The sequence below is a fragment of the Hyaena hyaena genome, unplaced genomic scaffold (assembly GCF_003009895.1).
Source record: "Hyaena hyaena isolate Hyena2069 unplaced genomic scaffold, ASM300989v1 scaffold_206, whole genome shotgun sequence".
Classification (NCBI taxonomy): domain Eukaryota; kingdom Metazoa; phylum Chordata; class Mammalia; order Carnivora; family Hyaenidae; genus Hyaena; species Hyaena hyaena.
In genome coordinates this window covers 923,212-995,300 of record NW_024080840.1, presented here as the reverse complement: position 1 = coordinate 995,300, position 72,089 = coordinate 923,212, and the positions used below count along the sequence as shown (strand labels likewise).

At 38.8% G+C, this 72,089-nt stretch overlaps 1 pseudogene; it reads right to left on the bottom strand.

Annotated features, from left to right (window-relative positions):
* Positions 1-50,943: 50,943 nt before the first annotated feature.
* Positions 50,944-65,347, bottom strand: LOC120238448 (annotated as a pseudogene).
* Positions 65,348-72,089: the final 6,742 nt, after the last annotated feature.

Below are 72,089 nucleotides of genomic sequence, written 5' to 3'. Positions count from 1 at the left end.
AGCCACCCAGGCTCCCCTCTGGATACATATTCTTAATTTCCCCACAAATAGAGAGGACCAGTTTGCGCTCTCATCAACAGTAAGTGGAAAGTCCCCTGAACTCCTTAGTGTTGCCATAATTAAACATCATCAAGTCTTTTCACTTTTGCTAATTGAGCCATTGAAAATGGTATCTTCATATAATTTAATTTGACTTTCTTTCATTGAGAGTAGGGGTTGAACATCTTTTCATGTTCAATGCTGTTTGCATTTCTTAGAAACTGCCTGTTTAAATCTTTTATTCACTTTTTCTCATTGGGTTGCTGGCCTTTTCCTTATTGATTTATTCATCAGAGCTCTACATAAAAGAAAAATAGGTTTTGTCATATATGGTCTTATAGGAAACAAGGTTACAACATGGCCCTAGAACTCATGGGTTTTCTTGAGCACCTTCCTAGGCAAATGGTTTCTAGAACTAACGGATCTTAGTCATGGTAATGTGGACCCAGATAGGAAGCAAATTTCTATCCCCATACCTCATTATCTCCTGTTATGACTGGATAATACAAAAAAGCTGAGAAAATTCAGGTAATGAACATATTTTATTGATTTCATGTTAGGCACTTTCCAGAACTTTAATTTTTCTACTAACCACATGACTTAGTGAACCTAGTGCACAAGTATAAATTAAATAATTTAACTCAAAACACACTTCTTTCTTAAAAATTAAGATCTCAATTTCAATCAGTATGGTTTTCTGGGAAGTGGAATGTTATTCATGTTGATGGAATCAAAATTTCTGGAATATATCTCTAAACCTACTGACCTGTTCGCTCACCTGAAAGGACCACACTCCTTCCCAATGCGAATTGGCCATTTGGCTGTGGGACATTTTTCCTTCCTGAAATCATCTTTCTTTCACATCTGAGTTTAAGATCCCTTTCCTTAGAGAAAGCTAGCTTGACACTTACTAACCCCCTAACCTGATGTAGACCATTTCCACTAGACCTCAGATTACTATATTCCTTCCTTAAAAAAATGTTTTTTCAATGTTTATTGATTTTTGAGAGAGAGATAGAGAGAGAATGCAAAGCAGGCTCCAGGCTCCAAGCTGTCAACACAGAGCCCGAGGTGGGGCTGTAACCAACAAACCTTGAGATCAGGACCTGAGCTGAAGTTCCACGCTCAACCAACTGAGCCACCCGTGCGCCTCTACTATATTCCTTCCTTAATAACACTGAACACAACTGAAAGTTATATACATATCTGTTTAGCATATTGTCTGGTGTATATTAGATACTCAATAAAAAGTTAAATGTCAAAAATAGAAATTCCTTTGGGTTCTAACACTGTACAATTTTAGGAAATGTCAAGAAATTCCAAAGAAGCCATAGATATTGCTTTACCTTCTAAATCTTGAGGTTACTGTAAATACTTTGCAGCAAAAACATGCGTTTCTGGATAAAACATGGCTTCCCCAGTCATTTCCAGCCATATTCTTGGGGAGACAAGTTATCTGATACATCCAGCCTCCTTTCCTGTTGATTCCGTAACAACTCTTCTCCATTTCGAACTCTCTACAAGCTTTATCTTATAACTTAGATGTGGAGAAAGTGTGAAAGAAGGCAATTAACACATCCAGAGCTCTGCTCCAGTGTGTAGGTACAGCTTAAATGTCTTTTCTTTAAATTTTTATCATCGCAACAGACTTTACGATTGTAATAAAGATATGAGTGGTTTCTTCAAAGATAAACATCTGAAACAGAGAGGCGGGTTACATTCTAATAGCCCGAGGCTGCTGTCAGAAATAATTTAATGCTCAGAGCTTTGTTGGCTGACCCAAGTCCTTTGAAGAAGTGAAGCATGCTACTGACGGCGTCATGGCTGCCCAGAATCCACTCATTTATGTGAGGTGCTCTGTAGTGCTGCTCAATGAAGGCAAGAAGCCTGAACTTGGTAATTGAGAATGAATGTCAAGTAGTGTCAAGACGCCTCAATTCATAAGGCTGATAACTCCTTCTGTGATTGCATTTCCATTTTTACAGCTGCTTCAGTGGCCTTGTGTGGGAAAGTATATATATTATAGGACTCTTGGCACTGGCTGCGAAGAAGCTAGTGTTTTTTATTCATTTCTAAGGGTTGTGGAATTTCCCGACTATTATAGAGGTCGAGTTGATAAAATTTAGAGAGATGGAAAGAGAGGATTTTTTTCAAAGACAAGAAATAAAGAAAAGAAAAGTGCAAATCTTTGTGCTAATATTCTAGCAATCATAAATTTCAGAAACTTCTGACAGTGGCAATTTATTTCTTTCAGAGGAAGAAACTTCTTCAAATGAAATGAAAACACACAAATGGTTAAAAACTGGAATTCAATTTCTAGAATGTTTTGGAACAACAGCTGTTTAAATAGAATAAAAAACATATTACCTTTAGCATAGAGTCTAGCCCCTCTTTCTGTAAAGAGCTAGTGAGTAAATATTTTATTTTTTAAAAATATTTATTTTGGGGGAGAGCACAGGTGGGGGAGGGGCAGAGAGAGGGGGATAGAGGATCTGAAGTGAGCTCCTTCTGACAGGCTGATAGCAGCGAGCCTGTTGTGGGCCTTGAACTCATGACCATGCACGAGATCATGACCTGAGCTGAAGTCGGATGCTCAATCGACTGAGCCACCCAGGCGCCCCAGTAAATATTTTGAGCTTTGCAGGTCAGATGGTGTCTGTAGCAACTACTCTATTCTGGCATTGACTCCAAAAGCAGCCATGGACAATGTGTAAATGAGTGAGCATGGCTGTGTCGCAATAAAACTTTATTAGAATTTTATACCATTTTGTGTCTTGTGAATATTATTTTTCTTTCAATTCTTTTTAACTATTTAAAAATGTAAAAAATCATTCTTAGCGCATGTATAGTACAGCAGGTGGCATGCTGGATTTGGCTCACAGAGTGTAGTAATGTGCAATAGAGGCTTTGTGTCTGTGCCGGAGTCCCTTCTAAAACACAGTTATATCTCATGCATAAGCCATCTTTATGGACAGGAATTGAATTATACCTTGCGGGGTCTTGAGCCAGAGCTTCATGCTAGAGTCTCTGGGATTTTTTGGACACGTAGTGATGTCTGCTTTCATCAACAATTTACTCCAAATGCACAAAACCCTTTCCTGCCCTATACACCCCTCCAAAAAACTCCCTTTGATTCCCTTGGACTGATCTGGAAGTTGGAGTGAATCAGAAAGCTATGGTATAAGGAATAAACTCAATAAAGATGTGTCCAGTTATCCTGAAACCAGGGCACCTTCTGCAAGAGTGTGAATGGTAAAGGGCAATTTGTAAACCTGCAAAAGTGAAAAGTCAGTTTAACACCATACGGTTTATTTATACTTACATGGTGAATCGACTGCCTTCTTTTCTCCCTAATTATATCAGAGCTTTTCTTGCTTTGGACGGTTTTTAAAAGAGATCCCGGGGCATAAACACCATATTGGGGACACTCTGGTTTTCTTATTGTTATAGAAATTGCATGAATGGCAAACAGTATGCAAACCAGGCAGGAAAATACATTGGTGAATTACTTGTATTTTCCCTGACAGTTGAAACCCGAGACTTAACTCTAGGAATGGTGAAATTCAGAACAAAAACAAAACATTAGCATCATTTTCACAGTCATTCTAGGTGCCCACTTGGTGAAGCTGGAGAAGCTTTAATGGTGCCCCATTAAAAAAAATAAACTTCCATTATGCACTGACTGCATACACAGGATGGTAACGATGAGAAGCATTCACTGGATCGCAAGGTTGACTAAGAAAAGGAATTCATATGTACAGCAAATGCAAAATTGGACCTGATATTCCAGAGCAAATGCTACATTCACATCCTGAATTCTAACAGTTTAAGAAAGCAGCTTCAGATTTGGGGTGTTTCATATTTCAGAAAATAATGTTGAGCGGCAGTGGATCGCTGTCATAGTTTTGTTTTGCTGCTATTCTTATGTCTTATCAAGCAAATGATAAAGTCATATTTGCTTTCCTAGTCATTAATGTGCTTTGGGAGGCCCAGAGAAATGTGCGCCAGGGGTTTGCATAAAAGTTTCCGGTATTTATTTACATATTTCCCAATCACAGAGTCAGCTTATTATCTAGATTCTCCCCAGTAACAAATATCTTGATAATTGAGGAGGCCCCTGGTTTTTACTGGGATGTCAGGCATTGTCCAGGTGTCTGAGACTATTTAGCATTTCTATGCCACTTTAGAGATGCTTTCAGACTTTGGGTGGCTAACGAGCTGTGTTTTGTACAACACTAAGGATCTTAATCTGATCAAATGGTGGTGCTGAAAAGCTCCCTTGGCTTTTAATATGATGATCTAATGCTAGGAAATTGCAGTCCCTTATTATACATAGATCAAGACATTCCATTCTGGACGTGGACTGTTACCTCTGCAGACCTTATTCTCTTGCTGCAGATCAGAGACCCTCGGGGACATAGGAGCAAGTTTAACTGTCTTTATTTTCCTACACTTATTCCTTCCTCCCCCTGCCACCCTGAACACATTTTAGTCCAAAGCTTAGCCTTTCTCAGAAAAAAAGAAGATCGTGTAGTTTCAACTAGAAATCACATTACTATTGGTTAACTAAATAATTCCTTATGAATGACATGAACTAGATTTATTTTTAAATGCTGTTTTGTTTAGCAGCTTTCCATGCACCTTAGCCTTCTAATATTCTTTATTTTTTTAAACTTTTTTTTAATATTTTTAATTTATTTCTAGGGGAGAGAGAGAGACAGCATGAGCAAGGGAGGGTCAGAGAGAGACGGAGATACAGACTCTGAAACAGGCTCCAGGCTCTGAGCTGGCAGTCAGCACAGAGCCCGACGCGGGGCTCGAACCCATGAACCGCGAGATCATGACCTAAGTGAAAGTCGGACGCTTAACCGACTAAGCCACCCAGGCGCCCCTATTCTTTACTTTAGATATTGGGACCAGTACACATTGATCAGAGTGGGTCTTCATAGTCTTGATTAGAAAATACTCATGAAAGGGCACTTGGGTGGCTCAATCGGTTAAGCATCCAACTTCAACTCAGGTCATGATCTCACAGTTAGTAGGTCTGAGCCCCAAGTCGGGCTCTGTGCTGACGGCGGGGAGCCTAGAGCCTGCTTCAAGTTCTGTGTCTCCCTCTCTCTGCTTCTCCCCTCCTCTCTCTCTCAAAAATAAAATAAAATATTTTTTTTTAATTTTAAGAAGAAAATACTCATGGGGTGCCTGGGTGGCTCAGTAGGTTAAGCGTCGACTTTGGCTCAGGTCATGAACTCACCGTTCATGAGTTCGAGCCCCACACTGGGCTCTGTGCTGACAGCTCAGAGCCTGGAGCCTGCTTCAGATTCTGTGTCTCCCTCTCTGTCTGCCCCTGCCCTGATCACATTTTTAAAAATTTTTTAAATATACTCATGAATCCTCTGAATCTCGCATAACCTCAGTGAAATAGTCAACATTTACTAAGTACCTAAAGCTGGTCCATAACTTCTTTGCAAGCTTAATGCTTGGTCTGCCCATTCCTTCTAGGCATTTTTAGCAGTTTTTGTCATCAGGTATTTTTATTTTCAAGTTGGTGTCCTGCTTCTGGTCACTGCAAACACTGTTTCACTTTATCTATCACTCGGTTGATAAATACAATATCATACCTTATGTTAGCACAACAGCTGTAGGCTGATTAGATTCAAGAAAGTCCTGTTAAATCAGATCATGATCATAAATAATGTCAATCTTACTGAGAACCAGCTTACCCAAGAGTAGCTAAGTGTGTCCTAATCGAAACAAATCAGATGCAGAGGTTTTTACCTGGGCTAGTTAATAAACAGGCTCCTCCCTTCCTTAGAAGTTTATTCTCTTTTGATCCCGTAGTAGATTTTGGGGGGGGGGGGGGTTAAAAAAAACCTTTCTTGGTGTGTCATGTACAAAGGAGCATTTTTCTTAAAATAGAGCTAAACTTAGCATCTCTGAGAAATTAAACTTTTTTTTGCCATTTTGTCATATAATTTAGATGGCTTGGGATTTTTTTTAAAAAACCTCATATTGTTAGTATTTAAATGTAAGCTTTCTCTTTTAGCATTCCAAATATTATGTTATAACATGGATACAGTTAAATGTGAAATAAATAAACAATCTCGGTTTCAAATATGTAAGTAGATCATGGGTTCAATGATGTAGGTAGATCCTGGGCATCAAAGACAGGTTTTTTTTTCTTTTACTATTCTTCGAGTGTTTTTTTTTTTTCCTATTACAAAGAGAAAGAGAACTTAAGTAAAAATTGGAGGTTCCTGCAGCTGTTAAAAGCTCTCTGAAGCCCATTGAGCAAGAACAGAGCTGTTGAATAATGCAGACAAGATAATGAACAGCAGACAAATGATCCCAGGAGGCTCCCCGCTGGGTAAAGGGAGTGTATACTTAGAGGCTAGATTTATTATCCTAACATCTTTTCTGGTGACCTCCTATTTACTGAAAATATCTGTGACATTTATAAACTCTAGGCTCTTCGCCTTCAACCAAAGGCAAACCCACATTTCTACTTCAGTTTCTTGAAGTCACATTGCAAAGTTCTAAAAACCCAAAACTTCCTCTTTGAAAGAAGAAACTGAGATTTAACTAATTGTGAGAGAGAAAGAACCAGAAAAGCAGCATGGCTCCCTAAAGGAAAGCATTCTAGACGGAAGGCTTTCTTACTTACTGGAAATTACCAGTAAAGTTTACACCTTAAGCAACTAGATTTGATAATACAGCACTTCAGAGGTACAATTTATGCCCAGACACATTTGAGCTGTTTTCTAACAGACAAAATGGGGGGGGGATATATGGTATTGTGAGATTATAAATCACCTTTGTTTTAAAATGAGCATTCTTGAGGCACCTGGCTTTAAGCGTTGGACTCTCGATTTCATCTCAGGCCATAATCTCAGGAATCGTGGGACTGAGCCCTGCCCCGGGCTCTGCACTGACCATGTGGAACCTGCTTGGGATTCTCTTTCCCTCTGCCTCTCTGCTTCTCCCCTGATCCCTCTCTCTCTCTCTCAAAATAGATAAACATTTTTAAAGAATGAGTATTCTTAAAGACAGCTCTTAATGCATAACTTACGCTTTGAATAGAACTCATCAAATTTTATTTTATACAATCTTACAAATTCAGTGAGAACTTTAGTTAGAGACTGAAGGAATCATTCCATAAAGAAGAATAGTTTCCAAAGCCATGAAAAACAAAGCCATGTGAAACATCCTAATGAATTCCTAAGATACCTGATCCATTTTTTTTTTAATTCTACATTGATGGTTTCTCAACTGCTTCTTAGGAAAAACAAACCAACACAACTCTATAACTTGAAACTTCAGTTGTCATGACCTCCCAATCCAGTTCACCTTACTGAAGCTTTACAGCTTAACGTATACTAATCAGGTCTGCGCATTAATTTAAGATCGCAAAATTCTAAAGATCTTTGCTGTTTGAAAGGTACTACTCTAAGTGTTTATTTAGACTTGTATTCATGATTCCAGTCATATTAAGAAAAAAAGTGGGAATTTTTCAGTTAGTGTTAAGTGACATTGTTTAAATCACCAAAAATCTGGGGCACCTGGGTGGCTCAGTTGGTTAAGCATCCGACTTAGGCTCAGGTCATGATCTCATAGTTCATGAGTTTGAGCCCTGCATCAGGCTCTCTGCTGTCAGCACAGAGCCGGCTTCAGATCCTTTGTTCTTCTCTCTCTGCCCCTCCACCACTTGCATGTGCTCTGTCTCTCAAAATAAATAAGCATTAAAAAAAATCTATTTTGGTGGTGGGGGGATTTGTATATGCAAATAAATGAAGTGGGAAGGTTTTGGTTTACAAAAGAGATTGAACTGAATGAGATGAAATGTAAACTTGAAATAGTTGCATATTTCCCCCACCCTCCTGAGAAGAAAATCATGGTGGGGTCTTGCAGAAAGCTGTTGGAAGGGATGAGTTTTGTTTTTTTGTTTTTTGTTTTTTTCAAAAACCTCATTTTGTTTTATTTACATTCCAGTTAGTTAACATACAGTATCATATTAGTCTCAGGTGTAGAATTCAGTGACTCTACACTTACATACGACACCGGGTGTTTATCACAAGTGCCCTCCTTCATACCCATCACCTATTTCACCCATTCCCCCCCCCCCCCCCCACCTCCCCTCTGGTAACTATCAGTTTGTTCTCTCTAGTTAAGAGTCTGTTTCTTGGCTTGCCTCTCTTTTCCCCCCATGTTTATTTGTTTTGTTTCCTAAATTCCACATATGAGTGAAGTATGGTATTTGTCTTTTTCTGATGTATTTTGTTTAGCATAATACCCTCTACTTCCATCCACATCATTTCAAATGGCCAGATGCCATTGTTTTCCATGGCTGAGTAATATTCCATTGTGTGTGTGTGTGTGTGTGTGTGTATACACATATATATGACATAGTTGGCTATTGTAAATAATGTAAATAATGCTGCTATAAACATTGGGGTGCATGTATCCCTTTGAATTAGTATTTTGGTACTCTTTGTATAAACACTTAGCAGTGTGATTACTGAGTTGTAGGGTAGTTCTACTTTTTAAATATTTTTAATGTTTATTTATTTATTTTTGAGAGAGAGAGAGCACAAGTAGGGGAAGGGCAGAGATGGAGACACATAATGTGAATCAGGCTCCAGGCTCTGAGCTGTCAGCGCAGAGCCTGACATGGGCTTGAATTCCCAACCCATGAGATCATGACTTGAGCTGAAGCAGATGCTTAACTGATTGATCCATGCAGGCACCCAGGTGGTTCTTTTTTTTTTTTTTTTTAACTTTTTGAGGAACTTCCGTACTGTTTTCCAGAATGGCTGCACCAGTTTGCATTCAGGGGTGAAATTCTTAAAAACAAGTAGATGAATAAACTTAGTAGAGCTGAGAGAAGATGTGTTCCATTATACTGTGGTCAGTGCTAAAATAGCACCTAAGTGGCTTAAATAAGTACACGGCTTTCAATGCCTAACAAATGGTACCACAAAAATAACTAAGGCCATGTCTATATGAATCCTTTTGTCCTTTTTTTTTTGTTCTTTTGATTTCTGTAATGATTGAATTATGAATCCTTGACCAGTTGATGTCTAATCATTTGAATCGTGTTAATGACTTGATTGGATTGACTACTTGTGTCACTGAGGGTACCACAATAATTTCTGAAGAGTCAATCTAACAATGCACATAACTCCAATCATAGACATTGAACAGCAAATTGCATGAATAGATATAATTAAGCCTCTAAAGTATATTATTTATACTGTGCCTATTCCTGCTAATTAAATAAAAGGGTAAAATAAGAAAAGAATTAAATATGTGCTCAAGCTTATAAAGTTGAATAAAGGCACTCATTCGTTTATTCATCTTTCAACAAATTTTTAGCATCTACTGTGAACAGGCACTGGTTTAGACCACAGGGATTCTATGGTGAACAAGATTGACAAGATCCTTGCTCTCATGGCACCTATATTTTAGAGGAAGAAAGGACAATAAATATGTTCATATAAAATGGACATTGATTCATTCAATCAATAAACATTTGTCACCTAGCCACTCAGTGCTGAGTATTGAAGATAGAGAGAAAAATAAAATAATATCACTGCTCTTGAGAAGTTCATAATCTGTTGGGGAAACAGGCAGTGAGACAAAAAATAAATAAATAAATTTACACTATCTTGTTAAGGTTACATCTAAGATAAGACTTGTAGTTAAATATGATAAACTAAATATGTGTATTCATCTTACCCCTTCTTGGTATCTCTAGAAAATGATAGTAAAGGAGTAAAGAATGTATAAACTCATAAGAGCAAAGAGAAGAAGATGGAAAAGATAGAAGAGATAACAAGTTTTTTTGAAATTGAAGAGAGGATAGATATCAGTGCTAAAAAGAGGATAGATACCAGAGAAAAACTGAAATCTAAACTCATGGAAATGGAAGCCGCCCTCCGCCCACTTCCCCCACCAAAGCAGGCAAAGCCTAGAGGGAACTCTGGAAAGGTCAGGCGATAGGAAACTCTAATTGGTTTGTGTGTCTTCTTATTGAGTTGTGAGAGTTCTTTGTATATTCTGGAAACAAGCCCTTTGTCAAGGAGTTTCATTTCCTTTAATTGTGTCTTTGGGGAGCAGAGGTGTTTCATTTTGATGAGGTCCATTTACATTTTTTTCCTCGTTTTTGTTTTTTGCTTTGTGTTGCCTACCGAAGAAATCTTTTTTTTTAATAGTTTATTGTCAAGTTGGTTTCCATATAACACCCAGTGCTCATCCCCACAAGTGCCCCCCTCCATGCCCATCACCCCCCTTCCCTTCTACTCCATACCCATCAGTCCTCAGTTTGTTCTCAACATTCAAGAGATCTTTATGTATCTCAATGTTGCACACATTTTATCCTGTTTTCTCCTAAATATTTTATAGTTTTACTTCACATCCCTTAAAACTGGACTGTTTGAGGGGAGCCTGGGTGGCTCAGTCGGTTAAATGTCCCACTTCAGCTCCAGTCGTGATCTCACCGTTTGTGGGTTTGAGCCCTGGGTGGGGCTCTGTGCTGACAGCTAGGAGCCTGCAGCCTGCTTCAGATCCTGTGTCTCCCCCTCTCTCTGACCCTCCCCTGCTTGTTCTCTGTCACTCTCTGTCTCTCAAAAATAAATAAATGTTAAAACTGGACTGTTTGTTACCATCACCACTAGCCTCATGTGAAATCTGGCTAGTCCAAACTGAGATGTAAATCTTGAAAATGTAAAATACATGACAAAGAGACTGAATATCTCATTGATATTTTTATACTGATTATATATTGAGATGACAATATTTTTTATACACAGGGTCAAATGTATAATATTGATAAAATCAATTCACTTTATTTAAAAACTTTTTTAAAATGTGGGCGAGACACATATGTGTCTCATATGAGGCTCACATTTGTGGTGCAAGTTATTTTCTGTTGGGCAGAGCTGATTTAGACACCCCTCCTTTCACTTATCACGTCTTTTACTCTGGTCCAGACAACTATTCCTCCCCCATCCTGGCCAAACACAGCATGTTTTACAACAAAGAGCTTGAATCAGAAAAGCTCTGGGCTAGGAATATCAAGGCCAACTGTGAGCAGGAATAACAGGGATCAAGGGGAGTCTAGGTGGCTCAGTCGGTTAAGCGTCGGACTTCAGCTCAGGTCATCATGATCTCATGGTTGATGGGTTGTAGCCCCATGTGGGGCTCTGTGCTGACAGCTGGAGCCTGGAACCTTCTTCAGATTCTGTGTCTCCCCTCTCTCTGCCCCTCCCCCACTCATGCTCTGTCTCTCTCTCTCTCTCTCCTTCAGCAATTAATAAACATTTTTTAAAAATTTAGGGGCACCTGGGTGGCTCAGTCAGTTAAGCATCGACTCTTGGTTTTGGCTCAGGTCATGATCTCATGGTTTTGTGGGTTCAGGCCCCACATAGGGCTCTGCACAGGCAGCATGGAGCCTGCTTGGGATTCTCTCTCTCTGCCCTACTGGTGCTATCTCTGTCTTCGTCAAAATAAATAAATAAACTTAAAACAATTAAAAACAAAACAAAACAGAGGCATCAAGAGAAATTTGGCATAGAGAATAAAACTCCTTAATCCCTTTCTCATGCTAGATTTGTGAATACTGGCATGCAGATATATTCCCCAATACAAAATGCTGGTGAGTTTTTGTCTGAAGAAACAGACTAGACCAAGGGAAAAAGCTTACATATGCTGATACTTGGGAGTCAAGTTTACCCAAATCCTGATCACTGGTCAGTGAAACCCCAGGCTCCACACAACCACATAGAAATGATAATTATCATTTTATTTGTTTCTTTTAAAAACTGTTTGTTATTTTTGAGAGAGAGAGAGCATGAGCTAGTGGGGGAGAGGTAGTGGGGGTAGAAAGAGGATACAAAGTGGGTTCCATGCTGACAGCACAGAGCCTGTATGGGGATCAAACTCACAAATTATGAGATCATGACCTGAGCTGAAACCAAGAGTCAGATGCTTAACCAACTGAGCCACCCAGGCATGCCTATAATTATCATTTTAAAGCCTCCATCTAGACAGTAAGAGATCATCAGACATTTGAGGAAAGCCGCAAAGTGAAAGCCAGAGACTAAAATAAAAGGAAATAGATAAAAAGAAATCGGATGGCATAAAAAAAATTCTCTGGCAGAAAGAGTATTTGAAGAACTCCATAATTATTTTCCTCAGAGAAATAAAAGTTATTTATTTTATGAAACAACAACAGGAGGCTGTAAAAGCAAAGCATTCTGTCAATAAGAATATTAAAATTAAGAGCCTAGGAGAGATTAAAAATTCAAAGAGTTTTAAGGTAAATGGAAGGAAATATCTAGATGAATAAAACAAAGAGTAAAGAAAAAAAGCATAAGTCTATGTGGTCCAATATTTACATATGTTTTAAACATTTAAAATTTTGTTTTTTTTAATCTTTATTTTTGAGAAAGAGGGATCAGGGAGGGAGTAGAGATAGGGAGACAGAGGATCCAAAGTGGGCTCTGCACTGACAGCAGAGAGCCAGACGTGGGGTTCGAACTCACAAACCTCAAGACCATGGCCTGAGCCTAAGTCAGATGCTTAACCCGCTGAGCCACCCAGGTGCCCCTACATAATTTTTAGGAACTTCTTGAAAGAACATAGAAAATAGGCAGGATAAAAGTATCAAAGAAATACATTTTTTAAATTCCTAGAACTGAAGAACAGAAGTCCAGATTGAAAAGTCTATTGAAGGTTTAGCACAGCAAATGAAAAAAGACCCATATATTCCACCTCAAAGCACATAATTTCAGTAGATAGGAGAAAGGAAATTCTGAAAGCTGTTGAATGTAACCAAGCAAAACACCTCAAAAAGGATCAATTATTAGAATGTCATTGAATTTGACATTGCAACATTGGAAACTAGAAGAAAATGGAGGAATGTCTTCAAAATCCTGAGGAAGAGTGGCTTCCAGTTAAGATTTCAATACCCAAAGAAACTATCCATCAGGTGAGAGGATTACTGATATTATGGGTTCCCCAAATTTATTCTCATGCATCCTTTCTCAGAAAACTCTTAGAGGATATATGCCACTAAAAGAAAGCAAACCAACAAAGAATGAGTATAGGATCCAAAAAATGGAGAATATAAGAAACAGAAAGGTAAAAGGGATCTTCAGAATGATGGTGGAAGAAGATCCTTAAGATTGCAACTGTGCAGGAGTCCAGAGTAGAACAGGAAGAAAGTAAGCTCCAGAAGGGATATATCCCAGGAAAAAAAAAAAAAAAAAGATAAACTACATATACTGATAATATATTGATATATTTGGGCAGATCAAAAGATTTTTTCTTCGTTTAGAAGTTTGTGGATGGGGGATGCCTGCGTGGCTCAATTGGTTAAGCACCCGACTTTGGCTCAGGTCATGATCTCATAGTTTGTGAGTTTGAGCCCTGCATTGCGCTCTCTGCTGTCAGTGCAGAGCTGCCTCTACTGCCCCTCTCTTGCCCCTCCCCAACTTGTGCGATCTCTCTCAAAAATAAATAAAACATTTAAAAAAAGAAAGATTGGGGATGAACTGGTAATGGATTCATAGGAATGAACAAAATATGGGCAGAATATGGTGCAATCACTAAGTCTAGGGGGGAAAGTGTACAAGACAGGAAAGGTAATCACAGTGTTTAAAGTACTCCATTGTGAACAATTTTCATGTAGTTATGATCATGTAAACATAGAATATTTATTTAATAAAAACAGGGTTATATATAATTTGTTTAGATAGAGGAATATAAGTATATGTGTAGGGGGCAGTGGTGTGTAAGTGAATCAAAAGGTATAGGCTCTCAATAGATACCTATTAGATAGTACCTAAAGATAAATATTAGAAGAAAAGGTAAAGAAATTGAAATGGTTATTACTGGAAAAGGCCACCCATTGCTGTGGTCCATATAAATCAAATCCAGGGGTCCAGACTAGTAGAATGGAGAAGAGTGAATCTGGAAAAGCAAGAGAATATATACAGTACAGGAAGTTCCAGAGAAAAAAGGGAAAGATGATTAAAAAAATAAATCATAATGAAAAGGAAAAGGAAATACTAAAGTAATCAGAATTCTTAATTGATAATAACTCTAAAATCTAAAGTTTCTAGGCTAGAAAACAGCGATTTTGTATGATTAAAGAAAGACTTAGGATATAATGAAATGGGTTTTAACTCTGTAGATGAGATATCACGAAAATCTTTATCAGCATGACTTATTAAATAGTTGAAAGATTCCTTGGGAATGATAAAGCAGTGAACGACTGATGACCAAATGAATTCCCTAAAATATTTCAAAAATCCAAAAATCACTTAGATATCCACAAATTCTTCTCCAGCCAGACCTGCCACATCTTAACGATTGTTACTGTCACTCTGGTACGGAAAAACAATAAAAACGAAAACTTATTGAGGGCTTACTCTGTCCCACACACTGGCCAACGTGCTGTGCTGTACATGCTTTTAACCTGTTCATCTCACGACAATGCTAAGAAGGTAATTACATGTTTTAAGAACCACAAGTCCCTCCAACAATCCTACGGTGGTCAGTTTTATTGTCAGTAGAGCTGAGATTTAAACCTATCGTTTATCCTCTTACAACTTCCTTCGCATAAACAACTCGCTCTTTTTTCTTCTTTCCTTTTGTAAGGGGGCGGCCGCCGAGGCAAGCTCTGTGGTTAACATTAAAACACCTTTTTTCCTTTGACCTCAGGTGTTCAACAGGTCTTGGCCCGTTGCACAAAAAGTAGCCATTCACGTTTAAAACGGGCATGATTATTTTCTGCAGATCCTAAAATGTATTTATAAATAATCATGCATTCAAACATATTAAGTCATTTAGAACTGTAATTAGTCATTGTCAAGTCCTGGCAAACAGCAGGATTCTAATTGGAAAGCAGTGTTTGCCCTCCTTGTACCTCAATGAAACTTTCAGAGAAGGACAGCATGTGCTTCTTAATCTGTTTTTCTAACAGCTAGTAGCAAATCAATGAAGATGAGGCTGGTGGGTATGATAAATTAATATGCACACTGACAACTTATAACCACGCAATTGCTTGGGGAATTACTATGCGACTATCTCCAAGTAATTATATGTTTTAAATGATTTATCTCAATTTGTTAACAATACACCCCGAAAATGGAAATAAAAAGAGAGAAAAATGCAAATAGCATGTTATACCAACTTTATGTTGAACATATTAAGAGGTTGCCCTTTTAATGAAGAATTTAATGAATTAAGAGGTTTGTTATGAATAAGCATTCTTACTACTTGTTAAGTAGTTGTCACCACTGACCTGTCATAGTTATTCTAATTATGATTAATACCTTATCTTGAATTCCATCTTCATTCACATTTCAGTAGCAAATGTAACTTCTATTATATGATCAAGGTTCATGAAAACAGGGTGATTTGCCTATGACCTTATATTTTATTCATTTTTACATTCATATTGAACAGATTTCTCTGAAAGTTAACCTTATGAATTTTTAAATTTTTAAAGTGCATTTTATCCTTGACATGCTTTTCAACCCCTTACCCTGTTTCAAATCATGGTTGTGTACTCAAGATAAATGAAAAATCCTAACATTTTGATTATCCTCATGTATATCTAGAAGCTGCTACTTTGAGGCATCGTTTAAAAATATTTTTCGCCCGCTATGGAAAGAGTGGAAAGAATACTTTAATTTTCAAGCATTGCTCATCTTCTCAATATGGAAGACATAGGTTGATGAAGTTCAGAAAATCATGCAAAAGAATGCATGGTCTGCTTTTTATTGTAGTCTCTATACTTAAAATGGGGTACATAATGGAGGATGGTGGTGGTTGTTTTTGTTTTAGTGGTTTACTATAATGCACAATCCATGTCGTGTTATATGGCACATATCTCTTCCTTTTTAGTTCTTTTCTTCTTATAATCCACTCCCTCTTCCATTAACTTGCCATTCTTTTCCTCTGTTTTAAACCTTTTCTGTCCCCATTTCTTCCCTGTCTTTTAATTAATTTATTCTCCATCTCCATTTTATTCCCTTCTCAGCAGCTCTCCTCTGTCCCCATCCTCTACAGATGCGTGCTCGCCATTTCCCCCTTCCTGTTTGTACTGCTTCTCTCTACCCTTTGCTTTCTAGCCCTGTTCACCTCTCTCTAGGGAGTTCGTGCTCTCCACCTGCGTAAAAGGCAGGCTACAAGCCATCTTTGCATTTGATTGTTGTGGTTTTAAGGGTCCTCCATTCTTTACACTACCAGGTTTTTAAAGCTCTGGAAGGAAATAAAAATAATAACATCGTTTCTTTTTCTACCCCTTTATTAGACTAAGAAAGAGTTTCTACAAGAGTATAAAAGTGTTACATTAACCAAAAAGCTCTCCGGAATCGCCATGAAAATTAAGCCAATTAGTTTTCGGCAAATAAAAAAATAATAATAATAGTAACAAGGGCCTATAGGAAAACCAGATCATTTATCAAATGTGAAGTCTGCTCTCCTAAGGGTTGGGTATCACTGAAGGATGGCTTTTTAGCAGGAAGAAGCGCTCTGGTCCCCAGAGCCACCGGATCTTTCTCAATCTCTGGTGTTGATGAGGAATACTACACACACACACACACACACACACACACACACACACACATCATCATCATCATCATCAAGGCATTTGTAGTAAGCCAGGTAAAAGGAGCGAAGTGTATGCAAATCAGAGAAATGAACCCTCTCCTGAGGTCTTCCAAATCACTCAATTCTTGAAGCAATTAGCAGATAGTCTATTTCCCCTTAAACTAGATGCATTTACATTTTCTTCATCATTTGAAGCATGTCTTCACACATTTCATGTTCTCCATTATAAGCAGAGATAAGTACTATGCACTTACTGTGGAATCCAGTAGAATAAAGTCAAACACTCGTGGTATGCAATATTCTAATGCTGTAAAGATCTGATGAGTTTTCCCTTCAAAAAAAATGTCACACAACAGACTACATTTTAATTACATTTTCTCAGAGGTATCTGGGGAAGGAGGGTCATGTGTTTAAGAGTGTTTAATGTACTTAAAAATTATATCTTCTAGCAGTCTCCAGTTCTGATTTAATAGGTCTGATCTTTTGAAATGAATCCTATATCATATTTATGATGATGTCTTATTCGAGAAATGAGGCTAAATCTAATGAGAAGTGATTCCTTTGTGGACAATGACAATTACATCACTCACGCCAACACGTTGCTAGCTATCTCTTCTTGCTGACGATAAACCAGTTGCTTTGGAAATGAATTTCATGTTTTTTTTTTTTTAATTTGATTGTTTAATCTCAAGCTTTTGGTTGTCGTTTGTGAACCGGCTAGATCTAACGTAAGTATGTATCTTACGTTTGGTCATGAAAACCAAAGAGGAAACATAATCGAAAGCCAGAGATAAACCGACATTTCTCATTCACCATCATTTAAAAAATGTTTTTTCTTTCACAGTTTATTGTCAAGTTGGTTTCCATATAACACCCAGTGCTCATCCCAACAAGTGCCCTCCTCCATGCCCATCACCCCCTTCCCTTCTTCCCCACCCCCACCATCATTTTCAATTTCTCTAAACATCAAATCTTTCCTCTAAATTCAAATAAGTAAGTAGAACTAGTAAATATGGAGCCTCTACTACATGGCAGACTTGCTACAACTGATTTTTTCCAAATCCTTTTATCTCTTCCATAAACCCATCGTAGTAAGAGCTGGTAAGTCCTGAAGTGACCAAAGGCAAGGAAACAAGGCAAGGTCCTAAGTGCTTCATGATCTTCCGGTAAGTATTTTAAAACTCTGCTTTAATGGTATGCAGTCCAGATTTTTGAGTGTTTAAATCCTGAAAGACTTAAAGAGCTAACTCTTTTGTTGAGGAAAAGGGTGATGGGAAGCATAATTCTCAGTCCCAGCTGAGCTAAACCAACCCAGCACAGTGCCATCAGAGTTAGGAAAATATGGACTAGTCAGTCAATGAATGATGCTGAGACACCTGGCCGGGCAAATGTAAATTTACAAGCTCAAAATCCTCATCTGATTTCTAATACTATTAAACATTCTAGATGGACATTTTGAATCACAAAAACAAAAGTTGTTCCTCCTTGCTCCTAGGCACTTTGATTTTAAAAATGTTTTCCAATCACGGGTTTTAAAAAATTTCTATGAAGAGTTTAATAAAACTGTAGAAAACGGGAAGTAAACGCTTGCTTATATCTTGTGTAAATAGCAAACTAAACGGAAAGAGCCAGCCGTCCCCAGTCACATGCCTGCAGGATGGCTGTCATTGATGCTGGCCACAGAAAGGTGTTAAACTGTCGGCCTGCTGTAAACTCAGATTTTCAAAGCGGGGCACCAACAGAATGTTCCCTGTAGCTTGGAAATACACTGAGGATGAATGCTGAGTAAAGGATTATAGTAAAACAGATCGGGGCAAACCCTCCCCAAAAGTATTTATCTGTTTATTTTAATGTGAGAATCTTTTTTTATTAATTAAAAAAAATTAATTCCATCATAGTTAACTTACAGTGTTATGTTAGTTTCAGTTGTGCGATATAGTGATTCAGCAGTTTCATATATTACTCAGCGTTCATCGAGGTAAGTGCTCTCTTTAATCCCTTTCACCTATTTCACCCCAACCCCTGTAATCATCTGTTTGTTCTCTATAGTTGAGTCCATCTCCCCAAAAGTATTTTAATGATCTCTGAAGAGGTCATAAGGCCCCTCATAAAGGACGAACCGATTGATCTGATTGTTTGATATTATATACAGGTGGCCACAAAAACTATTATACCGAATTAAAAAAAAAAAGAAAACAATTCTTGTTTTGGAATCAGACTGCCTCAGAACTTAAGAAAAATACAAATAAAAAAATTCATTGGTTAATTAAAAAGTGTCACCCGATAAAGGCAGTCACATTAAACAGGACCTTTTCAACGTCTTTGCTAAAACTGTGACTTGTTCGTGATTTACCTTTGATTTTCCATGTTCAAATTAGCTCTGCGCTTTCAAACCGTTTGCCTTGAGAAAGAGGGGCTTAATTAGTGATGACACTGAATGAGCTTCAGAGTGTTTAAAACTCATGGACAATTTAGATCGAGAGAGTTTGTGATGAAGAAGTGCAAAACATCTGACTGAAAACAAGGTGGTCCACACAACAAGCCTGTACTTACAGAGAGGAGGGGCATCATTCCGTCACTAGTATCTAAATCCTACCGTTGCTAAGTATTCTGCCCTTAAATGCCTTTGCAGGGAGGATGTGAGCTGGACTGACACCCCTTTGCAAGGATACCAGGCATGAATGCAAGGTGAGCTCTTGGTAAGAATAGAACTCTAACTCCAAGTGTATCTTACCTTTTGTCTTCTCCTTTTTAATTAAAGAGCCAAGACAGTGGCTGCTTTTGGTAAATGAGAACACTGAAGATAAATTTTCTCTTATTAAAATGCAAATGTAGGGGCGCCTGGGTGGCTTAGTCAGTTAAGTGTCCGACTTTCGCTTAGGTCATGATCTTGCGGTTTGTGGGTTCGAGCCTCGCATCGGGCTCTGTGCTGACAGCCAGCTCAGAGACTGGAGCCTGTTTCAGTCTGTGACTCCCTCTCTCTCTGACCCTCCCCTGCTCACACTGTCTCTCTCTCTCTCTCCTAGAAATAAATTTAAAAAAAAACATTAAAAAAATAAAATGCAAATGTAGTTTAATTTTGTAGATCTCCATTCAAAAGGTGAAATTACGATATCTGAAATCTCCGTTTTTTTTAATATCACAAGCCTCTCTCCCAGAAGAATTGAGACTTTTATCCATAAATTCTTCATTGCCCATTAAAATCTTTTTAAATTTTTAATTGAAGTATAGTTGACGTATAATGTTAGCTTCAGGTGTACAACATAGTAATTCAACAATTCTGCATACTATGAAATGATTGCCGTGGTAAGGTAAGTACATTACAATGTTATTAACAATATTCTCTGTATTTTCTCAGAGTCATATTCTCTGTACTTTTCATCACCACGACTTAAAGTGTGTCTTATTTTTGACTGCAATCAGGTTTACCACTGTATGAAACAAAGGATGTCCTGTAGACCGTAGGCAGTTCCAGAAGTGTTACTGGAAAAGGAAACAGGAAAAAAATCTACTCTATCCTGGGACAGAAAGACACATTTCACTTTTTAATGAATTTTATCTATTTTATTATTTCTATTGAGTTTGTGTTTTCCTTTTAAAAAGTCTTGCATTTGGGACCCTTGGGTGGCTCAGTCGGTTAAGCGTCTGACTCTTGATTTCAGCTCAGGTCATGATCTCACAGTTTGTGAGTCAAGCCTTCTGTCAGGTTCTGCGCTGACAGTCTGAAGCCGGCTTGGGATTCTTTCTCTCCCTCTCTCTCTGCCCCTCCCCTGCCCGTGTTCTCTGTCTCTCTCTCTCTCTCTCTTTCTCAAAATAAATAAACTTTTTTTAAAAAAGTCTTGCATTTGTATATCTGAAGCATGTACAATAATATAACTTGAAAACTTTTAAATGCAATATTTTATTTAAAAAATTTTTTGAGTCCAATAGTTTTAAAAAGGAATTCAAATAAACTGCTGTATCAAAAGATAGAAACATCATAACATACTCTTACATTCTCTCGCACATACTATTTATTTAGTTAGTCCTACTATTAATCACTTCTAATTTCACTAATCAGGCTTATTGCTGTTTTGTTTTTAAATGACAGCATTTCCTTAGCATAAAAGTAAATAGTACTGAACATATCATTTCTAATACATACCTATTTTTCATATTCTTATGTTGAAGTAGTGAGTCATGGGGATGAAAAGTACAACCTAGGGAATTTAAGTGTACTTATTTATTTATTTTTAAATGTTTATTTAGGTTTTTTTTTAATGTTTTATTTATTTCTAGGAGAAAGAGATAGAGAGTGACAGCGCGAGCAGGGGAGGGTCAGAGAGAGAGGGAGTCACAGACTGAAACAGGCTCCAGTCTCTGAGCTGGCTGTCAGCACAGAGCCCGACGCAGGGCTCGAACCCACAAACCGCGAGATCATGACCTAAGCGAAAGTCGGACACTTAACCGACTAAGCCACCCAGGCGCCCCTAAGTGTACTTATTTATTATATAATATGCTACCATGTAAAGATTTTTTTAAAAATCTGTGTATCTGTGCCCTGGGTTAGCTCTCTAAAAAGCTACTCACCCTCCTAGCCAGAGTTCTTATATGTCAGTTCAGGTCTCCCAAAGTGCGTGTCCCAAGATAGAGATCTGGGTAGAAGCTGCTTTTGCTTTTAGGACCTAGTCTTAGACATCACATATTGTCACTTCTGTCATCTGTTCTTCAGAAGCAGGTCACTTCATCTGGAACAATTAGACTATCTTATAATAGGAGGAGTGTCAAATTGTAAATATGTTTTCAAACTACCACCAGGGGTTCCTGGATGGCTCAGCTGGTTAAGCATCTGACTCTTGGTTTCAGCTCAGGTCATGATCTCATGGTTTGTGAGTTTGAGCCCCACGTCAGGCTCTGACAGCGCAGAGCCTGCTTGGGATTCTCTCTGCACCTCCTCTGGTTGCCCTCTCTCTCAAATAAATAAATAACATATTTAAAATATTTAAAATAAATAAATAAATACATAAATACATAAAACTACCACTGAATATGGAGAATTCAGTCATCCACAGATGTTTGATATGCAAATAAGTGATATATTCTTTTTGGAGAGCAACTTGGAAATATCCATCAACAAGGAAAGTAATTCTAATTCTAGGAGCTTAGGGTATGAACATACTTGCAAAAACTGCCATATAGACTCATTTTGGGTTTCCCTACCCTACCCTGAGTTTTGATTTTGGAAGTATTCCAAGCTATGGTAACTATGGTAGAAGACTAGGCATGGGCACAAATTATTTGACACTCTTTTCATTGAGACCAAAGGTTTCTATCCCCTTCCTTTGAATCTGGGCTATTGTGACTTCTCTAAGCAAAAGAAAATGGCATGTGTTACCCGGTAGCAGTTCTGGGCTTAGCTTTTAAGAGGGACTGGTTATTTCTGATATGGTTTCTTGAAGCCCTGAGCCATCACCTAAGTTCAACTACCATGATGTAAATACAATGCAGAGAGACCTTGGGACTACATGGAGAGGTAGATGGTTCCAGCCAAATCCAGCCATTCATCCATCCCCATCAAGGTACCAGGCAGAGTATGGAATCTCCAGAATAGTCCATCCATCAGTTGAAAGCCACAGAGGGACTCCAGGTAATGCCACATAGAGTAGAATGATAATCTATCCAAGCCCTTTCCAAATTGTAAAATATAATAGAATGGCTATTTTGTTTAGCCACTAAGGTTTGGATTTGTGCAGTATGCAGCAATAAATAATCACGACAGCTCTATACCCTTTACCTGTATTCATCAACTATCAACATTTTGCCACCTTTGTGGGCTTTCTCTCTCTCTTTCTCTCTGTATCTCTCTCTCTCACACACACATACTGTCTCTTTCTCTTTCTTTTTTCCTGAATCATTTGAAAGTAACTTGCAAATATCATGACACTTCACCTCTAAATACTTCAGCATGAATTTTCCTTCATAATCACAATACCATTATCGTTCTCAGGATATTTAAGACAAATACAATAATATTATCTAATACATAGTTCACATTCAGATTTCATCAATTACTCCAAAACTGTCTTTGTATAGCTTTAAAAAAAAATCTAGAATCCAGGGTGCCTGGGTGGTTCAGTTGGTTAAGCGTCTGACACTTGTTTTCAGCTCAGGTCATGATCTCATGGTTAGTGAGTCTGAGCCCCATGTGGGGCTGTGCATCGACGGTGCGGAGCCTGCTTGGGATTCTCTCTCTTTCTTTCTCTGCCATTACTCCACTCGCACACACATTCTCTCTCCCTCTCTCTCTCTCTCTTTATTTCTCTCAAAATAAATGTATGAACTTAAAATAAATAAATAAATATGTTTCTTAAAAAACTAGATTTTTTTAGGATTACACAGAGTGTTTAGTTGTTCTGTTTCTTTAGTCTTGTTTTAATCTAGTAAGTAAACTCCTGCCTTTTTTGTCTTTCACGTTACTGACACTTTTGAGGAGTCTGGAGCAGTTGTCTTCCAGAACATTCCACCATCTGGGTTTGTAAAATTATTTTTTCATGATTATCTTAGGGTTAAACTTTTTTGGTAAGACTACACTATAAGGTGATATGCGCTTTCCATGATATCACATGAGGAGACCCGCAGTCACAACTTGTCCCATCACTGATAACGCCTATATATTTCCCCTTATAATTAATATTCTGTAGGATCATGCTTTGAGACTGTGTGACTATCTTATTCCCTCATAACCTTTCATCAAATTGTTTTTAATATTCATTCATGATCCTAGACTAATTATTATGTCGGTGGCTGCATAATGGTGGTTTGCCACTTCTGTATTTCCTTCTACATTTGCTAGATGTCATTCTTCTCTAAAGATGTTCTTTACCTCCTACAACTCCTTTTTGCTCATCACAATAGACTGAAATATTCTTCTTTGCTTTTTGTTTTATTGAGATATAATGGGCAAAATTGTAAGATATTTAAAGTGTATAGTTGATTTGAAACATGTATACATTGTGAAAAGGCCCTCCCCTATTTTTAAAAGTTTATTTATTTATTTTGAGAGAGAGAGCATGTGAGCAAGTGGGGGAGGGGCAGAAAGAGAGGGAGAGAGAGAGTCCCAGGCAGGCTCCACACTGTGGTTACAGAGCCTGATGCAGGGCTCGAACTCACAAACCATGAGATCATGACCTGAGCTGAAATCAGATACTTAGCCGACTGAGCCACCCAGGTGCCCAAAACTCTTCCCTGTTAAGTTGATTAACATTAATCATCACCTCACATATTTACTTTTTATTTATTTTTTGGTGAGAAGATTTAAATTCTCTTATAGCAAATTTCAATTATACAAATACACTGTTATCCACTATAGTCACTATGTTATACATCAGATCCTCAAAACTTATTAATCTTATAGCTGAATGTTTCTACCTTTTTACCAAACAGTCCCTATTTCCCCCATCCCCCAGCCCATGGTAGCCACTTTTCTACTCTCTATTTCTATAAGTTTTTCTTTCCTTGTATTCAGTTTTTAGGTTCCACAATTAAGTGATACAATGCATTAGTTGTTTTTCTCTTCAGGCTCATTTCACCTGAAAAATACTATATCACTTTCTTCTGGCCTCCATGCTCTCTAATGAGAAATATGCTGTAATCCTAATTGTGTTTCCCTTGTAGATATGATGCCATTTTTCTCTGGCTGCTTTGAAAATTGCTTTTTGATCTTCAGTTTTCAGAAATTTAATTACGATATATCTTGGTATGGACTTCTCTGGGTTCATCTCTTTGACATTCACTTAAATTCCTGAATCTGTAGGTTCATGTCTCTTGCAAAATTTGCCATGTTTTCAGCTATTATTTCTGCAAGTACTTTTGCAGCGCTTCCCACTTTCCCTTCTTCTTTGAGTATCTGATGACGTGATGCTAGATCTCTTGTTTTAGTACTATAGGTCTTTGAGGCTTTCTTCTTCTGCTGCTTCTGTTTTCTGCTTCTTCTTCCTCCTCCTCCTCCTCCTCTTCTTTTTCTTTTTCTAGTTTGTCTCTTTCTGTTTTTCACAGCAGTTCCTATTGTTCTATATTTCTGTCCACTGATTTGTTTTTCTTCTCTCCCCCATCCACTGAGCTTTTTATTCCACTTACTGTATTTTCATTTCTAAAGTACTCGTTTGGTTCTTCCTATTTTCTAGTTCTTTGCAAAAGCTTTCTATCTTTCATTAGTTTCAAGCATGTATATAATTACTTGTTAGAACATTTTCATCATGGCTGCTTTAAAAGATTTGCCAGATAATTCTATCTCTATTGGCATCTATTGATTGTCTTTCATACAGTTTGGGATTTTCCTGGTTCTTGGTATCATGAGTGATTTTTATGCAAAACCTGGGCATTTTCATACTATAAGACTTGGGATCTTATTTACACCTGCTGTTCCAGCTGGCTTTCTCTGACATTACTCCATCACAGTGGAAGGGTGAGCTGCCTCATTACTGCCAGGTGGAAGGAGAAGTCCAGTTCCGCTCAGCCTCCGCTGAGACCTGATTTGGAAGGATTCCTCATTACTGTCCATAGGAGATGGGAGTTCCGGCCCTTCCTGTGGTCCTTGCTGCCGCCACTGTAGAGTGCCCCGATTACTGCTGGGCAGTGGGAAAATTCTTGACTCTTCACTAGCATCCTCTGACGTTACCCCATCTGGGAGAGAAGGAGCTCTATGTTACTGTCACCTTGGGGTGGAAGTCCAGGCTTCTCACTTGGTCTCCAGTGACACAGTGGAAGTATGGGGAAGACTAGTTACCAGCAGTCGGAATAAGAGTCTCAGCTTCCTATTTGGCCTTTTCTGATTCCATCATGGCAAGTTGCTGAGACGCCTGTTGTAGCCCCACCAAGATGGAAGTCTATGCCTCCCACTCAGTCTTTGCTGGTGGAGGTAGGGATGGGTTAGTCTTCTCTGTGGTGTCTGGTTGAAGTAGGTGGTTATTGGCCAAGAGTTTGCTTGTTTTAAGACCACCCTTTTCATGGTCCTTTGATAGAGAGAAAAGGCTTTGTTGGCACTTTTTTTCATCTGTATCCACTGGTGTTTCTCATTTCTTCTGCGCTAAGTCTGGGATGTATTAGGCAAAAAGAAAGCCTGGGGAATTCACCACAGTGCCATCCCTTGGGTCCCAAGCTCCCTAGGCATTCTGCCTTCTTCTCTTTACCTTTCAGAGTTTTTGTATATTTGTTTAATACATGATGTCCAGGATTTTTAGTTGTATTTAGCGAGGCAAATAGGGAAAAGTATAATTTGCTATGTATTCCTAGAAGCAGAAACTCCCTAGTGTTGAGTTTTATCAGAAGCTTTTTCTACATCTACAGATCAGATGTTTCTTTTTGACTTTTGATATATTGATTTGACCTATTGATGTATTAACAGATCTTCTAAAATAAATACATAGTATCAGTTTTTCTTAATATGTGTAATAGATTATAGAATATATGTATGCAAATTAGGTAAACTTAAAAAAGAAGACTGTATATTGAAAATAATAATTACCATTTATGTGAAAAGTAGTTTAAATGAAACCTTATTCTCTAGTTCTTAAAAAAATCATTGGCATATATCTTAAAGAGGATTGCTTATTATCGGATTTGCAAACAATGCCCATTTTCTTCTCTTTTCCTTATCAGTTTAAGACTGAATTTAAAATTGAATTTAGAAGAACGGTGCCCAGAATATTTTAATACTTGGTTTATTTTTGCGTACATAAGGTCTTCGTTAAGATGGCAGCCTGATTCTTTCAGTTGCTTGAGGCAGAAATCTTAGAGTTCTTGATTCCTTCCTTTCTCTCTGCCTAATTATCTCTTTAGCTTTATCTCCATGTATCTTGTTTTCCCTTCCTTTAGGCTCTCTCTGCCCCTACTACCCCTGCTCTCAGCCTCCCATATAAAATAGAACTCCCACATCTTTCCCTTTCTTCCTTACTTTGCTTTATCTTTTCAATTATCCCTACATGGCATGTTCTGTATTTATTTGGGTACACAAACTGTAAGCTATATCAGGTCAGGGAGTTTGTTTTGTTCACTGCTCTAGACTAGGTCCCAGAACAACATCTAGTATGTTGTAGGGACTCAATACGTATTTGTTGGATAAGTGAATTGATAAAATGATGGTGATGGTGGTATATTAATGACTTCAGTGAAGATCAGCTTGTGTTTGTACTTTTCATTCTAATTTGGCATCCATATTTCTTAACATTGCTTCATCTTGATGTTACAAAGCCAAAACTTATGCTTTAACATAGCAAATTAAGTCCCCTAATAAGAAAGGCAGACTCTCAGGTTTGTAACAAGCCACAGAAATAAAGGTTTGTCTCCACCTTGATACAGTATGTATTACGGACCATAATTATGGTACATCTTATGGACAGTATGCTAATGAAGGGCATGGCAAAAGATGCACGCAGAGTTTAATTGCAAGTCACCACCGCACTTGAGTCCAACCTTTCTGCATAGAGCCATTCATCATGAGTGACAGCTAGGAGAAGGAGAAGAAGCCACAGATTCTTCCACAGACCACTCTTGCGCTTGCTTGCCTCACCCTGTCATTCCGTTTACAGTCCTCTTTGTTGGCTGCAATCATTCCCAGAGGACGTATTTATCACCATGGAAAAAAATCCAAATGACATCAGCAGCAGCACTTATAACTCTGTGCTCTGATCCAATAAATAATGTGTGCTCCGTGCATGGGAGTGCCAAAGCAGCCCCTAATGTTATCAAGAAGCAAACCTGGCCGACAAGCACCGGTCCTCCTGTGAGCTGTTGAGACTCATCCAGACCCAAATTTTGACAAGATCTCTGGCAAGTTGTATAAATACTGAGATTGGAAAAAACATTGGTCTATAGAAGTTCTGACTAATGTCGAAAGTCACCCACTCTTTAGGACATGTTTCAAAACCCTCAGATCAAGTAAAGTGAGAAAACAAGACTTTGCACTTCTCACCCAGGGGATGTAAGAGAAACAGCAGTTGAATTAACACACTGAATTGACCTATGTGGGTACACAGTTTCCAAAGCTCTTACACGTAACTCTTTTCATTTGCTGGAGGGTGTGTATTATGCTTACTGTTTTCAGTAAAGCTTATTGATATTCAAAAAACTGAACTGACTTTCCTAAGGTGACATAGCTAGTCTGGGGGAAGGGAAGGGAGAAAAATAGATACAAACAGAGAAGGAGTGAGGCAAACCCTAAGAGACTATTAAATACAGAGAACAAACTAAGGGTAGATGGGGAGAGGGGAAAATGGGTGATGGGCATGGAGGAGGGCACTTGTTGGGATGAGCACTGGGTGTTGTACGTAAGCCAATTTGATAATAAATTACATTCATAACAAAAAAAGAAGACAAAACTCAAATCTCGGAAACATTGTATGGCTCTATCTACATATCATTTTTTTTAATATTTTTTTATTTATTTCTAGGAGAGAGAGAGAGACAGCGTGAGCAGAGGAGGGTCAAAGAGAGAGGGAGTCACAGACTGAAACAGGCTCCAGGCTCTGAGCTGGTTGTCAGCACAGAGCCCGACGCGGGGCTTGAACCCACGAACCGCGAGATCATGACCTAAGTGAAAGTCAGACGCTTAACCGACTAAGCCACCCAGGCGCCCCTCTACATATTATTTTAAAATTCTAGACAGAAAAAAGACTGGAAGGAAATACAACCAGATAACATTGGTTTTCCTGGGGGGTTTTCTTTGTGTTTTAGGACTCTAGTGACCTTTATGTCTTCTTTTCATTGTTCTGTTTATCCTAAATTCCCTATGATGAGCAAGTCTTACTCAAAGCATTTAATATATTTAATCAAATGTAACAAACACTTGTTTAGAAACTAAAAAAGAAAATAAACTAAAATTAATTGCCAGAACCAAGTTTTAGATACCCTCCAAACTCCAATCCAGTTTTCTTTTCCCTCATCATAAAATTGTCTCCCTTCCTTCCTTCCTCTTTCCTTCCTTCCTTGGTAAAAGATGATATATAAGCACTCAAAGCTTGTCCTCCCTCCTTCTCATAATTGAATCCCACATTCATTTAATGCCGCACAGCTCTGAAGAGATCTATTTTTGATGATTCTTTGCAAATCACTTATTTGCCTCTATCTGAAAGGCCCCTCCCTCTTGTGAATGGTCATCATTTGGTTGATATGGTAAAGATAAAGACTGAGTGTGTCTGGGATCAGCTAAAGGGGTGCTCAGCATTGTAGCATCTGTAAAGAGATCCCTAGTTAAGTGGTACCCTTCAGCTTTAAATTAGGCTCATGAATATTTTCACTGCTACAAAGAAAAAAATTTAACATAATTTTGGGAGGAGGAATCAATCCTAAGGATTTGAGAAGAGGGCCAGTATCCAGCAGTTTCCTAAAAAGACCTTTTAAAGATAGATGAGAAAGAAAGTATCCCTATTTGACTTAATGTGTGTTTGTGGAGGGAGTGGAGACAGAGGTGGGGGCGGGGGCTTAGGGGGAGGCGCAGAAGGTATGCATATGCACACACACAATTCGATCCTAATACCCACTTAACCATCTTTCTTTGCAACATTTTAAGACCCATCTTATACATTTTAGCTGATGTCGTGACAGAATCTGTGGAAGACTGACAATAACAGCATTGAGTGGATTATAAACAGTTTATAATCCATCTAATTATAAACAGATAGTTTGTAAGCAAAATCAGTTATTAAATTAGAGTATACTTAGATGAGCTTCGGAGTATCATGAATAATTGTCTTCTTAAATTCTTCTAGCAGATTCTTTTCTAAAAATAATCGAAGAGCTGAATGTTTTAAAAGCATTTACTTGTCCACAAACCTCACATTAAATGGCTGTTGGAGGCAGCGGGCACACAAAACATTAAATGTAACCGATTCATAGCGTTTGTTTAGGTGCCTAAACCAGTTGCGTTTGGGAATCTTCAATCCGATTTGGAGAAAACACCACTCGGGTAGCGTCTGTGCTCCCAACATGGCTCCCAACATGCCAGACGGCTGTAAGTTACAAAAGCAGGCTCAAGAAATAGCAGTTGACATTCTGTACTTGCATTAGTAGGGTCTCAAGGGTCCAAGCAATATGTATTGTCTATACATTGGGTACATCATGTGAATTCTCTACACGATCTGTTTTTCCATCAGCCATCCTTCATCAGCAATCATTTAATTGAAAGTTGGAGCACTATAGAAGGTTCATAGCTTATTGCCATTATTTAATATTTGTTTTATGACCAGCTAGGAAAGAGTTGTGGAAACCAGCAATTTTTCTCTTGGGGAATAGATAGAATCAGAACCATCAACCCCGAGCATACATAAAACAGGATCTAAATCACATTTATCTCCCACCAGAGAACCAGAAACACAGTGACTATGTCTCCAGAATTAAAAATTAATAGTCATAAAAGGGACTATAAAAGAGGTGAAAAGGATGTAGGTTTTGTAACAAAACACAAGGAGCACTGAGAGAACAATTTATTTGTGTTTGGGAGCTGGAAAGTTACCAAGACAGTCAATTCTGTTTAACAAGTTTTAAAATGAAAAATGCTTGTTTGCAAAAACCAACTTGCATTCAGCTAAGCTTTGTTTTGAAATGAAAGACGTTCCGTCTGAATTTCTTGTTCAGCTGACAGTGACAGGCAATGAGATAATTGCAAAATCTATTCTGTGATGCTCGAATGCAATCTTATTGAACTCATATTACGTTTGGTTCCGATTTTGTGTTATTTGTAAAATTGCATATGGACTCTTTCTAAGGGAAAACACCCCTTTGATCTTAAAGTGAAAATAATGCAATCACAATATTTTCTAATTCATTTCATAATATGTTAGGACAAAGTCACTTATGTATCTGTCTGAAGTTACTTTTCACTACACTACATTTTTATTTTTTTTTAAATGTTTTATTTATTTCTAGGAGAGAGAGAGACAGCGTGAGCAGGGGAGGGTCAGAGAGAGAGGGAGTCACAGACTGAAACAGGCTCCAGGCTCTGAGCTGTCAGTCAGCACAGAGCCCGACGCGGGGCTCGAACCCACGAACCGCGAGATCATGACCCAAGCGAAAGTCGGACGCTTAACCGACTAAGCCACCCAGGCGCCCCATACACTACATTTTTAAAGAAGAAAGGGGAGAAATTTCATCCATTATATTTAATAGGACAGTTGGTATTCTGTGCTGGTAAAATTAATGGTATTTCACTGAATAGAATTCCTCATCTAGCTGTATATGAGAAAGATTATGCTTTATATTTGTATATACTGTATTTACATTATACATTTTCTAAGACTTTCTACACTTTGGAATCTTAACGACTGTTTGTTGAATGACTAACCATCATACATTACTCTCTCAGACAAATGAGCACAATAGGATGAACGGCATAGTATTTATCCACAAAGGTTGATGATGAACAGGAAGAAAGAGAGATCAGATGTTTGCCCACATCCTAAATTGAAACCGTGCAATATCTTTTCACTATTAGACGAACACAAAGTAGAGAGATTTAGGGGGCAAACTAGAGCCAGGTTGTCGCTCGCCCCTGCTTAGAGGAACAAGAAGCCTCCTCTTACTTACCTCTGTCAGCACAGAGCTGATGACTTCAGGATAGTTGCTGTCAAGGCTCTTACAAATTGCCTTTAGCTTTGTATTTTTTTTTTTAATTTTTTTTTAATGTTTTATTTATTTCTCGGAGAGAGAGAGATAGAGAGAGGGTGAGCAGGGGAGGGTCAGAGAGAGGGGGAGTCACAGACTGAAACAGGCTCCAGGCTCTGAGCTGGCAGTCAGCACAGAGCCCGACGCGGGGCTCAAACCCACGAACCGTGAGATCATGACCTGAGCCGAAGTCAGAAGCACAACTGACTGAGCCACCCAGGCGCCCCTAGCTTTGTATTTTTTTAATGTTTTAATTTATTTCTGAGAGACAGAGAGACAGAGAGACAATGCAAGCAGGGGAGGGTCAGAGAAAGAGGGAGACACAGAACTGAAGCAGGCTCCAGGCTCTGAGCTAGCTGTCAGCACAGAGCCCAAAGCAGGGCTCGAACCCACGAACTGGGAGATCATGACCTGAGCTAAAGTCGGACGCTTAACTGACTGAGCCACCCAGGCACCCCTAGCTTTGTATTTTTGGGGGCGCCTGGGTCGCTCAGTCGGTTGAGCATCCTTCAGCTCAGGTCACGATCTCAAGGTTTGTGGGCTGGAGCCCCTTGTCAGGCTCTGCACTGTGGGCCCGGAGCCTGCTTGGGATTCTCTACCTGCCTCTCTCTCTCCCTTTCTCTCTCTCAAAAATAAATAAACTTAAAAATAAATTCACTTCTAAAAAAAAAGCTGTATTGTTCATTTATAGCTCAAAGTGGACATCTTTAAAACAAACAAATGAACCATTATAGTTGAATTTTTCTTGCCCCAGACAAGATTACTGGTCCTTTGAGAATTTTGTAAAACCTATTTTCAAATGTCAAGAATTTATCAGCATCAAGAAGACTTCGATTTGAAACCCAACTATATGGTTTATCAGCTGCCTATCTATGGGAAAATTACAAAATCTCCACATGCCTCAGTTTCCTCACCAGCAATATGGCGGTCACAAGAGTTCCTACACCACAGGTCATTGTGCGGATTAAATGAACTCATTCTTATAAAGAATGTGCCCTTCACATATAACACTTAATAAATGTTAACTATTATTACTATTTCTCCTGACTTTGTTGGGCTGCTCTTACTTTTAGTTGTACTTTTTTTTAAGATGGAAAAACACATACTGAAACTTACTGTAATGCTTTGTTATGTTTTATTTGCAAAGACAACAATATTCAGAAAAATTTTCAAAATTCTCTAAAACTAGCGCTATACTATAACTTTTTGTTTGTATATATTTCCTTCCTCTTGTCATGTGCATGCATTCTTCTACATGGTTGAAATTAACCCATAGTCAAATAACAAATTTCATGTTTATATTCTGCTTTTTTCTGCTTACCATAATCTATATACATTTGATATATTTCTACTGGCTTAGTAATATTTTTCCAATGGCTACATAATATGTCAGGCTTTCCACTTTTATGGATAAGAGTATAATAGCTTTGCTTTGTTGAAATATTTTCATAGTAAAAATTCCGAAGAACACACAAACTAATAGTAACAACAAAAGCCACCACCTAGCCCTGTATTTCCATGGTGATTTCTGGTTAGAGAGTTTTGTGTTCTTATGTTCTGTAGTCCCTCCCCAACCCACACCCCACTTAGGACCAAAGGATCTTCACAGCAATCTAGGTATGTGCCTGACAGGGCAGGGTAGTATTGAGGGTTGAAAGCAGTCAAGTGCTGATATACTGGCTCTCCAAAAAATAAAAACCCTGTTGTATAGCATTTGTCAATTTCTATCATGTACCTATTTCCTCCATGACTAATTGGTAACTACCAATTGTGTTAACAACTGGCTTGTGAAATCCCTGAAAAATTTAACTGGCTCTTGGGAGCTGGTATGAACTGGCTCCAGCATAGCAGTGGACGTGAAGTTGAAGCCTTTGGAGATGTTTTACAACAAAGGTATTCAATGAGCCAGTCACCTAGCAGATCATCACTCAGTTCATTCTAATACCTGTGCGTTTGCTACTCCAAATGTAGTGTCAGGACCAGTAGCTTCAGCATCACTAGGATGCTGGAAGGGAATCGAGGACCCTACCTGGGATATACTGAATCAGACTCTGCATTCTGACAAGATGCTAGGGTGATAACGTGCACACATTAAAGTTTGAGAAGCGCTGCTCCACCTAGAACAGCGTCTTATTACCTGCCCCTGAAAGGACACCATGCTCCCCAGAGAGCTTATCCGTCCAGGGATCTGCAGTCAGGTTAATGGTGTAGTAGGTTTTATTGCAACAAAGCTGAAGTCTCTCAATTAAAGAAAATATTAAGAATTAATCTATTTCCTGACTCCTTTTGAAGTGTGAAGGCTGATATCCTACTCACTTGACATCAAGTAAGATGTTCACATATGTGAACCCTGCTTGAATTTATATTCATTCTAAATAATAAACACTTCATTGTGTTCCTTTTCTCCCCCAATTCCCCACCCCAACCCCACTCCTACCCCATATCTGCCCACCCCCACTCCTTTACCACTGTTTCCTGAAACCATCTCTCTTTGTACATGAATCCTTGACTCAGAGTCTGTTTCTGGGAAGTGTCAGCTAAGACCCTGTTGTATAATCTGGGAGACACAAGGTGCTACTTTGGTCTGAGAAGGAGAAAAGACTAACCAGCTGAGCTATCACTTGAGTAGACCCTCAGAAACCTACCAGGACTTCCAAAAGTGAAGATAAAAAAAGATGAAGGAGCCTCCTAGTTAAAGGAGAAGGGGGAACAGCCTAGGAGAAATGTATGTTTAGCAACTCAGTGTATCTTTGAAAAAATAGTTTAAAAATTCAACCAAATATGTATTTTGGGGGCAGTACTCCTCAAAGCCGGTTTGTGGACTGGCAGAGGTCCTTGAACTGTTACCAGTCCCAAAAGGGAAGTACGAAAAGTGACAGGGACAGCCTAGAAATGGTTTTAGTAGACATTTTTATTGTATTGAACAAAAAGTATCAGTCCACAGTGGATGGGGGGCAGGGAGGGCTGGCTTTTCACTGCAGATAGTTTGAGAAGCACAGCCCTATAGACTTTAATCCCCCCCCCCCCCCCGCAAAATCTATCATCTGAGGACTAAGGTATAAAGTGGTTTATATAATGAATACACAAAGGATGAGTTTCCCCCAAAGAGATCGTGCTTGCTCAGACCTTACAGAAGGCACAGTATTAACATAATGAAGGAAAGAAATCTTGGTCTGGAAAGGGTTGATAGTTATATCAGCTAAAGAAAAGGAGCCCATCTAACTTCAATCCTAGGGGAATCTCAGCCTGTGGCTTTTCCTCAGTCATTTCGGCAAGAATGGATCTTTGGAAGAGATCTGTAAAAATGCACATTTTTATGCAGTTTCCCCAGCTCTGAGTCCACAACCACCAAACACCATCTAATTTGATTTCCCGTGTACATCATTCACATGAAGCCCACTCTGGTCATACAACATGAGTTACCATGTCTGTATCACAGGCATATTTCCCATAGTTTGGCTTTATATATCAGGCTTTGAGTGCAAATAGAGTGAACTCCTCCCAATAAAACACTGACTAAGTTTCTGAGTCTGAGTTGTGAATTCACTTAAGGAAAATGCTAGCTGTGAGGTCTCATGCTCTATGGCTGACCCATCCTCCCCTGAGATGGTCCCCTGTGCTGAGTCCATCCGTCTGAAATTTCTACAAGAGGATAGGATCTCAGTCATGGAGGGTATTGGATACTAAGTCAGCTTGTTTAATAAGTCCATTCTGATCTGTGGAAAACCAAAGAATAAAATATGTGCTAGAATTATCCATGGCTAGTCCCATGGATGGTCACTCAGTTTTCTGAACCTCTTATCTCTTGCTCGGAGGATTCAATCAGATTCTCTATGTGCTCTTAGCACATATTAAGATAAAAATCTTGGGGTACCTGGTTGGCTCAGTCAGTTAAGCGTCTGACTCTTGATTTCCACTCAGGTCATGATCTCATGGTCATGAGATGAGCCCTGTCTTGGGCTCCGTGCTGAGCAGGGTGGTGCTTAAAATTCTCTCTCTCCCTCTCTCTTTGCCCCTCCCCAACTTATGCGCACATGAGGCATGCACTTGCACTCTCTAAATAAATAAATAAATAATAAATAAGATTTTAAAAATCTGTAATCAGAACCAGTAATTATTAAGTGTTTATTATCTGCAGAGCAATGGTCCAATCATAGTACACAGTCTTATTTAATGCTCCCAATAATGCTTTGAAATGAGGACTGTTATTTCCATTATACAGAGAATGGCACTGAGGAACAGAGAGATTAAGTAACTTGCCCAAGGTCACAAAGTTAATAAGTATTGAGGGCAAAATTCAAACACAGGCTTTCTGACACAGCCTGGCTATTGACCACTGCTGTGTCCCGCTCTACTTTTTGGTTTTCCAGTACTAGTTTTCTCTACTGAACCAGAAAAACTGATGATCATAAACATCTTTGACTCAAGGAACCACACCCAAATGGTAGTGAAAATGGAAACTCTGTGTTTCGTTTCAGAGTAAATCCATTCTGCTTGCTGGAATTGGACGAATTCACTTTGTGATTTTGGTTCACATTCAGGTGGTTGAGCATCAGCCATTAGAAAGCCTCAAGTCTAGGGACTTCATCTAGGCAACTATAGCCACACCAACGGGATTTTTAAACTTTTATACTCCCAGTTTCCTAACCTTCCTAACTTTTCTTCAAAACATTAAAAAAATACATTCTTATGATAAAATACATCTTAAAACAGTATGAAAGGGTATGAAGTGAAAAATAAGAATATCCATTTCTCTCATGTTCCCCACAATCCTATCCATTTCTTACTGTGAGCCACCATTACTAGTTGCTTAAAGGTACCTCTGTAAATGTTTCTAAGGCATTCACAACTAATATTTTTTGATAAATATTACCACACTCTATATGATATCCTATCTCTTTTTTTTTAAACTTAACAATAATACCTCCAACATAATTTCTACAAATATATGTAGACCTATCAAATGCTGCATTTCTTGACAGGCACTTATATGGGGCACTGGCAAAGCAGAGGCAGATAAAAGGAAGGAAGGAAAGGAAAAAAAGGAAGGAAAGGAAAGAAGGAAGGAGGGAGGGAGGAAGGAAAGAACCAACTTTGATAAATTTATACAAAGTGTGTTGCAAGATACTTTCAAAATCTAAAAAATCTAGAAAGAAGCTATTTTGATTTAGCATGAAAGGAGTTTTGAATTTCATGGTTTAAATTTAATTTAAATTGGAATTACGTATTAGGGGAACACCATTGTATTTCCAATGTTTAGGATTCTAAATTCCATAAACCATCTCTGAATCTAAACTCATTCTTTTTTTAAAATTCTTTTTAATATTTATTTTTGAGGAGAGAGAGAGAGAAGAGAGAGAGAGCAGGGGACGGGCAGAGAGGGAGGAAGACACAGAATCTGAAGCAGGTTCCAGGCTCTGAGCTGTCAGAAAAGAGCCTGATGTGGTGCTCAAACTCATGGACCATGAGATCGTGACCGGAGCCAAAGTCGGGTGCTTAACCAACTAAGCCATCCATGCACCCTTAAACTCATTCTTTTTAATGGCCCCATCCATTTCACAGAAGTACCATATTTATTTAAGTCCCTATTAAGAGGCATGAACAAAATTTACAATTTATGATTACAAATGACATTGCAATGAACTTCTGTATCTGTATGTTTATTTTTTTCTGTATGTTTATTTTTGCTACCTGTGTTGCATACATCTGTATAGATGACTATAAAATTCTACAGTCCAACCGTTTCATTTCATTCTGAGATTTCCTTGACAATTCAAACACTTTCTGGAACAAAGAAGAGAAAACAGAATTTCATATGAGAAGATCACAATATTAATTCAGATTTTAGGTAGGGGAAACAGTCCCTTTCATTGCTCTAAATTTTAACTTCAGGAAATCTTGTTGGGAGAACACAACAAATTTCTTGTATGGTAGAAAAAGTTAGAGTCTTTCACACAGGTATAGTTGGTAGAGTTTAGAAACTTTGAGAAAAGTCACCAAATGAATCACCAAATGATTTACCATTTTCATCAGTAAATTCTGTCATTACACACTCTTTAATTTGCATGTTTTTGGTTTTCACTCCACACAGTAGCCCATAGGTACTAAGAAACAAGGAAGGAAAGCAAGACTCCTCATTAGTGTTTTTTGTTTGTTTTTATTACAACAGTCCTGTTGAGATTCATTGGCTTTTTCACTAGGATGTGGTAGGAGCCATTAATTCAGAGCTCTAGGTAGTAAGACATACTCAGAAATGAGAATCCCTTTTCTTTACTAAGACATTCTTTTAAAAGTTCAGTGACCAGCGCTAGAATGGTAGAACTCAGAATTTCCAGGGGTCACCATTTTTCTTACCCCTAAGACTTCTTTTCCAGAAATTGAATCCATTTTATATTTAGTCCCATTTTTGAAACAGGACCGCCATGTTGGAACCCCACGTTTCCTGGAGAATTTGCTGTTTTCACAGGGCAAAGAAGCCCTAGGTCCCTGATTGCCTTGTAAGGAGTGACTCCCCAGGATTATTTAATCCTTAGTACACATTGCTTACCTGATTAGTCACTATTAAAGCTAATGTAAGACAAATACTCATCCCGTGAGGAGAATGCCTGTAACTTGAATAATGCCCACGGGAATATGTATGACCTCACACCTCCAACCCAGACATTATTTAACCCTACCCCACAACTTGTGAATTTCAATTATTTGTTCAGAAGGGCCATTCATAATTGCCTGGTGTAAGCCTGCCTTTAGGATGCAAAGCAGAAGACAATGAAAATGCTACCCCGCGAATTAGGGCAGCAGCACTTAAACATATAAATTAACTAGGCCTCTTTTCACATCGCCCCCTTTCTATTCTGAGAGGTTTCAGTCTGGTAACATCAAAGACAGGATTATGGGAGAAGATAAAAACTTGATCTAATGTCCATGTTTGAAGTCATGAAAGTCCTCCTTCTCCGTGGCAAAATAAACCTCTTCATAACACACACACAAAAACCAGGGTCCAGGTGCAAAGGGGTTGGGGTGCAGGATGAGGCTGGGGAAGGCCCTGGCTTCCCGAGGTTGTAGCAATAACTGGGTGTTAAAAGCCCTGCGCTGCCAAATGTGCTAATAGATTGTTTGTAGGCTTGGGCGGACTTTGTTCTGCAAATTAATATGTTAAGTCTTTCTTTTAAGCCCTTGTGATGGTGGGATGGCTCTTTAATGAGATTTTAACTGGGTTTCCCCTCACTACCAGCAAAAACTAGAACAGAAAATTTTCTTAGGTGAAAGGAGAGTGATCTTTAACTTCATACTCATGAACAGGTATTTCCTTTAATGTCCTTTGTCGATCAAATTTTTTGCCCCCTACAAACGATGTTATTTGTGTCCATTGCTCCAATGGGACCCGCAGCATATGCATTCATGTTAACTAATAGGCTTAAAAATGTCCTTATACACAGTTTCTCTGGGGGTGAACGTTTGCAGGAGGAACGTATGCTATAATTCGAAGCCATTTTCTGGCTTGGGAATTCACAGAAATTGCTTGAGATGAATAGAAACCCTGGTCCTTTAAAAATATATGCAGCTGTGTTGCAGCCTGAAAGATTTATTTTCAAAACTCTGCAAGCTCTGGCCCCATGACTTTTAAAGTCTTTAGTTCCTTAAGCACTAAATCAGCATTCAAGTGGCCGGTTAATCTCCCAAGGGCCAAAATGAAGTGCTCCGGCCTAGTTTATGACACAGACTGACTGTCGGAAAACTCTTTCTTAGCACCAAACCTAGTTAGCACAGAGTATAAACACGGCAATTTTGGACAGAATCGCTGAACGAGCTTCCTTCTCCACTGTCTCCTTTTTTCATACTCTGCAGGCTCGTGTGCACTTGAATCAAAAAATAGAAAGAAGGATTTGATTGTGGGGAGGGAGGTAGCATGTGTTATGACTTTGTCCGACACACTTAGTTGTTGAGGTTCAATAACTATGGAAAGCTCTTGGTTCCTCTGTATTCCCAGCCTCCTTGGGTACAGGCCTCAGAGTCTTTTATTGCTTTTCATATACTGTGATTGTACACACCTCCAAAGGAAACAGGCAGCGTATCATGGCAAGTATGTTCTGTCCTGGGTAAGGGCTCTGCCTAACAAAGAAACTTTTCATCTCCTTATATTTATCCAAGTTTAACAGAAAAATTAAACCTCCTAGGTCTACCCAAAGGTCTTTACTATGTGATAGTTGGTGTGGGTCTTACCGTTTTCTAGAAAAGATAGATTTAAAGAAGGAAACCGAGGAGCGTGGGAGTCTGGGCAGCCAATGACTTTCATCAGCCTCAGCATTGTCTCCTTACACGTGCCTCAGTTTTATGTTTTTATATTTACCTTATATGTTATTTGGTTAAATGTGATAAAGGTCAATTGTTTATTCTCTTGAAGAACATGTGTCAGCCTCCTAATTTCTATTTCCAAAGGCATTTAAGAAAGTTATCCCATACAAAACTTGAAAACTCATGTAGACAAGCGATAAAAATGGTCTACAATTCATTTTTAGAGTATAAGCCACATACCAGATACGGGTAAAACAGCCTCTTTTCTCAGGAATCTTTGTAAAGAAATGGTTGCTCGGTGCCAATATTCACAGAGTTCTCTCTTGTAGCTTCAAAATCCTTTCTGTTCTGGACTGATCAACCACGGTACTATGTGATCTATTGATTTTCCTCTAGTCCCTCCATGGCTGGTATAACATATGGATCACCATGCCTTGAGTGTTGATTATCCCATGGCTTCAGGTAAATGCTTAATCTTTGAGAACAATTCTGTTGGGAGCCCGTGGCTGTGCTGTGTCTCTATGTCCCATTGTTAAGTCACAACCATTGTTCAGACGTTCTTTCCCAGATGACACATTTGCTATCATACACACTCCAATGGGTATTTCTTCTAGGCTTGGTGCTTGACCTTTGTTATTCAGTGAGAACGAGAGAAGATGCAGTATGAGTTTTCTGTATTTCCTGAATGAGTGGAATAGCTCTGCGATATAAGAACTTGAACCAGAGTGACTTGGAGGAGAGTTTTTGGACTTCCTAATTAGCATAGAGTTAGACCTTCCGTTAGGACTCACTCTGGTTTTGGGCATTGTTGCTACGTGTAAATTCCTGCAAGATTAAAGTGAAAGGCTTTATTTCCTGATGGGGTTTTGGAGACCTTGGTGGGTGATTTCTAAGATACCAAAGGAAGGAGCAACTCTAATTCTTTAAGAGGTCCTTGTAAACATAGTAGTTCAGGTTGACCCTCCTGATTATTTTACAGTGGTGATGGGGGTTGCTTGAAATGTTCTTCCATCAGCTCAGTTCTTGGAACAAGTCTCAGTGAAAGTGGGTGATCATTTAACATGTTCTCCATACCCTGCATTGCTGATTATGCAGCTTTCATGCTCTCATTTCTCCAAGTTCTCAACCTCTCAGAAGCTGAAAGACCACATTATGCACATTCCATGCCAGGCATCTGGAAGGAGTAAGATTGGTAGTCAAAGCAACTGGAACTTAAGCAGAGAAACAGCAGGTATCACTAATAAGATCTGCCTAGTTAGCTGATTCTGTATGTTTTCTGTCTACTTCATCAATCATTGAGGGAGAGGCAGTGAAATAGCCAACTATAATAGCAGAATTATCTAATTCTCCTTTCAGTTATATCATTTTTCCCTTTATGTATTTTGGGGGTTCTATGCATTAGTTTCGAAAAGTAAACATTGGTTGTTTTCTTAAGATTTTATTATCAATGTTATTAGAAAAAGCAAAGCCAAGTGTACAAATCTTGAGAAAGAAACTAATGTCAATTAGAAACTGATGATAAATTGGGCACCTGGGTGGCTCAGTGAGTTGAGGCTCTGACTCTTGGTTTCAGCTCAGGTCATGATCTTGAGGTTCATGGGACTGAGCCCCACATCGAGCTCTGCACTGGTAGCATACAGCCTGCTTGGGATTCTCTACTCTCTTTCTCTTTCACTCCCCTGCTCACTCTCTCTCTCAAAATAAATACGTATTAAAAAAAGAACCTGATGATAATTGTTATCAAAATCTCAAGTCTTGTTTCTTTATAAGACTAAATATAGTGTGTGTGCATCTGTCTGTCCACCCATGTGCACCAGGAACAGTCTTCTCCATTTGAGCAACAGTGCAAATAGAAGTTGCCAGAGAATCAACTGCAGAAATTTGTGTGACTTCTACTGTTTCCATCAATAAGAGTGGATACCTTTTCTACAACATCCAAAACATATGAAGCTATGAATCCATTTACTTCATTATAATCTTTTTGAAGAGGGATAAAACTGGATCTACACCTCATACTCTGCGTTATCTTTATATGTAAGAAAGGAGGGAAAATAAGAATGCAAATATGTAGCTCCTTAAGTTTGTAGAGTAAAACTCCAGAAAGACAACTCAGGAATGAATAAAAATAGTTATCTATAGGAATAGAAGGGAGAGGGATTAGAAGTGAGATTTCTCTTAAGTATATCTTTTAATATGCTTTATTTTGCTGTGTTATTGAAGTAGTGATTGGCACATGAAAAGCTGTACATATTTAGTATATGCAACTTGGTGAGTTTGGGCATCAGTACACCTATGAAACCACCACCATCAAGGCCATAGACACAACCAAAACTTCCCAAAGTTTCTTTCTACACCCTTCATGATGATGATGATGATGGTAATGATGATGTACGTGTCATAAGAGTGCTTAACACAAGATCTACCTTCTTAGCCAATTTTGAATACACAATACAGTATTGTAACTATGAGTACCAGGCTATCTAGTAGATATACCATTTCTTAATCTTTCATAATTGAAACTTTGTACCTTTTGATCATCATTTCCCCATTTTCTATTCCCTCTAACCCCTAAAAACCATACTACTCTCTGCTTCTATGTACTGGACTATTTTTGGTTCTACATATAAATGAGATTATTCAGTATTTGTCTTACCAAGCCTGGTTTATGTTATTCAGAGTAATGCCCTCCAGATCCATTGTGTTGTTGCAAATGGCAGGATTTCTTTCTTTTTTAAAAGTAGAATAATTTTCCATTGTCTGTATATACTACATGTTTGTTTGTTTGTTTGTGAGAGAGACCAATGGAGGGGCAGAGGAAGAGGGAGAATATCCTAAACAAGCTCTATGCCTAGCACGGAGCTTGACTTCAGGCTTGATCTCGCGATTGGTGATACCATGGCCTGATACCAATCAAAAATCGGAAGCTTAATCCATTGAACCATCCAGGAACCTCTACTTTACATTTTCTTTATCCATTTATCTGTTGATGAACATTAAGGTTATTTCCATATCTTGGTAATTGTGAATAATGTTGCAGTGAACATGGGAAAGTGGATTTCTTTTCAAGATCCTGCTTTCAATCCTTTTGCATGTATACACAGAAGTGTGATTGCTGGATCATATGATAGCCTTGTTTGAAAATTTTAGGATCCTCCACGCTATTGTCCATAATGGCTGTATTGCTTTACATCCCCACCACCAGACTAAGGTTCCCTTTTTTCCACATCCTTACAAACATTTTGTTCTCTTTTGTTTTTATAACAATGGTCACTGTTACACGCATGAGATGTTATCTGATGATGTTGAACACCTTTTCACATGCTTGTTGGTCATTTGTATGTTTTCTTTGGAGAAATATCTATTCGAGTCCTTTGCCCATTTTAAAATGTGTTTTTATTAAGTTTTTTGTTGTCATTCAGTTGTAGGAGTACTTTATATATTTTGAAAACCTCTTATCAGATACATGGTTAGCAAATATTTTCTCTCATTCTATAGGTTGCTTTTGCATTTTGCTGATTATTTCCTTCGCTGTGCATTTTAGTTTCATGTTTATTTTTGTGTATTTTAAAATTTTGCTTATTTTTGGTTTTGTCGTTTGTGCCACTCATTGCCAATGACAATGTCAAGGAGTTTTCCCTCTATGTTTTCTTTGAGGAGTTTTATTAAATGCTTACATTTAAGCATTCAATCCATTTTGGGGCACCTGGGTGGCTCAGTTGGTTAAGCATCCGACTTCGGCTCAGGTCATTATCTCACGGTTCATGGGTTCGAGCCCCGCGTCGGGCTCTGTGCTGACTGCCAGCTCAGAGCCTGGAGCCTGTCTTCAGATTCTGCGCCCTCTCTCTCTCTCACCCTCCCCTGCTCACGCTGTCTCTCTCTCTCTCAAAAATAAATAAAACATTTAAAAAAATTTTTTTAAAAAGCATTCAATCCATTTTGAGTTGATTTTTCTTTAAGGTGTAATATAGGCCTCTATTTCATTCTTTTGTGTGTGGTTTTCCAGTTTTCCCAAAACCATTCACTGAAAACACTATCCTTTCCCCATTTTGTATTCTTAGTGCCCTTCTCAAAAATTAAGTGACCTTATATGTGTAGATTTATTTCTGAGCTCTTTATTTTATTCCATTTATCTAGTGTTTGTTTTTATGCCAACATCTTACTACTTTCATTACTATAGCTTTGTAATACAGTTTTCAATCAGGAGGTGTGATGTCTCTAGTTTTGTTCTTCTTGCTCAAGATTGTTTTGTCTATTTAAGGCTATTCAGGATTCCAGATAATCTCATACAAAAGTAGGACTGTTTAACAGAGAAGAAGACAAAACCTAAGAGACTCTTAAATACAGAGAACAAATTAAGGGTTGATGGGGGTGGGGAGTTGAGGGGTGCAGAAAATGGGTGGTGGGTACTGACAAGGGCATGTGCTGGGATGAGCACTGGGTGTTGTATGTAAGTGATGAGTCACAAAAATCTATTCCTAAAGCCAAGATTACATTGTATGTCAGATGGATTGACAATAAAAAAATAAAATAAAATATAGGATTTTTTTCTATTTCGGTGAAAAATACCATTGGAATTTTTATAGAGCTTACACTGAATCTGTAGATAGCTTTGGGTAGTATGCACTCTAACAATATTAAATCTTCCAATCCATGTGCATGGGATATCTTTCCATTTATTTCTTTCTTCTTCAATTCATCAGTGTTTTATAGTTTTCAGTCTATGCATCTTGTACCTCCTTGGTTAAATTTATTCCTAAGTATTTCACTCTCTTTGGTGCTATTTTATTTTATTTTTTAATAGTTTACTGTCAAGTTGGTTTCCATATAACACCCAGTGCTCATCCCCACAAGTGCCCTCCTCCATGCCCATCACCCCCATCCCCTTCCCCCACCCCCATGAGCCTTCAGTTTGTTCTCAGCATTCAAGAGTCTCTCATGGTTTGCCTCCCTCCCTCTCCCCCACTATTTCCCTTCTTCTCCCCCATGGTCCTCCGTTAAGGTCCTCCTAATCCTTGTATACATGCAAACATATGGTATCTGTCCTTCTCTTCCTGACCTATTTCGCTCAGCATAACACCTTCAAGGTCCATCCATGTTGCTACACATGGCCAGATTTCATTTTTTCTCATTGCCATGTAGTATTCCATTGTATAGATAAACCACATCTTCTTGATCCATTCGTCCTTTGATGGACACTTAGGCTCGTTCCATGTTTTGGCTATTGTTGAGAGTGCTGCTATGAACATTGGGGTACATGTGCCCCTATGCATCAGCACTCCTGTATACCTTGGGTAAATTCCTAGCAGTGCTATTGCTGGGTTATAGGGGAGTTCTACTGTTAATTTTTTGAGGAATCTCCACACTGTTTTCCAGAGGGGCTGTACCAGTTTACATTCCCACCAACAGTGTAGAAGGGTGCCTGTGTCTCCACATCCTCACCAGCATCTAGAGTCCTCTGATTTGCTCATTTTAGCTACTCTGACTGGTGTGAGGTGGTATCTCATATAGTTTTGATTTGTATTTCCCTGATGAGGAGGGATGCCAAGCATCGTTTCATGTGTCTGTTGTCCATTTTTGATGCTATTTTAAATGGGATTGTTTTCTAATTGTCTTTTGCAAATAGTGCATTGTTAGTATGCAGAAATATAGCTAATTTTTATATATTTGCTTTTGCTGTCTTTATTATTTCTAATTGTTTTTGGTGGTATTTTTAAGCTATTCTATATTATTCCATGTCAGCTGTGAACAGAGACATTTCTACTTTTCCCTTTCTGCTTTGGATGTCATTTTCTTTTGTTTCTTGACTGATGTCTCTGGCTAGAACTTCCAGTACTCTATTGAATAGAATTGGCAAGGGTGGACATCCTTGTATTGTTCTTGATCTTAGAGAAAGAGCTTTCAGGTTTTCACCATTAAGTATGTTGTCAGTTGTGGACTTATCATATGTGGCCATTATATGTTGAGATACATTCCTTCTTTACCTAATTTTCTGAGAGTTTTTTTTTTCTTTAAGTTTATTTCTTTAGAGAGCTAGAGAACATGAGCAGCAGAGGAGCAGAGAGGGAGAGGGAGAGAAAATCCCAAGCAGGCTCCACACTCTCAGTGCATAGCCCGACATGTGGCTTAAACTCACAAAACTTGAGACCACGATCTGAGCCAAAACCAAGAGTTGGATACTTAACTGACTGAGCCACTCAGGTGCCCCTGTTGAGAGTTTTTATTATGAAAAAATATTAAATTTTGTCAAATGCTTTTTTTTTTCATCTATTGAGGTGATCATATAGTTTTCATCCTTCATTCTGTTAATGTGGTAACTCACATTTATTGAGTTCCTAAATGTTGGATAATCTTTGCATCCCAGGGAAATATCCCACCTGGTCATGGTGTATGATCCTTTAAATTATTGTTGAATTTGGTTTGCTAGTATCTGTTGAGGATATTTGCATCCATGTTCATTTATCAGGGATGTTGCCCTGTAATTTTCTTCTCTTGTGGAGAAGGTGGAAGGGTCCTTGTCTGGCTTTGGTATAAGGGTAATGCTGGCCTTATAAAATGGGTTTGGCAGTGTTTCCTTCCTCTTCAATGTTTTGGAAGCATTTGATAAGGATTGGCCTTAATTCTTTAAATTTTTGTAGAATTCACTAGTAAAGGCATTCTGAGTCTATGTAGGTTTTTTTTTTTAATTTTTAAAATGTTTATTTATTTTTGAGAGAGAGACAGACAGAGAATGAGTTGGGGAGGGTCAGAGAGAGCGGGAGACACAGAATCTGAAGCAGGCTCTAGGCTCTGAGCTGTCGGCACAGAGCCTGATGTGGGGCTCAAACACAAACCATGAGATCATGACCTGTGATGATCCGACACTTAACCGACTGAGCCACCTAGGTTCCCCTTGAATCTGTATACTTTTACTTTTAATTTAACAAATTTTAATTTTGGTAAAATACACATAGCATAAAATGCACCATCTGATCCATTTTTAAATATATAGTTCAGTAGTATTAACTAACATTCACATTGTTATGCATTCAATCTTCAAAATTCTTTTCCTCTTGAGAACTAAAACTGCATCTGTTAAACAACTTTTCATCCTGTGCTTCCTTAATCTCCTGGCAACCATTATTCTACTTTCTCATTATATGAATTTTTTACTTAGGTACCTCATAGAAGTGGAATCATATAGTATTTATCTTTTTGTGACTGGCTTATTTTATTTATCATAATGTCCTCAAGGTTCATCCATTCAGCACATGTCAGAATTTCCTTCATCTTTAAGGCTGAATAATATTCTATTATGTGAATGTACCACATTTTGTTTCTCCATTCATCCATCAATATGCACTTGGGTTCCTTCCACCTTTTGGCTACTGTGAATAATGTTACAATAAATATGAGTGTACAAGTAACTATTTGAGTTCCTGCTTTCAATTCTTTTGGGTATATAACTTTTCATATACTTTAAACTTTGAAATCCCTAAGTGTTATTTTTATAAAAAGGTAAAAGCAGTTAAAAAGAAAAACTCTAGGGGCACCTGGGTGGCTCAGTCAGTTGAGCATCTGACCCTTGATTTTGGCTCAGGTCGTGATCCCAGGGCCATGGGATCGAACCTTGTGTCAGGCTCTAAACTAAACATGGAGTCTACTTAAGATTCTCCCTCTCTCCCTCTGCCCCTCTCCCTTGCTCATGCTCTTCTTTTCTCTCTCTTCAAAAAATATAATAATAATAATAATAATAATAAAAGGTTTTTTAAAAAAGAAAAACTCTAAAATTGAACTAACTCCTCCCCCCCAACTAAAAGCACATGATAAATTGGTGTCATAACCACATGGAGAAAAATAATTATTTCAAACTCTTTACAGAAGAATGAAAGCCAGTCAATGAAGATGGAATGGTAAATAGAAGGATCACCAATGGATTATAAAGCCATCAGATGAAAAGACGTAGTGGAATAGTGTATTTTATGCCAAAGTGTAATCCCACAGATGTCATGCTAATTTCAAGAAGAAAGAAATGTCTTTACAAAAGCAAAATCTCATGTTAGATCATAAAGAATGACACACCTGACATCATGTACCCCAAGCAACAAAAGCATCACCTATGAAATATTTCTTCCCAAATCTATTCAAACCCTTAAACCTTCAGTTTACAGAAACTATAAGGGCTAGAGGAACAAGTTAATGACTCTAAGAGTAAGCAATCAAACATATACAGAATGTGGAACATTATACAAAAATTTCTCAGTATCTTCAAAATGGTGTCACACACACACAAAAGGAGGGATAGGGAAAGTTTCTTCTAGAATAAAAAATACGAAAGTGGGGCACCTGAGTGGCTCAGTGGGTTGAGCGTCCGACTTCGGCTCAGGTCATGATTTCATGGTTTGTGGGTTTGAGCCCCGCGTTAGGCTCTGTGCTGAATGCTTGCTCAGAGCCTGGAGCCTGTTTCGGATTCTGTGTCTCCTTCTCTGTCTGCCCCTCCCTGGTTCACACTCTGTCTCTCAAAAATAAATTAAAAAATGTAAAAAAATTAAAAAAAAACACAAAAGTGATGCAGCAAGCAAATGCAATGCATATATGTTGTCTTAATACTGGTTTTAAAAAGATCAGCCATAGGAAACAATGCGGGGATTTGAATTTGGATTGTATATTATAGAATATATCTCTTGGATATATTTTCTTGGATATTGCAAGGGTATGTGATTCTGTAAGAGAATGTTCTTAGTCTTAGAAGATACACACTACAGTGTTTAGTAGTGAAGGGACACTAAAAATTCAAATATGCCAAAATACGTTACCAAGTAGGTAGTGGGTATATGGGTGTTGAGTCTAGGTGAGGAGGGGCTGTCCATTGTATGATTTTTTAAAAACACTTTCATTTTCTCTGTACCTTAAAATTTTTTTACAATATATGGCTGAAAAAGTAAAAGATCAAGTTTTGAGAATCAGCACAAAAAATTATACGAAAGATGAAATGCAGAGGCTCCACACAAAAACTCCCCATCGGGGACTGTCTCAGTTGAGCTGGGAAGAGGGCACATGAGACCTAGTGATGGATCTTCTTTCTCAAAAAAGAGACAGGATTCGGTGACTAAGTTTTAATTCTAGGCCCCCAAGCAAAAGTTTCAGAAAGGGACCTTTTAGCCTTTGCTAATTGTAAATTAATCAGCTCTCCAGTGGTGAGAAGGCCCCTTTCTCTCTGCATCCCCCCCCCCCACACTCCCCAGTGTTTATGCCTAGAGCAAGAATGAGACATTTTACAAAACAAAGAGGAGCTCTTAGAGAAGATGATATGGTTACTTAGTTGGTAGTGATGAATACAGCACTGGCTTCATTGCAATCTGTGAAATGGCCAACAATGATGAACGCTTTTTCCTTTATTGAGTGGAGTGGTTGGTAGAATAGTGGTTAAGAGAGTAGACTGAAGTCAGACTGCCCAAGTTCAACACTGGACGGTGCCTCATAGCCCCTGTGTGAAACAGGAACTATGTAAACCATTTTCCATAATCGTAAGTGAAGATAATGCTAACACCCAACTCAGAGTCATCTGAAAATAATAAAAAAAAAAAAAACAATAAATACCACATATCAGCACTATTAGCACAGTACCTAGAAAAGAGTAAGACCAAAAGTGTTTCTGGTGATGCTGATAATGATGATTACTCACTAAAGGAAGTGAACATTTAGGAACAAGCTGAAAGGCAGACCCCTACTGGGGCTTTGAAACATCTATAGGCAAAAAGTAAATTTAGGGGGCCACTCGGGAACTTAAGTCAGATTTACTGTGAATTTACCTATGTCCATGAATTTCCTGAGAATTCATTCAGCACACACCTGGCAACAGCTGTCCATCTCCAGAGCCCAAGGAAAGCTGGGATCAGGAGCTAGAGAGAGCTAAGAACCGCAAGGGTCCTTTGTCACTATGGGACAGTGGTGCTGTGTTTCACTAACTTGGTGTCTAGAGAGCAAGCAGTTAACCTTTCTCAGTGGTAGCTGTTATTTTAGGGCCCCTTTCCAGCAGCTGCTGAAATGTAAAACCATTATTCAATTAGCTGATGGCTGTTGGAAAACAAAAAATTACCTTAACTATGTTTTTTCATTTCCTGCCCGAGACACTATTTTAAATGTTTTGGGGTTCCGACCAGTTGAGATCTCATGCCACGGATTATATACCAAACACTCAAAGACACCACCTTAGCTTCTAAATTTACTTAACATATTTTTAAAAATTATAAGTGGCACAGACACTCATATATTTCAGTGTCTGGTGAAGTTTCTTTTGAGGTGGAAATCGGCAAAAAATTTCAACATAAGGATTATCTTAAAATTTGAGAACTCTCTACTTGGCCATTAGCCTTTGAACTTCTGAAGATAGCTTTGGTAGATGGCAACATCTATGGAGTCCATAGCTGATGAAATAAGACTTCTCCTTGGGGATAATACAAGAATGTAACACTTACATAAAAACCAACTTTTTAAACAAAGTTTAGTATCACTGAGAATGGTAATTCTGTGATTCTTAGACTAGGAAGGTCTGATTGTCAATCCAAATTGAGTAGGTTAGCCTCTTTATAACAGTCTCACTGGAGAAAGAAGGGTCATGTATAATAGAAACAATAAGAAAGCTACTTTTTAAAAAATTACAAACAGTGCTAACATCCATACAATATCATTCCTGTAAAATAGGTTACTAATTTGTACAAAATGTCCTTTCTTTTCAACAGTTTTGGATTGAGAGTCACACTTCTCTCAAGTGTCCTACATTAAACAAATCCTTTTTGTACAATCAGTCGTATCAAACGGTATCATTTAAAGTCTAATTTTATGTTATACGTACAATTATCTTTTGTCTGCTTTCATAACACCATCAGAAGGCTGCTGGTAATTCTACTTCAGGAAGAGAAAGAAAACTTATAAATGAATTTATTATATCATAGCTCTGGCCACAAATCCAGTAACACCTGTTTCAATGTATACACAGCTAATTCCCAAGATTATATAACTTAATTTTAAAGATCTTCATACGAAACTTTGACTATATTAGATATGAAAGCCTTATATTCCAAAATAGGATGGATTATCCTAGTTTCTCTTCATCTAAGCAATTGAAGAATGAAAACTTTAAGATTGACATAAGCTTTTTTGTTTGCTTTTTTACTATAAAAGACAAATATTACCATAAAGTACTTATACATCAGATCTTACCTTCTATATCTTTACTATATTACAAATGCAGTACTTAAAAAAATTCTGTCAACTTAAGCCTAAAACTGTTTCCCAATGGGTGATTAGAGTTCAATCACTTAACTCAGTGTTACGCTCTCGAACTGCTAGTGCTGATTTCTTCAAATTGTAGCTAGAAGTCTAAGCCTCTGCAACAATAAAGTCTCTGGTGATTTAAAAGCAGTGGTGAGGAATTTCAGCTGAATCTACTTCTTTTTGGTATCAACAAAAAGTTTGTACTCAATGTCTGCCATTTTAGTCAATAAATGTATTTGAACTGATGGTATAAAATCCATCGTTAAGTCAAATAAGGATATTATGTAACGCCAACCTCTTCAGCGTTTTCAACTCCATAGTATTTCTATAGCTGTGGAGAAATCTTAATTCAACATCCAGTCCTGAACGTTGGCAAAATCACATTTGAGGGAGTGTGCCCCATACACGTACACTGTCTGCCCTATTCCCTACAGAACCATACTGGTGTTCTGTAAGGCATGAAGAGCCCTTCACATAGCTCCGCTGGAAAGAATCACAAGTGCTTTCAGTCCATCTTTACTTACATCCGCTTTCCCTTCTTCCATGACATGTCCTACATAGGCGACAATGAGTTCCGGGATCGGAGGACTAACATTGAACATTATACACCAGGACCACAGTGCAAGGGTCCTCTTCAACAGATAGTTACAGATGAGGTAGAATATGGTTCTTCATAAATTTCTCAGTCACTCTACTTCAAGCATTCTGAGCATCTTGAGTTATGGCATTAGTGAGCTTCTACGTTTAAGCCTGTCTTAAACGTTGTTTTGTGGTGACAAAGTTCAGGGATGGTCCTGGAATCCTATCTATCACTCCAAGAGCAAGGTGCTGATTTGTTTTTATCGTTGTATAATTACTTAGCATGGGCTAGGATTGTGGCTGGATCTCTGGAGGGTTATTGAGAAGCAGATGGAGCAAACACACTTCATTGATAAATGTTTGAATGGTTTTCAGGATGTCCTGATGAGAAATGTGGCTGGTATTTCTCAACCAAGGTCAGTTTCCTACTTTTGTTTGCCACGGAGATAACTAGCTCTGAGGCTCCGAGGGGAATTGTTATATCCCCAGCATGTCTGCCCAGCTATTAATGGAAATCTGATTCCAGAAAGTTCACATTAGTGTTGTTATACATTTAGAAATATGTGTTATTATATGGTACAGGTAGTTCAGTCATGGTAAAAAAAAAAAAAAGTTATATTGATAAGCAAACAGAAAATACCTCTCCTGAAAGCCTACTTCCCAGAGACTGACATTGTAAATATTTTGTTATATATCCTCCTCAAATTTTCCAAACAAAAGTTGGCAAATATTCTCATACTGTTCTATTTCCTTCTTTTGCTACCAACGTTTCATGAACGTCTGTGAAGAAAATGAATATACATAATCTTCATGGCTATGTAATATTTCCTTGGATCATAATTAATAACTAAAACTTAATGGGAGCTAATAGTCAAGTGTCTGATCAACTAATACGTGGCTGTCTCCCTTGAAGAAAGTGACTACTTTGCCTTCCGAGAAGTCTTGCCTCTCACTTTCCTGTGGTCACCTTCCCAATATTTATCATGACTTTTGCCCATCTCTCAGGTCACGATGGAAAAGGTGCTTCCAAGATTGGTTCCGGGAACTCTTGTCAAAATAAGACATAAAGTAACTATAAAGTTAAACTATTTTATTTAATTTATTCTATTTTCCCATCTTGAGTTATATCCTGTTCAGCTGTCCAGTCAACCTCTCCAGGAATATTATGTGAGTGCAACACCAGAGTAGAGCACAGATAATGCATATCAGTGCCCCCAGGTTTGAACATTATTAGGAGAGAATCTGTTTTTTCACCTTTACCATCTTCTAGAAGCTACCCATATTCCTTGGCTCATAGCCCCTTTTCTCCTTCTTCAAAGCCAGTAATATTGCATCCCTCTGGCTATTCCATAGTCACGTCTTCTTCTGACCACAGCTGGGAACAGTTCTCTACTTTTAAGGACCCAACTGATTAGGTAATCCAAACTAATCTCCGCATCTCAAAGTCCTTAACTCGATCACATCTGCAAGGTTACTTTTGCCACATAAGTTAACATAGTCACAGGTAGGACATAAACTTCTGGGGCAACCATTATTCTGCCTACTACAAAGGCCACAAAGACCATGTAGCAGCAGCAACAAAATACTTATTGTGTACTATCTGGGGGAAAACATTATATATACTTTGTTTTTATTATTATTGTTATTATTTTGCTTTATAATATCTGCTTTTATGAGATAAAACACAGTAAAGGTAAGACCAGAGGTAATTATACCAAATGGAACTCAAAGACACATGGCTGGAGGTAAAAGTGAGTGATCTCACTGCTTTGGAGAACTGATAGGCACCTTGAAAAATTCCTTCCACATGAAATATTAATGTGTTTTTTTCTTCTGAAAGCTCCTCTGCCTCAAGGCTTCAGGTGTTTCTCCTGCTCAGGTCAACAGCAGGAATTTTCAAAACTTTAGTGGGTTTAAAACAGAGATAAGTTTTTAGAAAGCATGCTACACTTTTATTTATTTATTTATTTATTTAATTTATTTATTTAGTGCAACCGGGAATTTAGATTATTTACATTGCTTTAAAACTTGATGCTTTCTTCTCTGCCTTGTGAAGGACAATCCATGGAGGAAAACAACACTTGTATCACTGGAAAATTTCACAATGAACAAGGACACTTTGGATTCCAAATGATCCTCATTGCCTTTTAACATGTAGATTAGCTAATTTCCTTGAGGTATAAAACTTGAATTTGAAAAAAAAAAGAAGAAGAGAAAGTAAATATAAACTAATGAGGACTTGCAGGGAACCAGCTGAAGGTATCAGATGCCTAGGTGCTTTTATTTGTCTAGTTTAATTTGTTCTGTATGTCACACAAAAATGTGGCTCTCATTTCCAAATGACAAGTGTAATGGAGTGCTTTGTGAAAAACAACTGCGTTACAAATGGCACTTTATGATAGAATCTCACTGACAATTCAGTTATCAAACAAAATACTTTATATTAGTAGAAAAATTAACATCTTAAAAACTTTTTTTAATGTTTTATTTATTTCTGAGAGAGAGTGTGAGCAGGGGAGCGTCAGAGACAGAGGGAGACACAGAATCCGAAACAGGCTCCAGGCTCTGAGCTGTCAGCACAGAGCCCTATGTGGGGCTCAAACCCACAAACCATGAGATAATGAACTGAGCCGAAGTCGACGCTCAACCGACTGAGCCACCCAGGCGCCCCGAAAAATTAACATATTTTAAAAAACATACATTGGGGCAGGAAGTAGCTTTGAACTCGATGGAGCGTCTGGCACTATCCCCGTTTTCATGCAACTCTAGGAGTTGAGTAGATTAGATCTTGGGAGGATGCATGTAGAGGGACTTCAAATATGGCCTTATTCTGGGAGATCCTGCGAAGACTCATGTAGTCTAGCACCCCTCTCTGGAGGGGGAGTGGAACTTGAAACATTGAAATATTTTAGATTTTCTCATCGCGAGGCTCAACAAATCTTAGCTGGAATTGAAATTTGTAGTAATCATCTTCCTGGTAGAAATGCAGCACCTTAAGTTTTTATAACGGCCTCATCAGTAGTGGTTGCAGGTATGGCCTTCACTGCGAAGTATGAGCAAACTCCTAATGACTTTCTACTGCCTCTCGCTGAACAGAGTTCTGTGTTGTTTCCTCTGCCTCTCTCAGTTTTTTGTACTCCTTCCTTCCTATTACACTGGCCAGTGGCACATGTGGGAATTCTGTTCTTTATGGATAAGTCTCATCATCAGAAAGATTGCTGAACCTTTCATTGGTCATCAGATAATGGAGTTGGGGGGTGAAGCCCATCGAGAGTGATTGCAGACATTAAGGAAGCCTCAGGCTGCTATCTCGTTCGGCGAGTATGTGAGACATCCCATATGCGTGTGAGTTACGTTTGATAACTTAGGTTCCACTAGACAAAGAACTTTACAATTTATCAACCAATAATCAATATCATTGAATGTTTGCTATAAAAAAGATCACATACTAAGCCCTCTGAAATCTACAAAAATAAATACAATGAAGGGAGGGGTGTCTGGCTGGCTTAGTTGATAGAGCATGCTACTCATCTGGGGTAGTGAGTTTGACCTCCATGTTGGGCATGGAGATTACGTCAAACAAACAAACAAACAAACAAACAGATAAGACAAGGGGAAAGTGCTGATCAGATTTGCAATGTAATAAGATTATTTTAGTTGTATTTCAGAAGAAAGATTCTGGCTGGGAGAGAGAAGGGATTAACAAGGCTTTGGTTTGGTTGTTTTAAAAGAGGCCAAATAACCATGGCTTCCATAAGACAGATTCATTTATTTCCCCCATAAAAGTTTGAAGTGGCAAACAGTGAGAGAGGATGGGGTTCCTTTTATCTTGTGGCTCCTTCACCCCCTAAGGTTTTCACTTGTAAGGTTGAGCCTGACTCATCTCCACTATCTCATCACAGTTCAGACTGCAGAAAGGCAAAAGAAGAGAAGGACAGGGGCACCTGGGTGGCTCAGTCAGTTAAGCATCCGACTTCGGCTCAGGTCATGATCTCACAGTTCGTGGGTTCGAGCCCCGCGTCGGGCTCTGTGCTGACAGCTAGCTCAGAATTGGAGCCTGTTTCAGATTCTGTGACTCCCTCTCTCTCTGCCCCTCTGCTAACGCTGTCTCTCTCTCTCTCAAAAATAAATTAAAAAAAAAAAAAAAAGACAAGGACACACATCTCTGTTTTAAGAATGTGGTTCAGAAGGTGCACATGTCACTTCCATTCTTAGGCTATTAACCAGAACTTTCTTGGCCAGGTGACATTGTAGCTCGGTCATATGAGGCTGGAAGGGAGGTCAGGAAATGTAGTCTCTAGCCGGAAGGCATGGTGCTCAATTCTATCATGAAAAGAAAGAAGGGAGTATGGATATTGGATATAATTAGCCATCCCTGGTACATAAAATAAGGCTGGAGGCAAAGAGATTAATTAAGAGACTACTAATGTAATAATTGTAGCCTGGACTGGGCTAGTGCCCATGATAACAAGAAGGATTTAAAGAGTATTTGGAAGGAAGAATTGACAGGACTTGGTAATTTATTGAATATGAGGATAAAAGAGAGTAAGGAGTAATTTATTCATTTCTTCAGTATATAATGAGTCCTACTGTGTGCCCGGCATCATACAAGGTGCTAGATACTATTTGTGCCTTAAGGAACTTAGACACTAATATGCGATGTTCAGATTTGTACTAGAAATGACACTGCCATCCATTAAGATACAGAATACAGAAGAAAGAGCAGTTTGAGCGAAAGTGACGAGTATGTGATAATCCTAATAAACTTGAGGTGCCCGTGGGACAATCAATTAGTAATATTCAGGAGATGGTTGAAGATTTGATTCTGAATCTCTAGAGGGAAATTGGAATTGAGATACTTATGCTCCAGGGACCATCAGCACAGGTGGTAATTTGCAGCCTACATGAGCAGTAAGTTTGCCTAAAGTGAGTGTCGAGAAAGAAGAGAGCCTCACACAGAACACACCAGCATTCAAGGAGGAGACCATAAAGGGGAAGGACTGATCAGAAGGGTTAAAGAAAAATGAGGTGACCCCAGAATGATGAACGCAAAGGGAAGAGTGAGATTTAAGAAGGATCAAATATCTCCAGGAGAGTAAATAAAGTGGAGGCTGAGCCTGGAGGATGCGAGAGGGAGAAGAGCAGTGAAGACACAGGGCTGCAAGGGGGTGTCTTTTGTGACTGCAAGGGAGACTTTCTGCTTTGACTTAAAGGCAGGAGAGAATTGAACATGTTTAAATGACAATGGGAGGGAGTCTTACAGAGGAAAACGCTGGTGATGGAGGAGAGAAAGTAAACTCCTGAAGGGGGTGCTTGGGGTAGAAAATGGAGTTTATGTAACAAGTATCTTTATATGGATGGGACCTTTTCCATCTTATGATCTGAAAAACTTGAGAGAGTGTAGGTATAGATTCTGTTCATGCATTTGCACCAGAAACTGAAGGCTCCATCTGGAGCCTTCTTTTTGGCCTATAGAAGCAAGATCATCTACTGACAGCTCTGGGGTGGGGAGACTGTGGGTTGGAAATTTAGGGACACTTACAAGAATTGCTTGATTGTAGGGAAGGCACAATTGTGTGCAGGGACCATGGCACAAATTTATAGTTTCTCCAATGTACTGACTGCTCTTGGTGAGGAGACATCTTCTCCAGTGGTACTCACAGCCTAGATAAAGTCCTCAAGGGGGTGGATGGGACGATTGGTCCAGGGTTAGATTTTGCTAGGCAATTGTAATAAAAGACCTGAAAAACAAAACTTCCACCACATTGACAAGAATGTGGTTGAAATGATGGGTAGGGGAGGAAGGAAAGATAAGAGGAGTGCTCCTGGGGAAAATGGAGGGAACATCAAAAATTGGTCTTGGAGAAGATATCTAAGAGATGATAACTGAACATGAGTGTGAAAAATAAGGGATTCCAGTCAGAGGTTAGCACAGTTTGGAATAATGCCAACATCCAGATCTTGAGAATCACATATTTTTACAGGGTCCCAAAGAATGGAGATTTTATCAGGAATAAGAAAAAGTTTAGAGCATGGATGAAGTGACATCTGAACTGGACCATAAGGAATGGACAGGTTGGCAATAGATTAGATGACAACTTTTATCTGAAAGCAAAGAGTATTGTTTCAGTCTGGATGGGTAAATTGGGTACAGATTACAGAAGGAATAATAATAATAGCATAACAACAGTCACTGATTTTTTTTTCAGTGTGCCAGAAACACATGCCTAGGCATTTTACACATCGCAGAGATTTCTTCCTGTCATCTCCACTTGAATTACTCAAAAGAACTAAAATTCAACACATCTAAAAGTGAACTCTTGATCTTCCTCTCTTATCTCACACCTGATCTCCTTCCGGGGTTAATTTCAAGGATGGATATACCATTAATCCAGTTAGGTAAGCCCAAAACCTAGGAACTATTCTCAAAACCTCCCTCTCTGTAATGCACTAGATTCCATCAAGTCCTGTTGAGTTTACCATTTAAATACCTTCCTCCATCTTATCTTTTTGTCTACACTTTCTTCATCCAAACTATCATCTCTCTGTTGATGTACTCCTATGGCCTCCTGATGAGTCCCCTTGACATTACTCTTTACTTCCAATGGATTCTCCTCACAGGAACCTGAGTGATCAGTTCATCACAACTAGACCATGCCATTCCTTTCATTTCAAGCCAAAGAGGTCTCCATCAAGGTCTTGAGGTATTGCTTTTTATCAGTGATTAGATTCCTATATTTCTTCCACCACCATGTTGTTCTACAGCATGATCTTAGGCAATCACCTAATACGTTTTCCCTTAGGGTTTATTAATTGGAAAAAAAAAAAAAACAGAACAGAACAAACCTTGCCCTACTTTGAATAGATAATGGGAGGAATCACCAATAAAAGAATATAAAGGTGCTTTGAACAGAAAGGATATGAAGCTGCTAGGTGCTTTATTGATGGGTGCCACCAGAATGCAGAATATCATTTCTTTCTCTTTGGAAGTTCTCAATACTTTAATGATAAAACTAGTAACTACTGTATCCTGCCATTTGCTGAAGGGTCTCCTGGAGGGATGGGTTTGAGATGAAAGTTGAATTGGTTACTTCACCAAAAATTTTGAACAATGTTCTTAGAAAAATGATAACATTTTGACCTTGAAGTCTTAGACTAGAACATAAAGAAAAGAATTTCTTCAAAATTACTTACAAAAGAGATGTTTTGTAGATAAAGGGTGGTAAAAATCAAACTATTTGGGTAGGTAGTTTTGAGCTATCTGTTGTTCTTCAGAATTTATTTCTGGGGAATCTGATCTCTCTGAACCCACAGCAGCTATCTCTAGTGAATATCAGCTTGATGTAGGTCTGCCAGGTATCTTCATCTGCTCCTTACCATATACTCTTCATTCTTCTCTACCTTGCTCCCTCCCCAGGAGGCTAATCTGTGTGGATTTACACACACTGACTCCCTTACCTTGTGGTTTCCCGTTGGATTTGGCCAGTGGGAAGCCTTCCTAGGAGATTAGAGAGATAAGGTGAGGTCAGGTATTTAATCCCTCTTCTCTCTCTGCCCTCTGGCCTCAAGCTGGCCACGTCCCTCCATGGTCATTACCCCCCCAAAGGTGGCTGCTCAGCAAAACTCTCTCCTTCAGGGTTCTGGTAACTACTTCCTTCCCTTTAGGTCAAGGAGGGTGGTTAACAGTTCTGTTGCTACTAACCCCAGGTTGGTGTATTATTCCTTGTGGTTCCCTTAAACTCCATGTAAACAAACAAACCCTCCTTGGGGCACTTAGGTGGCTCAGTCAGTTAAGTGTCCAACTTCGGCTCAGGTCATGATCTCACAGTTTGTGGGCTCGAGCCCCGTGTCCAGCTCTGTGCTGACAGCTCAGAGCCTGGAGCTTGCTTCGGATTCTGTGTCTCCTTCTTTCTCTGTCCCTTCCCCACTCATGCTCTTTCTCTCTCTCAAAAAAGAACATGAAAAAAAAATTAACATAAATAAATAAACCCTCCTAATTACTTCAATTCAAATGTGTGATCTGTTTGTTTTTGGATGTTCATTTGACATTTCTACACATTCTCCAAAGCACAAAAACTCAACTTTTTGTTTGTTTGTTTTCCAATGATTGACAATGCCTTCTGTACAATCATCTACTAAGCCATATGCAGAGATCCAAGATAAGAGCCAAAGATGATGTAAACTAAGAGATGACATTAAGGGTGGGATACGTAGAGGAAGGATGGGTTTTTGGAAGAGGGTGAGCATTCAGGTTACGGTGGAATTCAAAAATTAAGGTCAATATATTCTTTGCTAATAAAAATAAAATGTTTACATTTCGGAGAGATCTAATTTGACATAGTATATAAAAATTCACATCCTTACTTTTTTTTCCCATGGTATTTTAGAGAGATGGTATAGAATTGTCATTAAAGTATGAAGTTTGGTGTCCATCTTTCTAGTTAAATTTTGATTTTGCCACTTACAAGTTATTTGACATGGGACACATTATTTAAATTCACTGCCTCAGAATCCTTATCCATGAAGTAAGAGTCATACCACTCTTTACTTTTTTAAAAGATTTTGTGAAGATTAAGGGAGTTGGTATATGGAAGTGTTTAGAATATTGCCCCACCCACAGTAAGTGCTTGGCAAATATTAACTATTACTATTTGGAGCCAGAATAAATGCTAGCATTTATTGGGATTAAGTCATGAGACAAAGAAATGAAGACATAGAGCTCAAATCGGTTGGCCAAAGTCACAAAGCAAGGATCGACTTCAGGTTTATTCGTTGATTTATTTGTGCAACAAATATTTATCTCACCAGTATGGAGCACAAGTTACATTAATTTGGCCAAGTCTATAAAAATGATTACAGCTACAGTGAGAACTAATCAAACAAACAGCAATAACAACAAACATGACCACAAAACAAAGCCTTGGCTCCCACCTGTACAGCTATCTCTCCCCGCCCCCCATCATGCCATCCCAGGGGCTGCCTTCCTGCCTACTTTCGATTTTAATCAGTTCCTTGTCTGACATCCTTTGGAGAATCTCCCTCTATCATATGTGGGGCTTATGATACCACATTTGGTGCTTAGATCTTGGTTTTTGGCGGATATGCAAAAATGAAAAAGAGCAAGATATCTCCCCAGAGACTCCACAGCTGTGCATGTGAAAAGCACAAATCTCTCCAACTAAGATCTAGCGAAAAAAATGACCAAGAAAAACCCTAACAAAAAATGAAAAATCCTCAAAGTAATTTATGCTCTAAGATTTCCCCTCGGATCTGCATTGTCTGAAAGTCTCAGATGGTATGTTGTGTGTGTGTGTATGTGTGTGCACGCACTAATTTCATCCTCCCCAGTCAAACCATCTACTGTGGGGAGTGCAGGAGTCGTGCTGGTTGGAGACTTGTCTCTGCCACTGGGGAGGGCAACATCTTGGTAAATCCTCATTTAACTGTGAAGACAGCTGTAAGCCCTTTACATTTGTAAGTGAAACTTAATTGCAGAATTCTGTAGGGTTTGAGGCTACCCAAAGATTCCTCTAGTGCAAAGCTAATCCTTGAGTTTAAAAGTAACAAATCTAAAGGCTCCATTCAGGATACATGATTCCCCTGCCTGCCAGGGGGAAGGGTTGCAAGAGACCTAATCAAATAATAAAACAAAACGAAATCCATAGATAAGTAGGATTGGGTCAACATAGGACCGGACGAAGTACACAAGTAAAGTAATCTTACAGGGAATTTGTGTTCGGAACAATACTTTAGAAGATTAAAAAGGATTAAACATTTTGTAACATTTTAAATTTTCAGTTAATAATCTTAATAAAAAATGTTCAACTTTAGGGAGGGAAGTTAGTATATTTTTCATGATCTGACTGGAGGTCAAAATCAGTTCACTGGGCTAGAATTGTCTGCTGGTGTTTTTGGTCCGCTCATTCTTCTTGTGCCTCAGTTTTTCCATTGCTGGAATAATGTATAATCTTTAAAAAAAAAATTTTAATGTTTATTTTTGAGAGGGAGAAGGACAGAGTGCGAACAGGGAAGGGGCAGAGAGAGAGAAGGAGACACAGAATCCAAAGCAGGCTCCAGGCTCTGAGGTGTCAGCACAGAGCCCGATGCGGGGCTTGAACTCATGAACTTGAAGATCATGACCGAACTGAAGTTGGACGCTTAACTGACTGGGCCACCCAGGTGTCCCAGAAATAATGTAAAATCTATGTGTGATCTGCTTTTAACACAAGCACACCAATTTCTTTACATAGCGGGAATTTGGGATTATTAACATTCGATTTGAGTTATGAAAATGAAGTTTGTATTTTAGAAACACAACTATTGAGACGAAAGGAGTATACCAACCATCCCATTCTATTATTGGAAAAGACATTAAAATTGTTTGCAGGTGTGGCAGCTGGCTGGCTCAGTCAGTAGACTGTAGAACTCTTAATCTCAGGGTTGTGACTTCAACCCATGTTGGGCAAAAGGATTACTTTTTTTAAGACTAGATAAATAAAAATGAAATTGTTTTGGGGGGAAATGATATTTGGAATTCAAAACAATTTCTCCACTTGCTCAGTAATGACAACAGTAAAAATTGAGTTTTAAGTCAGGGCACCTGGGTAGGTGGCTCAGTGGTTTCGGCTCAGGTCATGATTTCACAGTTCATGAAGTTGAGCCCCAGCCCCCCACCCATCACCCTGCCCCGTGTTGGGCTCTGTGCTAACCGTATGGAGCCTGCTTTGGATTCTCTGTCTCTCTCTCTCTGCCCCTCCCCTGCTCACTCTCTCTCTCTTTGACAACAAATAAATAAACATTTAAAAACTTGAGTTTTAAGTTGACTTTTAGATGAGCATATTTGTATTACTCGAGCACATGTCATGAATCTTCTTGAAAATCAAATAATCTCCTGCACAATCTGCTCTGTCATACGGTCTGTAAAGGAGTCACCAGGTATTGGCACCTGCATCCCTGAAATTTACGTGTAACATTAACTCATACACACACACACACACACACATTTTCTTTAAATGTGGAAGTGTGGAGATTCTCTGCATTTTCACTGAAGTGAGGACCAGTTATCCTCATTGGTTTTTCCCCCCTTCCCTTGATGATTCTCTGCATATTATTACTTATGGGTAGATACATGGTTCTTAACCCAACAGGGATTAAGATCAGATTTACCCCTCCACCAGGCCCTCCCTTTCTCCCCTACCCCTTCAGGGATGAGATCAGAAATGCTGAGAGGATCAAACTCTCCCTGCCTTGCAATCCTCAAAGGTCAAATGTAGATTTCTCTTCTGATAGATTTGCATTTTTTTAGTAAGGTTAAATGTCTATTGTTCAGCCTATATTAGGTTGTTCAGGGCTCTTGCAAATACATTTTATGGTTATACTGACAGGCTAGTCAGACTGTACACATTTGGTCTAGGTGTTTGAGGATGTGTCTCAAGTTTTAGGAATAAGCTATTTCTGGAAAATAAAAAAAAATTTAGGAGATTGTACTGAATCAGATTTTTTATTTGATTTTTTTAATATTATGTTAGTATAAAAAACTACAAGAAAATTGTTTCAGGAGGAATCACTTATCTAAAGAACTAATACATCTCTGTTGAGTATCTTTTGTTGTGTTTACTCCTGAAGATTTTCAACATAGGCTGGCTTTCACTGGCTTTGAGTTAGCTTTTAAACACATGGAGATTGAGGGCAAGCAAAGGATCTCTTCGGATAAAATCATAGTGTCCTCAATTAATATGAGGGTCTTTTTACAATGGGACTTTTTAATTTATTTTTTCTTTTATAAGGTTTCATATTTAATTTTTTAAGGTTTATTTATTTTAAGAGGGAGAGACAGAGTGTAAGCTGGGTAGGGGCAGAGAGAGGGAGATACAATATCTGAAGCAGGCTCCGGGCTCTGAGCTGTCAGCATAGAGCCTGACATGCGGCTCAAACCCATGGACCACAAGATCTTGACCTGAGCCAAAGTCGGATGCTCAACCCACTGAGCCACCCAGGTGCTCCAAGGTTTTATTTACTTATTTTTTAAATTTTTCCCAAGGTTTTATTTTTAAGTAATCTCTACACATGGGGCTTGAATTGATGATCCTGAGATGAAGAATCACATACTCTACCAACCGAGCCAGTCAGGTGCCCCAATTTTCTCTTTTATTCTATTTATTTTGGCCTTGTGATCTTCAATGCCAGCTGCTCTAATTGGAGTTCTCCATAGAACTCACTGTTATATAGGGGTACCTGGGTGGCTAAGTGTCCAACTTCAGCTCAGGTCATGATCTTGTGGTTCATGAATTCCAGCCCTGTGTCAGGTCTCTGCTGTCAGCACAGTGCCTGCTTTGGATCCTCTGTCTCTCTCTCTCTCTCTCTGCACCTCCCTTGCTCGCTCTCGCTCTCTCTCTCTCAAAAATAAATAAACATAAAAAAAGAACTCACTGTTATAAACAAATCAAGACACGAAATTAAAAGCTGTTTTATCATTAGGAAATCTGGGTGAGGTCTACACAAACCCCCAGTTATGAGCAATTCACATGTGTGGTAGATAGAATAATGCTCCCCAGATGACCACAACCTAATCCACAGAATGTGTTAATGCTAACTTACATGGCAAAGGGGATTTTGCAAGTGTGATTAAGTAAAATATTGAGATAGGGAGATTATCCTGGATAACATTATCATCATAAGTGTCCTTGTAAGAAGGAGGCAGAGGGAAATTTGACTATAGAACCAGAGAAGGTGAAGTTATAAAGGAAGCAGTCTCTCTCTGAAGGTGAAGGAAGGGACCACAAACCAAACACAGGTGGCTACTAGAAGTAGAAAAAAGGTAAAGAAACAGATTCCCCACTCAGAGCCTCCAGAAGGAGCCACCTATGTCAAATACCTTGAGGTTAGCCCTGTGAAGCTGATTTTGGACTTGGCGGCCTCTAGATTGGCATTGTATTAAACCACTAGGTGTATGGTAATCTGTTGCAGGAGCAGTGCGAAGTATATATCTTTGGCATTAAGCATTTGAATTTGTATTTATGCAAATAATTTTGAACTCTTATTTTAGGTTCTTATCCACACTGATTATATCCACAATGACACCATTACAAAAAATGAAATGGATATTTGGCTCTAGAGTTCTGAACCTTGGCTTTAGTACAAATTGTGATGTTATATACACATAGCTATCTAATTTAGAAATTCAGGAATCTCAATTATGTATATTTCAAGAGTGATGGTAATAGAGTATAACAACTTTGGGATTCCTTTTAAAAACTGCGTTGGTACCATATGCAAAAAAGGAGATATAATTTTCTCATTCCTAGATTTTAATCTTTTTAAAAAATTTTTTATTTTTTAATTTTTTTTATTTTAATCTTATTTAACTTCAAGGAGCAAACTAGCCTGGATGTCAAATGTTTTGCTTTGATATTTTATGGCAGAGTATGCAACGTACTAAAATGACAGTATATGGAGGGGCAAGTTATCAGTTCTGGGGCTGTTTTTCTCAGGGAGATCCTCTGAAAAAATTTCAACCTGTAAACTTCATTGAGAAGTTTAGAAATTTACCAACAATACAGCAGGTGCTTATGTGTCTGAGTTTCTGCCTAACTCTGCCTGGGGTCTTGTCTGTGGTGTACGTTAAGCTGCTTATTGACACATATAATCACGATCTCAGCAATCTGGTCTCTAAGAACTTGAACCCAATGTTTATATGTGTGCTGTAGGCTCCACAGAGCAAACTTCCAATAGACCAAGGCAGACATTTCTCCCATTTCCTGTCCCATTCCCATACCGGTGAAGGTGTTTTTTTTGCCTCTCCAGAACCCTTTCCAGAACCTTCTCCAGAACGCTCAATGAGTCCAGAAGAGCAGCATCCACCCTTCCCTACACACAGTATCCTCCTCTTCATGGCCATCACCATTTCCACCCTCGTCACTAACGTCTGCATTGCTACTATTTGTAGCACAATTAAAAGCTCACAAAGATCATTTGCATGATCTCCTCAGGATGAAAATGAGCACTCTTTGGAGCTAGACTAAGCTTTTGGGCACTTCATCTTGCAAGGGCTTTGCAGAGGACCCCGGGCAATGTTATTCTCCCTGCACACTTCCGCAGCACGCCGTGTCTTACATAAGGAGTGTTTGGTCAATATAGAACTACCATTTGTGAATGAGGATACTACATTTCAGAGAAATTCTGTCCTTTTCCTGGTGTCATATCGGCAGAAAGGGAATTGCAGATGCTAGAAGTCAGGTTCCCTCATCTATTACTCGGGGGACAAAAAATATATATGTAGTGCCAGATGTAAACCCCTCCCCCCCCGCCCCCCAAAATGGCTCCCTATTTGTCTTAGTTGAATAAGAGTTAGGGAGAGGATCAAAAGGAGGAAATGATTCATCAGAAAGTACATATTCAGTGGCCTTATCTCACCATATGTAAAGAAGCAAGAAGAAAGAAATTAAAATTGATGATGTGCCAGCTTAAAAAAAAATCAACATCATAATATTGTCACTGGATGTTGACCCTTTGTTGCAGAAGAAGAGGAGGGGACTATAGGTCATTTGTACTTTCTTTGTCCATTATTTTTCTCAGTGGGAAGCAGGAGTAAGATTTCCTCTCCTTTGTGAAACTAAAGACAGTGTCCCTTCTAGATCTTAGTTTTCCTCACCAGTATTTTACACAGCTAACCCATCTCAGGTTGATACATATGTAAATTCACACAATTGTTCCTATTTGTAAAGGGAAAAGCCCTTGTCAATAAAATGTGGCAGAGTGCTCTTTTTAAGTCCTCACTCATTCACAGCAAATGTGTCTAAATTGCTAAGGACCAAGGAAGGCTATCTTGCTCTCTGTTGGAGACCCAATTCTACCTGGGTCATTGGGAAGCCAATAATCAGTTGGAAAACAGGGGATGGAATTTAGGACATTATATAGGAGGTTCCCTTGTTTCTACCAAAGATCTTAGTTCAGACCGATTTAGGTTGATAAAGTTCCACAGTTCCAGGCAAAAGAAACTTGGTGTTCATTTGGATTGCTACTTCAACAACCCAATGAGGCAGAAATTATTTGTTTATTTATTTTTATTTGTTTATTTTGAGAGACAGAGAGAGGCAGAGGGAGAAAGAGAGAGAATCCCAAGCAGGCTCCATGCTCAGTGTGGAGCCCGATAGGGGGCTCAATCCCACAACCCTGGAATCATGACCTGAACTGAAATCAAGAGTCTCACACTCAACCAACTGAGCCCCCCACCCCAACTCCAGGTCCCGGAAGCTAACAAACTTAATAAAGCAGTATCACATGAAGTTAAGAGTTGGGGCTTGAGTTTCATTGCCTTGAGTTCCAGTTCTGCTACAACCACTAACTAGCTGTGTGACCTTGGGAAGAAAGTTGACTCTCTGATCTTCAGTTTCTTTATGAGTAAAATAGGGATAGGCTTTGGACTAGACTTACTGCATTGAGTTATTTTGTGGATTAATGTTAGACCATAAATATTCAATCAATTATCATTAAAGCAATTGAGGTAGTAAATTTCAGATACAGAGTTCAAAGTTCAAGCCCTTCTCATTGTACCATAGTGCTAGTTGAATGATGTTCACAAAGGCCCCAATTCCTTATAGTGAGATATCTAGGGTTAGAACTTTAAAATGATCTTTCAGGGGTACCTGGGTGGCCTCCGATTTCCACTCAGGTCATGATCTCACAGTTCGTGGGTCCAAGCCCTGTGTCGGGCTCTGTGCTGACTGCCAGCTCAGAGCCTGGAGCCTGTTTCAGATTCTGTATCTCCCTCTCTCTCTGACCCTCCTCTGCTCACGCTGTCTCTCTCTCTCTCTCAGAAATAAATAAAACATTAAAAAAAATAAAATAAAATTATCTTTCAAATGGTTGATTTAAATCTGCTTATGGAGCAAGTTGCCCAACTCCATTTGGGGTTCCTGTTATATCTGAAATTGAGAGCTCTCAATGGTTACAAGAATATGAGGTGGTGGAAACCATCAGCTTCACATAATTTCAGGTTGTAGGATATGGAATGGATATCAGGAGATACAAATCAATTTGGACAAGAGAGAATCTACTTGTCTTTTTAGAAATCAGCTTCAAAGGAGACTAGCTAAGTGTAATTCTGTTAGAAACACACACATTCACACACACACACATACAAAGTCACATTTAGTACATACTGTGTGGAAAACACAATGCAGGGAGGAATATAAAGATCTCCATTAAGATGAAGTCCATGCTATTCTACAGGTTATTTTAGCAGGAGAGCTAGTGACTCACCCAGCCCAAATCAGGCATCCTGGGCCAGAGATCTGATGACATGCTCTAAGAATGAGGAAAAGGGAGATTAATAACAGAGACCAGAGGGAGCGCCAGGGTGGCTCAGTCAGTTAGGCATCCGACTTAGGTCATGATACGAGGGTCGTGGAACCAAGCCTCACATGAGCTTTTCCACACTGAGCGTGGAGCCTTCTTTTTATTATTATTATTATTATAAAATGCTTTTAATTATTAACATTTGTTATATATATTTTTACTTTTTTTCTCAAGTTATTTTGGTTTATTAATTTTCTTTTTTTTTTTTACAAATAGTTTATTGTCAAATTGGTTTCCATATAACACCCAGTGCTCATCCCCACAAGGGCCCTCCTCCATGCCCATCTCCCCTCTTCCCCCCCACATCCATCAGTCCTCAGTTTGTTCTCAGCATTCAAGAGTCTCTCATGGTTTGCCTCTCTCCCTTTCCCCCACCATTTCCGCCCTTCTTCTCCCCCATGATCCTCAGTTAAGTTCCTCCTAATCCTCCTATACGTGCAAACATATGATATCTGTCCTTTTCTGCCTGACTTATTTCACTCAGCATAACACCCTCAAGGTCCATCCATGTTGCTACACATGGCCAGATTTCATTCTTTCTCATTGCCATGTAGTATTCCATGGTATAGATAAACCACATCTTCTTGATCGATTCGTCCGTTGATGGACACTTAGGCTCTTTCCGTGTTTTAGCTATTGTGGAGAGTGCTGCTATGAACATTGGGGTACATGTGCTGGGCATGGAGCCTTCTTAAGACTCTCAATCTTTCTCTCCCTCTCTCTCCCCCTGCCCCCCACTTGAGCTCTCTCTCTCTGTCTTAAAAGACATAAAAATGAAAAACAATTTAAAAAAAGAATAACAGAGATCAGAGGAGGGTAGAGGAAATCGTTCAGACTTCTTGGAAAAAAAGAAAGGAAATACTGCGTTCCTACAATCTACTAGGCACTAGTTGGTTTTTAAGTTGGGTTTTGAAGGAAAGACAAAATTTAATAGTTGGATATAGAAAGAATTGAGAGCTAGCTTGAGAGAAATAGACAAAAATATATGCCTGGGGTGCTGAGAGCAGTTATGATTTATTTGGCACACTGCTGCCCATCATGTTGGGTGAATCCGCATTCTCACCAGAACTTTCAATTACCATCAGTTTCAAGATTTGCCTTCTTGCCATGATATATTTCAAAATTTCATCATAAGTAATGTTCAACTTATTTTACAATTTTCCTTTTAATATGCTTTTAATATTTTAGAAACCAGGGAAATTTACTTTTTAAGTAAATACTATATAATACCAAAATTAATTTTAAAGCCAGGAAATTGTTTCTATAAATATGGTCTTAAAATCATCACATAGCTTTGAAAAGTTGTAAGAAATATTGCCTGGATCTAGTTTTTTTAAAAAAATATTGTCCAAAACAATTTCCCCCTTTCAGTTGGTCACCTTTATTAAATCATACTAATTTTTAGGAGAGGTTGTTTTTTTTTCCCCCAATCTGTCTCCAGATGTTACTAAGAAACATTTCTCAATTGGTTTTTTGGAAATAGGAATTTCAATTTTGATTGTCAACAAACTGGATTTTATTTATTGGTTAAATTAAACCTAATTCGGTAGGTATTCTTTGTCCAGTTTTACGGATGTGAAAACCAAAACACACAGAGTTTCAGAGGCTTTCCAAAGCGGTTAAACACTGTGGATAAGAGCCAGGTGTGAGTTTGGCTGCTGTGAGACCCAGTTGTGGCCCCATCACAGAGTAGTTCAATGACCGTGGCAAAGTAGCTCAATCTCTCTTTCCTAGCCATTTAAGCTTACTAGGATTTAGTTATTCAAGTTGTGGTCGTTGTTGTTGTTTAGAGCAGTCAGGCAGAGGGTCTCCACATTTGATTTCATTAAATCAGAATAGTGGAATGTATTAACTCAGTTCTTCTTCCTCTTCAACAAACCTTTAAGAACTTTCCGTAAGTCAGGTATCATATTAGTAGAGAAAAGATGATGAAGAAGATATCTTTAGAAACTTCCCAAGTTTCCACAAATATTAATATCAAAGCAGCAAAATAGTTCTGGGCCAACTTGTTTTCCAATTAATCTTGCGTGGACCCAATAATGCTCAAATTTCTCTTGAGCTCCTCAATAGCTATTTGGTTTGTAAAGCATTTGAATACTCTGTCAAAACTACTATTTTGAAATTTATCTTTGCTTCTGTAATGAGAAAACTACACAAAAGTCCCTGAAGTGTGTTTATTCCAACTTGCTGTCATTGCAAGTTGCTTTGGGACATTCTTAGGGACTTAAGATGAGCCAGTATCTTTCCACGGAAGGGTTCCAGCTGTGGCCACTCCCTACTTACTGTTATTATTGCCACTAGTTTAAAAGTCAATATCCTTATGTTACATCTATAAGCAGAATTGTCAAATTGAGAAATTTCAAAAAACACTCTACCTTTGACCTATTCAATTAGTTTTGACTTTATTTGATTGATTGTTTTACTGCTTGGCTCTCTAGCCTCCTACCTTCCAGGGAGAATTGGGTCATTTTGTTCCTTGACTCTTGGAGAGTGAAGGTCAGACAAAGGAGTCTAGAGGAGTCTCATCCTGGGGCTTTAGCTCCTGGACAGCATCTGGCAGGCTGAGATCACAGACCTTATCAGAGCCACACTGCTATGAAGTCCTGCAGGGAGAACACACGGTTATGCTACTATAAATACAGGGCATGCTTTAACAGTTTTATTTGTAATGTTTATTTGGTTTTAAGAGAGAGAGAGAGTGAGCAGGGAGAGGCAGAGAGAGGAGAGAGAGAATCTCAAGCAGATTCTGCACAGTCAGCACAGAGCCCAATGCAAGGCTCGAAATCACGACAGTGAGATCATGGCCTGAGCCAAAATCAAGAGTCGGATGCTTAACCGACAGAGCCACCTAGGCACCCCCAACAGTTTTAAAAGAGTTTAGTTTATAACTTCTAAAAGCAAATAAATGTTTACTGTTTTTCTTGGTTGATAACATACTAGCATATCTATGCCTATGCATGTTGTTTCATATTATAAATTTGAACCTGAACATTCTCCTCCATGCTTCCCTGCACTTAGTTTGTATACATCTTTGTCAGGGGAGACAAGCTTCTGCTTCAGACTATCAGGCCCTTGTGGGCAGATGCACCAAAATCCAGGCAGGAGACAGAAAGCATTCCAGTTATTCTTACAAACAGAATTTAGTATAATGAATAGTTAACTAGATGTAGACATGTCAATAGCCGAATGCATAGAAAGAGAATTCTAATCTATCACAGATATAGCAATTATAGAAAGCTCTATCCCCCTTAGACTGGAGAGTACAAGGGGAGGAAGTTGGAATTACTTTTTTTTTATATTTATTTTTTGAGAAAGACAGAGCATGAGTGGGGGAGAAGCAGAGAAGGAGAGGGCACCACAAAATCTAAAGCAGGCTCTTGGCTCTGAACTGCCAGCACAGAACCTGACTTGGGGCTCGAACTCACTGACTGGGAGATCATGACCTAAGCCGAAGTCGGATGCGTAACCAACTTGAGCCACGGAAGTTGGAATTATTAACACTCAGAAACTCAGAGGTGATCCCCTGTGAAGCTCAATGTCAGAACTCAGGGGGCACTGGCTAACTGATGCGGGGGTCTCTGAGATGGGGTGGGTAATGAGGTTGGGTTTTCAAGTGCTGGGAAAACTTCTAGCCAGATTCAGTTGCCGCCACAGGAAGGCATTGCCAGGTGGAGAAGTTTTGCCTACATGATGCTTCCAGGAATCACAAACAGAAAGGAAAACCCAGAAGGAATAAACAGAAAGGAGAAAATCCCTTCTTTTTCCACCCTTGCTAACTGCCACCAGAGCCCCTTATTACCAGGACCCAGTATATAACTGGCAGGCAAAGCAGAAACATGATTTTCCAAGTCCCAGCTCTGGCATCACAGAGCAGAGTAGGAAAGGGCACACTTGGAGGTGGGAGACAATAGATTAGTAATTGGTGCGGTAGGGAACATGTTTTACTGTCAGCAGTGGGCATAGTTCCTACACGACCATATTGAATAAATGCTCGTAGGATGAAGATGTGTGGATAGTTAGATTTTTTTTAAATGCGATTTTATTTATTTAAAAAAAATTTTTTTTAAATCTTTTATTTATTTCTAGGAGAGAGAGAGAGACAGCATGAGCAGGGGAGGGTCAGAGAGAGAGGGAGATACAGAATCTGAAACAGGCTCCAGGCTCTGAGCTGGCAGTCAGCACAGAGCCCGACGCGGGGCTCGAACCCACGAACCGCGAGATCATGACCTAAGTGAAAGTCGGACGCTTAACCGACTAAGCCACCCAGGCGCCCCTTAATGCGATTTTAATAGCTTAACATCTTAACTTCTCTGTCT